The sequence below is a fragment of the Lemur catta genome, chromosome 8 (assembly GCF_020740605.2).
Source record: "Lemur catta isolate mLemCat1 chromosome 8, mLemCat1.pri, whole genome shotgun sequence".
NCBI classification, from domain to species: domain Eukaryota; kingdom Metazoa; phylum Chordata; class Mammalia; order Primates; family Lemuridae; genus Lemur; species Lemur catta.
In genome coordinates, this window is record NC_059135.1 from 1,545,964 (window position 1) to 1,615,582 (window position 69,619).

General features: G+C 51.8%; 2 protein-coding genes across 2 annotated transcripts; both read left to right on the forward strand.

Annotated features, from left to right (window-relative positions):
* Positions 1-11,503: 11,503 nt before the first annotated feature.
* LOC123643467 (olfactory receptor 6B2) lies at positions 11,504-12,926 on the forward strand. Its single transcript, XM_045559020.1, has one exon. It carries the CDS (start codon positions 11,556-11,558, stop codon positions 12,492-12,494), a length of 939 nt encoding a protein of 312 aa, XP_045414976.1. The 5' UTR covers positions 11,504-11,555; the 3' UTR covers positions 12,495-12,926.
* A 2,506-nt stretch (positions 12,927-15,432) lies between these two features.
* Positions 15,433-59,336, forward strand: NDUFA10 (NADH:ubiquinone oxidoreductase subunit A10). The gene is made up of 10 exons (XM_045559087.1): positions 15,433-15,550; positions 15,756-15,924; positions 16,646-16,861; positions 19,020-19,106; positions 21,498-21,619; positions 24,271-24,350; positions 27,468-27,522; positions 29,340-29,425; positions 39,794-39,902; positions 59,050-59,336. The coding sequence occupies exons 1-10, from the start codon at positions 15,476-15,478 to the stop codon at positions 59,116-59,118; spliced, it is 1,068 nt and encodes a 355-aa protein (XP_045415043.1). The 5' UTR covers positions 15,433-15,475; the 3' UTR covers positions 59,119-59,336.
* Positions 59,337-69,619: the final 10,283 nt, after the last annotated feature.

Genomic DNA, 69,619 nt, shown 5'->3' on the forward strand with positions numbered 1-69,619 from the left:
CCACCCAGTGGTGGACACTGCGACTTTGGACCAGAATATTCCCAGGTGCATTGATAGGGGGTTAATATATTAAGAGACAATTGCTAGCTTGCCGTGGGGCACTAATTGACACCTCCCCTACGATGGGCATAAAACAACCTTGAAACCTGAAAGGCCCATAATGTCTTGAATGATGTCAGAGAAACACCCCCACAAGGAGGGCAGGGCCCAGAAGAGTCCAGAACAAAGTGGAAATGGTTTATACAGGGACGTGCTGCCAGGGGAACGCCAGGAGGTGCCCAGTTTCACAAGCAGGTGGGCGCTTTCCCTTCCGGCCGACTGCAGACCCACTGAGGGGCTGCGGCCCTCCTGCCGCATGGCAGCGTCAAGTGGGCAGCTCTTGTCCGACAGCGAGAAGTGGCGTGGTTTACGGACAGCAGTTCCACGGTGGGGGCACAGCGCCCTGTTTGGGAGGCCACGCCCCTGTGACCGACTGACAGAAACCTGACGGAGGCAGTAGGCACAGTCAGCATGGGGGGGTGGGGGGGGGCTGACGCCACACCGTGGTCCTGGAATCAGAGCCGCAGCTGCAGGTGTTGGAAGCAGGGATCCTTCCTAAGCAAGAAACTAACCAGACTTTGAACCCTTATTCCAGAACTTCTAGGGTTGCTGGGGTGGATTGTGCCCCCACCCCATCTGAAAACAACTGGAGTTGACGGGGCGCGCAGCTGTGTCACCGTGCGGTGGAGACAGCAGCTCTCGCTGTGTGAACCTGCCCTGTGTGAACCCGAGGGACCGGGACGGCGCGAGGAACCCAGGCTGTGGCTGAAACTAACATCCCTTTCGAAGGTGGGAAAGTTTGGGTTAAAATCAATGACAAACGGAGAAAAGGAGAAGTAACAGCTGAGGGTCAGGGAGCACGTATGTGGGTTACAGGACGAGAGAAGCCCAGACAGCTTCTAGAACAAAACATAGGAGACATCGTCAAGACGTTTGAGAATGCAAACATTTCTTGGACAGGATGTGGAAAGTGCTAACCTAAAGGAAAGGACTAATCGGTGGTAAAGAGGGTACCTGTCCGTTAACCACGGAATAACGTCTCCGCACCAGCACGCCTGGCCGGCGGGGCCGCGTGTCCCCCCACACTGGGCAGCGCCACAGCTGGTCTCCTTCCCTCCGAGTCCGCTGAGTCTGTCAGTGCAAGTGGCAGGTGGGCGTGAGGACCAAGAGTAGCTGCGAGGCTTGGGCAGTCAGCCCTCTCCCAGGCCTGGCCTGGGCCATCCTCCTTCTTTGACGGAATGTCTGTTCTGGTCGTCTGCCTGTCCCCTGCCTGGGCTGCCTCTGCTCTGTCCGCTGGGACACTGGCGAGTCGTGTTTATCTGCGAGAGTGACAGCCGCCCGCCCTGTGCCCGCCTCTCTCATGTGGGGCCTCGCGACTGCCCAGCAAGTGCATCTCCCAGGCTCCCGGGGGGAGACGGGCCTCGGGGCTGCTCTCGTTTCTTCTGCCACCAGAAAACCATCTTTGGAAATGTTTGCAAGACAGGCCTGCTCTGGCTGAGACTGATAATGAAGGTGTTTGTGTTGGGCATCTATGTGGAAAGAGAAGCTATTATCTTATGCCAGAAACTCAAGTGTCCCTGTCCCCTTGTGAGTGACAACATTTGTGGACTCTGGGATACAGCAGGGTCCTGCCCTGTCTATTCTACTTCATCTAGATTATGTCATTGTGTTGGGAAGGTCTTCTGTCCCCAAGCAGGAGTCACAGCCCTCCCTGGCCTCAAGGAGAGAGGGTGGCAGACGTCTGGTGTGGACGGGGCTGTGTGGCCAGGGACTGAGTGGACAGGGCAGGACGCCGGGGCAGGGCTCTGGGCAGGTCAGCAGTGAATGACGTGAGCTTCCTCCCAGCCCTGCTGGGGCCGCCGGCAGCCAGGACTGCAGGCTAATTGGCAGTGTGGGGCAGTCGCTTCTCCACAGCGGGGTAATTGGACCCTGGGGTCCCCACATGGATGCACTGGGGGAAGGAAGACAGCGGCCCCTTCCTCCCAGCGCCTCCCTTAAACCAGGGCAGGGCCAGCCGGCTCCCGGGACTGGCCGGGCTGTGTCAGAGGCTGAGCAGTCTGGGGCGTCGGAGGGCCGGGGACAGTGAGCCGCTGGGCTGTGCTAGGCTGAGGAAGGCCACACTGACCCTGCAGCCACCCAGGGTAGGTTCCCACGGCGTCCTTCCCTCTCAGGGAAGTGATTGGGTCTGGGTGGCCATCCCTGGATCTGGTCCCTCAAGGGACCTGGTTGGAGCAAGGCCAGGATGGGGACCCCCACCCCCCACTGGCCCAGGACCTGGCTGCGCCATGCAGGGGCCCCTCTCCCAGCACCTCCCTTGGTCCCTACGCCCTCCCCAGCACCCTCCCCCTCCGCAGGCGGAAATCTTCACCCAGGGCAGGGGTGCGACTCCCATCCCCATGTTGTCCACCCCCTGCTTTGCCTGCCCCCGCGAGGTGACCCTGAGCCTCCACCTTAGAAGGACGGGAGAAGCCTTTGCAGGGGATCTGCTGCCCGGGCATCCTGAGCCGCCAGCCTGCGGGTGACGCCCCCTCACCCTGCCTGTCCACCATGCGCCTCCTTCCCTGCTGCGCCTGCGAGGGGGGGGGCTCCCTGTGTCTGAGGCCGGTGGCCGGTTCTGTCTGCTGCCAGGTGGAGCAGCGGGACTTGTGCCTGGCGAGGGGGACACAGGGGGCGGCACTGATCCCAGGCCCCAGTCTAGCTGTACCCTCAACCCTCGGCTGGAGAGCACCCCCGTCCCACAGCGACTGGCTGGACTGTGCGGTGCTGGCGATTTTCGGGGAGCGGCTGACAAGGGGTGTGAGGGAGACGTTCTAAGTTCCCTAGCCCCTCCGCCTCCCAGACCTTGCCGTGGTCCCCTCTGGCCTGCTGGTCCCCTCTGCAGCTCAGACCTCGGGCTGAGCACGGTCCCAGGCACGGGCACCAGGGACTGACCTTCCCCAAAAACACATTCCGAGGACTGGTGTTTGTTGTGGATAAAACCTGGGGTTCTCGTCCCGCACACTGCCCACTGTGGCTGTTCACTCCACGGGACGGGGTCGGGAAAGCTTTCAAAAAAATGTCTAGTTCTCCTTCAAGACAACAAGTGGGAAAAGGATGAAATTTGGGGGCAAATGTAAATTGCCTAAGTATATACATCTTGTAATCGTGTCATTTCGCCGAGAGTGTCCTGCTCTGAGAGCCGGGTGCGACTTTGCTGCCCCTGCTGCTCCCCTGCTGAGCAGCCTGTGCCCCGGGGCCTCCCGGGTCTGTTTTCCCACTACGGGTGCCAGTGGGCTCCCAGTGCCAATCGGACGCCCCCTGCTCAGTCCCTGTTCCCCGACCTCCTTAGCTACATGGCCCCAGGGCCCCTCTGTGCTGGCTTGGACCGCCGGTCCCCAATGTCCCCCGCCTCTCCTCATCCTCCTGCGTCTGGACAGGGGGCTACTCCGCTCCTGCCCTGGCCGTTCCCCTGCAGGTCTCCAGGCTTCCCGCGGCCACTGTTCCTCGCTTCCCGGCAGTCAGCGGTGATGTATTTGCCGTGTCCTCCTTGCTCTCGGGGACTCTGTCGGGAAGCTGGCTGGGGCTCCTTCAGTTCTCCCCGACACACGTGGGGCTTCGCTGCTCCTGGCCTGGCCTTCGCCTCTTGCCCGGCCGACCCCAGCGGCTTCCCTGGGCTCCCGCCTGCCTCAGTCCCTCCCTCCCGATCCCACACGCTGTCCAGAGTCACAGTGAGGCTCCATCCGAGGGGACGCCAGCGTCCTGGCCATGTCCGGAGGCTCCTCCCGCTGCCTGTTGGGCGAATCCTCCGGCTCCAGCCGCCCCGCCTGCACCTGAGCTCCCGCCACTGCGCCCTCTGCTCCCCCCTCCGCCTGGCGCCTGGCGGGGTCCCCAGCAGCAGGTGGCCGGCACTGGGCCCCTTCGCGACTCTGCCCCGGGGTCTCCTGCCGGCACGGGCCCCACCCGCTGCCCGATGGCGCCTGTCCTGGCCGAGGTTCCTGTTCCATGGTCCCCTTTTGCATTCCAGTTTGCTCACATGCTATGGGAATTATTTATTTTCTGACCCCTTCCCTGCTTTCACTAGAAGTCGTATCTCACGAAGGCAAAGTTTGGGACGGCCTTTTCCCTCCCGATTTGTCCCAGTTGCCTGAAAGGAGGCCCGGCCGCAGAGGGAGGGCTCGGTGAGCCCCGCTTGGGGGATTGAATGGGGGCCCCCGCCCCGTCTCCGCATGGACCCAGCTGCCCCCCACGCTCTCCTGCGCTCTCCGCAGCCCCCACGCCCCGCACCCAGCACTCCCGAAGCTCCTTCCTCCCTTCCCCAAACGCACCCTCCCCCTGCACCCCAGCCGATGGCGGCTAGGCCTGGAGACCCTGAGATTCTCCACGTCTGGGAACATCTCTCAGTGGCGTTGGGAGCTCCAGTGAGCCTGTCAGGGGAGGTGACTGCTGAGCCGGTCCTGAGGGTGGCTGGGTTCGTGGGCTGGTGGCCGGGCAGCGAGATGTTCTCACGGGGCTGCCGGCCGGGGCTCCGAGAGGGAGTGGGGTCGGAGAGGGGCTGGCTGGGGACTGTGGGGTTCATGGGGTGGGCGTCGCCAGGAGGGGCTGTTCCCTGCCAGGTGGGTGGTGGATCAGGCGGGGCAGGAGAGATGGATGAACCCAGGGTGGGAATCTAGAGTGGGAGCCCCCGGGCACCGAGGGACCAGAGCTGGCTCTGGGGACACTGCAGGTGTGGGCGGGTGGGACCTGGCGTCTGCTCAGCTGTGGGGCGCGGAGGAGGGAAGTCTGCGCTGAAGCTCAGTTCCCCCCGGAGCGCCAGGGCGGTGGCGGCACCACGTCCCAGACGAGCAGCACAGAAGGGCGGGGACTCCGTGGCCGGGACGGTCTCTGGTCGTTGTCTGGACACAGGAGCTGGGTCTGCAGGGGGCCGGGGAGGGCTGGGGCTCACCAGACGGAGATGACATTTGGAACCAGGGGGTGGATGCGTTGCTCTGAGTGTGGACGGTGGGGACAGGGGCAAGGCCACAGCACCCCACGTGGGAGAAAAGGGGAGCAGAGCAAGAACTGGAGCGTGTGCCCAGAAACTAGCAAAAGGCTGGTCACTGCCTCCATGGGACAGCCAGGCCCGAGGTGCTCAGGGACAGAAGCCTCGTGGCCGTGGGCGGGGGGAGGGGTGGCCGCAGGTGAGCAGTTAAATATGAGAGGGGAGGGGGCTTGTCAGAGGCATCTGTGGGAATGGGCACCCCAAGGAGACAGGGGACATGGGACCCGGGCGGGGCAGAGGCTCATGGCCCAGTCCCCACCCCACAGCCACACTCAGGCAGCACATGGGCTGGCAGGTGCCACCAGCCGAGAGGGGCAGCTGGGAGCAGTGAGTCTGCAGGGGCCACAGGGACGTGTGGGGACAGGAATGAGAACCGAGGCCTTCAGATCTTCCAGCTTCTCGAAAGGAGCCAGATATCCGTGCTTCTGCGTGAAATGTCCTCACTTTCCGCAGTGACGCCAGTGGCAGTTGTGCAGGACTGTCCTTCGCAAACGTGCAGGATCAAAGAGGCGGCATGACCCAGGCGTGTCTGGGATGGGCTCGAGCAGTGCTCAGAGCTCACTGGAATTCTCACTCTGCCCACGATAAAAATACGTCCCCTGTTTGCATCTAAGATGTCACTAATAATCTTCAGTTGAGTTATTTAAAAATCGGTGCTGGAAGAACGTCCAGGAGCACCTGCCTGAGCTCTGCGGCCTCGTGTCCGTGGAAAGGCAGCGTGGGAGGGGCAGAGGGACACCCGAGGGACCCGCAGGTGTCGGACCCTTGGTCCTGAAACACATTTCCTGATGTCACATAGGAAGAGCCCAGTTGTGCCCATTTCTGTCATGCAGGAAGGATCCGCTCCTGGCATGGATGGGAGACTCGTCCGGGGGAAGCATGTGGGCCTGTCGGTTTTCTCTGAAGCAACTTTAGCAATTGTCATATTTACGCCATCATGAGGCTGAAACTTCTGCTTCACTCCAGTCGGTTTTCTCAGGAAAGAGCCCTTTTCCTTAAACGTGGACGTCTACTCTTGTGTGATCGCTTTTAACAATCATGTGTGCTCAGTCTGTAAAACGAAGCTCCGGGGGGACCACTGAGCGGGACACATGTCAGAGGCTCAGCAAGGACGGCCAGGTGGTGCCTGTCATTCGCTGTCTGCCTGCAGTTTGTCCCCTGCGTTGAAGCTGACATTGTGCGTTTGCATTTCCCCGTCTTCCTGCTAGCTACAGGTCGGTCTATTTGTCCTCCACCCTTGTCACTTAGGACAAGGATGTGCTGCTATTGAACAATCCTATTACTTTCCCTAACTAATGAAAAATGATTTTCTTTTTCTTTTCCTTTCTCCTGCTTTCCTTGGGTTTGTTTTATAATTTTTCCCACTTTTTGAGTTTAATACATATTTTTTCGTCTTTCTGATTGAAAAGTAAAAGGATTTGGTGCCATAAAATGGCCAGAGAATACCAGTTCTGCCATGTCACACACACACAGTGTCGGTGTTGTGACTTTCTGTGTAATCTGTGATTGCAGCTCTTATTTCTTCGTTGACTCGGGAGGCGGTAGGCTGCTTTCTGGCTTCTTCGCGTGGTCGGGAGTGTTGTGTTTACTCTGATGTTGCTAATTTCAATTTTTTATGCCACTGCTTCTAAGAAAATGGATTGTCTATGATTTTTCCTTTGGAGATATATTGGACCTTTTTGATGCTATTACAGATCATTTCTCCAAATTTTCTAAACAAAGGTATTTAATTTTTCAGGGTACTGAGTTTAATAGACCCCAAGTCAACATTATAAATTGTAGTACTCTAATACTCTACGTTTTTATCTACTTTTACCTGTGAGATGTGTCAAATAGTTGGAGGCATGTATTAAAGTCTGCTACCATTACTTGTTTCTGACTATTTCTTCTGATACCAAAGTCAGGTTTTTGCTGAACCTGACTTTGAAGTTATATTATTTTCTGAAAGGTTTATAAATAAAACAGACGATTTGGGGTCTTAAATTTTTCTTGATCAATATGAATTCTGAAATCATGCTTTATTTTTGTTTATTTAATATATCTGAACCTATGCTTGTAGTTTCCACTGACTTGAAGTTTTTAGTCCTGCATCTTGTAGATATTATATAATAGATTATTTTTTCAGAAGGTGGGAGTCTTTTCCTTTTGCCAGGTGAGTTTATCCTATTTACATATATTTACATGTATTGTCACAACTGGTATCCTTACTCCAGCCATTGCTGTGTTTAGTTTTATGTGCTTTCTTGTTGGCTCCTTAACTTCTTTTTTTTTGTTGTTGTTGTTCTTTCAAGACTTATAGGATCTACATCCTTTTAAATGCTATAATTTACCATTAAAAATTTCAAGGACTCATGTTGCTCTAATTATAAACTTCAAGAATAAAAAAATAGGTTTTTGATTTTCTCTTTTGAAAATGAGGCAAAAATACACTTTTTCCTTATGACAATCTTGCATCTTGCAGGTTTTTCCTCATATATTTAAACCCCATTTCTCTCTTCTTTCCCAAATAATTATTATTTTCTACTACATATCTTCTCAACTCACAAGGATTGACATTTGCATTTTGTTTTGTAACTATGTGGGAAACACTAGGATGAAATGCTGTGTTTGAATGCATGTGTTGTCTTTTACTGCCAGAGTTTTATGCTGTAATAGTTTTGGTTAAGGACTGTGATTGTATCTCAGGTTAATAGCTATGACTTTTGAGTTTCATACTGAGAAATGGTTTGTAAGTCCTGTGTTCGGAACAGGCACTTGTGAAGACTGTCTGTCTGTCACTCTCACACAGGGGCAACTGCAAGTCTGAACATAGCATCCTAGTTTCATGCCCTTCATCCCTCTATAGAGGTTTCTCTGGTGTTTTCTGTACTCTGAATTTTTTATTTCAAAATATCAGCGGGTACAAGTGTTCTTGTTACATGGATGAATTGTACGATGCTGAAGTCAGAGCTGTTAGTGAGCCTGCTGTGCATCGTATCTGACGGGTAAGTGGTTATCCTTCCCCCTCCCACCCTCCCCCTTCTTAGTTTCCAGCGTCCTTTACAACACTTGCATTTCCCTGATGGGGAAGGACATTTTGTCATATGTCTTGGCCATTTGTATATCTTCTTTTGAAAAATTTCTGTTCATGTCTTTTGCCAACTTTTTAATGGGATTATTTGGTTTTTTATTGCTGATTTATTTGAGTTCTTTGTAGATTCTGGATATTAGCCCTTTGTAGGATATATGGTTTGCAAATATTTTCTCCCATTCTATAGGTTGTCTATGTATCTATTGATTATTTCCTTTGCTATGCAGAAGATTTTTAATTTAATTAAGTCCCATTTATTTATTTTTCCTGAATCTGCCTTTGGGGTCTTAGTTGTAAATTCTTTGGCTAGGCTGATGTCTAGAAGAGTTTTTCCTATGTCTTCTTTTGGAATTTTTATGGTTTAAGGCCTTACATTTAAGTCTTGAATCCATCCCAAATTAATTCTACTATATGGCAAGACATAGGAATTCTGTTTCAGTCTTCTGCATTTGGCTGTCTAGTTTTCCTAGCACCATTTATTAAATAAGGAGTGCTTTCCCCAGTGTATGTTTTATCTGCTTTATCAAAAATCAGTTGGTCATAGATATATAGTTTTATTTCTGGGTTCTCTATTCTGTTCCATTGGTCTATATTTCTACTTTTATACCAGTACCATGCTGTTTTGGTTACTATAGCCTTGTACTATACTTTTAAAGCAGGTAATGGGATGCCTCCAGATTTGTTCTTTTTGCTTAGGATTGCTTTCACTGTTGGGGCTCTTTTTTGGTTCCACATGATGCTTAGGATTATTTTTTCTAGATCTGTGAAATATGACATTGATATTTTGATGGGAATTGTGTTGAATCTGTAAATCACTTTGGGAAGTATGGACATTGGACATTTTAACAATGTTGATACTATTGATCCATAATCATGGGATGTTTTTCCATTTGTTTCTATCATCTACAATTTCTTTCATCAGTGTTTTGAACTTCTCTTTGCAGAGATCTTTTACATTCTTGATTAAATTTATTCCTAGGTATTTTATTTTCTGTGCAGCTATTGTAAATGGTATTGAGTCCTTGATTTGACTCTCAAATTGACTGTTATTAGCATATAGAAATGCTACTGATTTGTGTGCATTGGATTTATAACCTGACACTTTGCTGAATTTATTCATTAATTGTGTGCATTGGATTTATAACCTGAGACTTTGCTGAATTTATTCATTAATTTCAGGAGTCTTTGGTGGAGTCCTCAGGGTTTTCTCAATACAAGATCACATTGTCGGCAAACAGGGATAGTTTGACCTTCTCTTTCCCAGTCTGGATGTCCTTTGTTTGTATCTCTTGCCTGATTGATCTGGTTAGGACTTCCAGTACTTTGTTGAATAGAAGTGGTGACAGTGGGCATCCTTGTCTTTTTCCAGTTTTTATAGAGAATGCTTTCCTCATTCAGTATGATGTTGGGTGTGGGTTTGTCATATATGGCTTTTATAATTTAGAGGTATGTTCCTTCTATGCCTAGTTTGTTGAGGATTTTTTTCACAAAAACTTGCTGGATTTTATCAAATGCTTTTTTATGCATATATTGAGATGATCATATGGTCTTTGTTTTTGCTTTTGTTTATGTGGTGAATCACATTTATTGATTTGCATATGTTGAACCATCCTTGCATCCCTGGGATCATGGTATATTATCTTTTTGATGTGCTGTTGAATTTGGTTTGCTAGTATTTTGTTGAGGGATTTTGCATCTATATTCATGAGGGACATTGGTCTGTAGTTTTCCTTTTTGTTGTGTCCTTTCCTGCTATGGTATAATGGTGATATTGGCTTTGTAGAATGAGTTAGGGAGGGTTGCCTCCTTCTCAGTTATCGAACTGTAGAATGGGTGACAGTTCTTTGTAGATCTGGTAGAATTCAGCTGTGATTTTGTCTGGGCTGGAGCTTTATTTTGTTGGGATATTATTTATTAATGTTTCAATCTTGCTACTTATTATTGATCTGTCCAGGACTTATATTTCTTCCTGATTCAGGCTTGGGAGTTTGTGTATTTCCAATAATTTATCCATTTCCTTTAGGTTTTCTAGTTCATCTTTGTGAAGGTTTTCATAGTAGTTATGGATGATATTTTGTATTTCTGTGGTATCAGTTGTAATGTCTCATTTTTCATTTCTGATTGACCTTATTTGAGTCCTTTCTCTTCTATTTCTGGTTAATCTAGCTAGTGGTCTACTGATTTTGTTTATCTTTTCAAAGAACCAACTTTTCGTTTCGTTGATACTTTGTGTGTGTGTGTATATGTGTATATATATATATATGTTTCTATTTTATTTAGGTCTGCTCTGAGTTTTATTATTCCTTTCCTTCTGCTAGATTTGGGTTTGGTTTGTTCTTCTTTTTCTGGTTCCTTGAGGTGTGACATTAGGTTGTTAATTTGTGATCTTTCTGTCTTTTCCATGTAAGTAATTTAAGGCTATGAATTTTCCTTAGCACTGTTTTGACTATATCCCATGGATTTTTGGAAGCTTGTGTTGCCTTTGTTGTTCAATTTGAAAATTGTTTTATTTATGCTTTGATTTCATCAATAACACAAGGATCATTCATCAGTAGATTGCTTAATGTCCGCATACTTGGGTAGTTTTGAGAGTTCCTCTTGGAATTAATTTCTCATTTATTCCACTGCATTCTGAGAACATATATGGTATGATTTCATGCTGAGACTTGTTTTATGGCCTAACATATGCTCTATCTTCAAAAATGTCCCATGTGCTGATAAGAAGAATGTATATTCTGCAGTTTGGGAGTAGAATGTTCTATAAATGTTACATTTATTTGTTCTAGAGTTCCATGTAAGTCCAGTGATTTTTTTTTGATCTTCTGCCTCAATAATCTGTCTAGTTCTGTTATTGGAGTGTTGAAATCTGCAGGTATTATGATGTTGCTGTTTCTTTCTTTCCTTAGATCTAATAGAATTTGCTGGTGTCACCTTCTCTTATAAAATCAACTCCAAAACCATGCAAAATGTCAAATATCTACTAGTTTAGAAGGAACATGTCAGACACCAAAAATAAACCCAGAAGACGGGGGAGGGGGACATTCACGACTCATCGCCTGGAGGAGAATGATCTGCAAAGAGGTGGGGACTTGACTTATTGTTAATAGACTCCTTGGAGAATTCCAGATTGTAAAAAAGATGACACAGTTTCAAGATTACTGTGGAATACTTGTGGTGGCCAAGTGTGGGCAGGGTATTCCAAAGACTCAATCATAGAGTCTCTGAGACCTAGAACCTGTATACCTGGTGTCAAACACAACGCGGAGTGCTGTGTTTGCTCTCCACTGCTGCTCACGGGAGCCAGGTATCCCATCTCCGGGCACAACTCACCCCGAGGTCCAGCTCCACTTTCTCTCCTTCCCAGCTGCCCTGCAGCCCTTTGCTCTTGCTCTTTGATGTCTTGCAGGCTCCGGCTCCCCAGCACAGAGGATGAGGGGGGAGAATGTCACCAAGGTCAGCACGTTCGTGCTGGTGGGCTTCTCCACGGCGCCCCAGCTGCAGTATGTGCTCTTCCTCCTCTTCCTGCTCACCTACCTCTTTGTCCTGGTGGAGAACCTGGCCATCATCCTCACCGTCTGGGGCAGCGCCTCCCTCCACAGGCCCATGTACTACTTTCTGGGCGCCCTGTCCTCCTTGGAGATCTGGTACGTGTGTGACATCATGCCCAAGATGCTGGACGGCTTCCTCCTGCAGCGGAAGCGCATCTCTTTCGTCGGGTGCATGACGCAGCTCTACTTCTTCAGCTCCCTGGTGTGCACGGAGTGTGTGCTCCTGGCCTCCATGGCCTACGACCGCTACGTGGCCATCTGCCACCCCCTGCGCTACCACGTCATCATGACCACGGGGCTGTGCGTGCAGCTGGTGGTCTTCTCCTTTGTGAGCGGCTTCACCATCTCTGTGATCAAGGTCTACTTTATCTCCAGCGCCACATTCTGTGGCTCCAATGTCCTGAACCACTTCTTCTGTGACATTTCCCCCATCCTCAAGCTGGCCTGCACGGACTTCTCCACGGCAGAGCTGGTGGATTTCGTCCTGGCCTTCATCATCCTGGTGTTCCCTCTCCTGGCCACCGTGCTGTCCTACGGGCACATCACCCTGGCTGTGCTGCGCATCCCCTCGGCCACCGGCCGCTGGAGAGCCTTCTCCACCTGCGCCTCTCACCTCACCGTGGTCACCATCTTCTACACGGCCATGATCTTCATGTACGTCCGGCCCCAGGCCATCGATACAAGGAGTTCCAACAAGCTCATCTCTGCTGTGTACACTGTCCTCACCCCCATCCTGAACCCCCTGATCTACTGTCTGAGGAACAAGGAATTTAAGGATGCCTTGAAAAAGGCCTTGGGCTGGGGTCGAGCTTCAAAGTAGGACCATGAAGTGACGTAGAATGTAGTTGGTGGTGATAAAACAACATCACACATGGCACTTTCTTTAATTTTTAAACCAAATTTAACAAACCACAAAACTGCACAGTAAAGAGCCTTCTTCTGCATGTGTGTTTCACAAAAGGACTGACCCATGTAGGCAGCTCCCAGGCCAGAGCGAGAAGCTTCCCTCAGACGTCCCCCCATGGCTGTCCCAGCTCTGGACTTCCAACGCCAGATGCTGGCACTGGTGTTTTTGAGGGTTCTACGACTGTACTTATGGAGTATTTACCCACTACATTCAGCTTCTTTCATGCACCGTGATGCCTGGGGGAGTCCCTGATGGGTTTGCAGGTAGCAGTAGTTCGTGCCTTCTCACTGCTGTGTGATACTTGCATATTTCACAATGCATTTATGTGTTTTATTGCTGTGGACAGTAGACGGCTACTCTCTATTACGGATAACACTGCTATAAGTGTTCTGGTTCATGTCTTTTGGTTGATATGCACACAGTTTTGTGGGCTGGGCCTATGTGCACGTGGCTATACCAGCATAATCACCGCAAGGTAATGTATGTGTATCGTCAGGTTTAGCAGAAACTGAAAAGATGTTTTCCCAGAGTGAGTGCACCAGTTTTCATTCCCACTAGCTGTATCCAAGAATTCCAGGAGCTCCATCTCCTGACCAACCCTTGTAAGTCTTATAAATGTTTTCCAATTTATCCGCCCTGCTCGGTTGCAAGGGCACCTCATTGCGACTCTAACACAAGTTCCTCCTGTGGCAGAGTGCATTGTGCAAACATCATAGAGTGCACTTACACAAACCTCGATGCTACAGCCTATTGCTCCCAGGCTACACACCTGTACAGCAGGATACCGTACTGAATACTGTAGGCAACTGTAACACAGTGGTAAATATTTGTGTATCTAAAGATATCTAAACATAGGAAAGATAAATAAAAACACAGTATAAGATGCATAACTGTGTAAGTTGAGAATATGTGTGTTGGTTTATTTCTGTTTCATTGATGCATATGTTCAGCAATACCACACCCTCCATCAATGCCAATGATGTGGATTGACATCATTATTTAGGAAACCTTAACATTGGAAGAGTGATTCATCCCACGTTAGTCTTCTGTTTCAAAATTATTGTGGCTATTTTAGGGCCTTTACATTTCCATATAAACTTTATAATAAGCCTATGTGTACAAAAAACCTTGCTGAGATTTTGATAGGAATTCCACTAAACCTACAGATTGATTTGGGAAATGACAGGGTTACTTTGTGGAGTTTTTCAATCCCTAAACACAGTAAGTCTCTCCAGTTACTGAGGCCTTTGACTTCTTTCATTGGTGTTTGGCACTTTTTAGCAAACAGATTCTGTTATGCTTTGCTAGATCTGAACCTAAGTATTGTATTTTCTTTTGGAGCAATTATAAATTCCATAATTTATTTCAGTTTCCATCTGTTTGTTGTTAGCATGTAGGATGCAGTTGATTTTTGTGTGTTGACCTTGTATCCTACAACCTTGCTGAACTCATTTATTAGTTTTAGGAGTTTTTTGTAGATTCCTTTGAGTTTTCTATGTAAACAATCATGTCATCTACAAATACAGTTTTATTTCTCCCTTTCCAATCTGTCTGTATTTTATATTTATTTTGCTTTATTGCATAGGTTAGGACTTCCTGTGCTCTGGTGTGTAAGAGTGAGGGGAGCAGACATCCTTTCCTGTTTCCTACTTAGGAGGAAAGTACTCCGTCTTTTATTATTAGGTAATATGTCAGCTGTTTTGCAGATATGCTTTGTCAAGTTGAAGCAGTTCCTCCTTAGTCTTTGCTGCTGACAGGTATTTTGTTTTTATCATAAATGAGTGTTTGCCTTTGTCAAATGCCTTTCTGCATCAGGGGCTCTGATCGTTGATTTTTCTTCTTCAGCCTGTCGATAAGGCGGATTACACCGGTTGATTTTCAAATACCCGATTAACCTCGGATCCTTTAAATAAATCACATTTGGTTCTGGCATATTATTATTTTATATATTGCTGGATTCCATTTGCTAACATTTTGTTGAAAACTTTTGTGTCATGATTTTTGCTTCAATCACCAAATGTGATTTTTAAAAACTCAGGAGGCAAAGGATAGTTTATTATATTTTCTCCTATTTCATCCATTCTATTGCTCTTCGTTCTCAAGTGCCATGCCTTCCCGTGTCGTTTTCTCTCTGCGTGGAGGGCTTCCTTTAGCTAAATTTAAAGGGGGAAGAGCGAGTCTGGTGGAAACAAAATCCGTTAGTCTTTCTCCTCCCCACTCCCGTCCCTCCGGCTCCCGGCCCGGGCCTCCCCTCCCCTCCCCAGCCCGGCGGTCCGGGGGCTTCTCGCTGAGGCGACCCGACGTCCCCACCCGCCCGGGCAGTCCGGGTGAGGCGGCCCCAGCCCTGGCGCGAGTGGCCCCGCAACTCCGAGCCCCGGGGCGGGCGCTGCCCCGCATGCGCACCCGCACCCGCACGGCACGCGCACTAGAACCCGCACCCGCACGCACACCGGCACCCGCTCCCGCACGGCACTAGAACCCGCTCCCGCACGGCACTAGAACCCGCACCCGCTCCCGCTCCCGCACCCGCACCCGCTCCCGCACGGCACTAGAACCCGCTCCCGCACCCGCACCCGCACCCGCACGGCACGCGCACTAGCACCCGCACCCGCACCGGCACCCGCTCCCGCTCCCGCACCGGCACGCGCACCCGCACCCGCTCCGACTCAGGACCCGGGCAGCGCGCCCCGCGCCCACGGCGCTCTCGCAGCCCCAGATCGCCCGCACAACCCGGGCGGGAACCGCGCACTCCAGGGCGCCCGGCGCCGCTGGGAAGCTCCCGACAGGCGCCGCGGGCACCCGGCCGTGACGTCACGGTGGCGCGCCGACAGTGGGAGAGGACCCCGTCGCGACCTCATCCGCCCGCGTCCTTGAGCCGGAGCCGACCTGCAGCCATGGCCTTGAGGCTTCTGAGAGTGGCCGCGGCGTCCACGTCCGCGCGTGTCCTGGCGACCCGCGCCCAGCGCGCGGTGAGGGCGGAGGGCGCGGCCGCGGGCGGGGGCCCTGGAGTGCTGGGCGCGGGAGGGAGGACAGATAGTTAAACCAATAGGTGATAAAGATGTAGACGTTGACGTTTCTGTTACCAAGGACTTTTTGGTCTTTTTGCCTAATAGTTGCTAATGCCTGTAGTAACCAGAACGGTCACGTTGTGCTGTCGTGTGTCGTGTGCTTTAGGGAAGACTTCACACCAGCGAACGGTGCAGGCTGCGGTATGGACCTTTGGCGTTCACGCTTGGTGAAACCACCACCAAAAAACTGACGGAACGCAGCAAGGTGATAACGGTAGATGGCAACTTATGCTCTGGAAAAGGCAAGCTTGCAAAAGAAATAGCAGAGAAACTAGGTATGAGTTTATGTTTTGCGGAATGCCGTCTTTTTCTCACATATATGGTTGCTTATCTCACTTTGACTTGGCTTTAATGTTGACCAGGTAGAATTGAGCTTGAGGTGGGTATTTTGCATTTTTGTTTATTGAAAAAGCTGCCTTTAATCTTTCAGATTTGAAAAATCTTAAAAAAAATCTGCTCCAGTTGTCGGTTTAAATTGGGGTTTTGTCTTGATAGTGTAAGCAGGACACGTCCAATAAACTGTCGTATTTGAACTTTGCGACGGCCTCTGAGACTGGCAGCGTCCCTACTATTGCGCCCATTTTCAGATGGGTCAACTCAGTAAGACAAGCTGATGGCACAGCTGGTCAGTGGCAAACCCACAATCAGAGGCCTGCTTCTCGACTACTCGTGCAGATGTTTGTCCACTGTAGAGCTGCCCCCTTGCATAGAGGAGCTCCTGTGGTCGTGGGAAGCTGTGCTTTCAGCAGGAATTCCGTGCACAGTGCAGTGCTTTAGCTCACACGTATATCTTACACACATGCTCAGTCTTTAGTATATTGTGCGTTCCCTTTATACGCCATGAAGCACAGGTGCAAGGGCAGCTTTCCCCAGGTCTTCAGGGACCATCCCTGGTGGTGAAATTCAGATGCGCTGTCTGTCTTGGTTGGTCCGTGCTGCTTGCTGATGGGAGGGCGTGGTCCACACAAGGCCTCAGCCAGTCATTTCTTTTCTCAGGCTTAAAGCACTTCCCCGAAGCAGGGATACATTATGCAGACAGCACTACAGGAGATGGAAAACCCCTTGACGTAGAGTTCAGTGGCAACTGTAGTTTGGAGAAATTTTATGATGATCCGAAAAGTAACGATGGCAACAGTTACCGCCTGCAGTCCTGGTTGTATGCCAGTCGCCTCCTACAGTACGCGGACGCCTTGGAACACTTGCTAAGCACAGGTGGGGTATCGGTTAGGTAGCTGCTGGACATGTTCTGTACTCGAACTCTGTTCTAGAATCCAGCCATTGTAAATTGTCACTAACTATAGCTTTTCTTTAGGGGTATTTAATGAGGTAAGTTTTGTCTTTTCAATAAGATTATAAGTTCCCTGAGATCCATGTTATTGTTGCATCAGAATAAAATTAACTTAATATTATTTTACCGTTGTGTACTCGAGTGAGATTTATGGATTGTATGGAATTTTCATGCCAGTGCTTTAAGCATGTAAATGAAACGTGTCAGAATGATGGAGGAAAGAACATGTAAGCTGCCGGGAGGAAGTGGAATCACGCTTGTGAAGATGGAGTGTGAGTCATACAGAAATGTGGACGACAGCACAGTAGGGTTGTTTGGAGGGCCCAGAGATGGGCTGGGATTCACAAAGCCACACAGAAGTTAGACCTTGAGAAGATGGCATGGGGAGGGGGAGGGGGAACACACGGGGTGTCACTGGCTTGTGCAGTAAGGGGGGCTGTGTCTGGAAGTTCCCCAAAGCAGGGAAGAAATGGACAAGGGCTGTGTGTTAGGTCAGGCAAGGTCCAGAGCCTGGGAGATGGGCCACAGGGTTCAGGTAACGAAGCTGGAGATGAAGGGAGGGTGGGCAGACGGGACAGGAGTGTAGGTTGTGTGTGTGCAGAATGAGGGCAGATCCCGCCAGGGGCTGATTCACCATCCTGGGAAATAGCAGCCGGTGTTAAGCTTGGGCCCAGTCCCCAGACACCCTGAGAATTGGACAACAGACACTGCCGGTTGTTGGTCAAGGCTACCGTGCCATGGCGGTTCTGAATTCACAGGTGGAAGCACGTGGCATGTACGTGTGTAGGAGAGAGGGCGACTGGGTGGTTCTCATGGGCTTTGTGTGTGCTGTGTACGGCAGGCTGGCCACACTGGTAGCTGGTCAGTGCTCCGGGTGGGCTTACTGACGCGCAGAAGTTCAGCTGCATTAGAGAGTTGGCTTCGTTGGGTCCGAGCTGTAAGAAATGCATTTTTAACCACAGCCTGCATGACCCGTGGTGTTGGTTCCCAGAGCTGCTGGGGAGCCCCTGCCCTGTGCTGCTTTAGGTAAATGTCCATGGGTCGCACGGTAGTGCTCTCATCCACACCGCTTCAGAGGGTCTGGTTATTGTCTTGCTTTTTCATCATTTTATTAGTGATTCTTTTTTCCTATATGACTGTAAGCCCTGATTTTGGTTAGTGTTACCTGTAAGAAAAAAATGCGGCGTGCTGTCTTCCTTCTGAGGTTCTGCACCAGGACCCAACTCACAGGAACTGACGCAGAGCGTGGACCTCACGCCGACGTCGGGCTTCTCCAGGTTCTTTGAAGCTCGCTTCAGCCCTGTCTCCTGGCTATTTCTTAAAATTAAAAACAAACCTTTCACTTATTAAATAAAAACTTGTTTCGTTTTGTACTACATTAACTTATTTATTAAATACTTGGTGCGTGCCTGCTGTGTGCCAAGCCTGTGCTTGGAGCTAGGGATGCCACAGGGAGGGAAGCTTGTATTTTAGTGGGGGGCAGAGACTCATTGTGGAAACAAGTACACCAGGTCCTGAGTGAGTGAGGGGGCTCTGATGAGGGGCCGTGGGGTGGGCTGGGGCCCGTTCTCTTAGGGGGGAAGGTTTAGAGAGGGCTCTGCCCAGACACAGCGGGGCTGACTGCAGGGAGGTGGGCCGGGAAGTTGGGGACTAGTGCCCTGAGCTGTGCAGGTGTCCACAGGGGGCTGCGGTGACAGTTGCCCGTGAGTGAGGCTGGGCGTGGGTGCAGGTGAGGTTGGGGAAGTGCCCAGCCTCAGTAGACCTGACTGGAGTGTCAGGCTGGGGCAGGACTGGGGTGGTCACCTCGGGGTGGGATAGATTGTTTAAAAGAGAAGTATTTGTTGTATTAACTGGGTGCTTTCCTTAGAGCTGACTGAGTGAAACATGTTATATTGCTAAAAACTGAAAAGGTACTATAGTTTTGAAAATGATTTTCCTGTTATACATATGTTTGTTCTCTTGAACGTATTTGGTAAAATGGAATTGTAAATGACTTTTTTCTCTTTTTAAAATGAAATTGCTAGTTTACAGTGCTTTGTTACCTGTCTGATTCTTGCTCTCTGTTTACCTGTGTTTGCACAGGACAAGGCGTGGTGCTGGAGCGCTCCATCTTCAGTGACTTTGTTTTCCTGGAGGCCATGTACAACCAGGGCTTCATCCGGAAGCAGTGTGAGTCCGCGTGCAGACGGGCATCCGCGTGTGCCGTGTGCCTTCGCAGAGGCTGTGACAGACGTGCCTCGCGGTCAGCGTGTCTATGAGTGTCTGTTACAAAGATGGGTAAACGCCATTAGTAAGGAATTTCCACAGGAAAAAGGGGTCTGACTGAGGTTCCTTCCACCTTTGTTTTCTCCTAAACAGGCGTTTTCTGCCCTGTCACCTCTCCTTGTGCAGGCAGAGCGGAGTCCGGGCCTCTTGCACACACACAGCTTAACCCTCAGCCCTCACGGCTTCCCCCGAGAGCCCCCCGGGGCTTGGGTTGCCCCCTCAGTACCTGAGCTGCTTCCCTTGCCCTGCAGCTGTACTGGTACCGAATGCTCCGGTTTCCAGTGTGTGCCTTTTTAGGGAATTGGGATGTCTTATTTTTCCTGTGCCTGTCACTGCACGATTGCAAGTGTCATCGATATCAGAGTCCTTTCTTTTTGCTGACTTGTTGCTGTTCTCAGGTGTTGGGGATGGTGGCATTGTGTTGGGGGATCTAAGGTCTGACCAATGGCAAATGGCAGGGAATGAAAACCTGGCTACAAGCAGGCTGACCTTGAGGAGTCACGGGGGTTGGAGTGTCTGTAACTAGGCGTGTTGGGGCAGTGTTTTGCACAGGCCTGTGGTCGGTCTCGCGACGCTTTCATCTGCGTGCTGGGGGCTGGAGCCAGTGGTCAGCTGCAGCCTGGGAGGTCGGAGCAGGCGCTGTCAGTTAATGAGCGGGAAGACTGAAGCAAGCTGAGTGGTCAAGTGCTGATCCTGAGCACGAGGCGTTTGCGCTTTCTTGGTCTGCTTACGTGTCCTGGTGTTGAGGGATGGTCCCCTGTATGCTTGTGGCCAGAGAGAGCCGTCGGAGCCTTGCTTCTGGCCAAGGGGCACGTGCTCCCTGGACGTGGCCGAGCAGCAGTTGAGGTCAGCTCACGTTTCAGGAGTGCCGGCTGTGTGCCAGGCCGTGCCTTGGGTGCTAGGGATGTGCAGACATGCAGGACAAGGCCCCCACGGTCCTGGGTGTCGGGGGGAGGCCATCAAGCCACCACAGATGGCCAACTGCAATGCAGTGTACTTAAAGCGCCTCCGTGTTACTCCTGGGTGTTATGGAAGCACACAGGAGAAATGTCTGATTGGCTGGGAGACGGAATGCTGTCGGGGACAGCTTTCACGATGAGTGGCCTTCAGGCAAGGGAGGTGCGGGGATGGTGGAGGCCTTGCAGTGGCAGCAGGCTGCCAGCGTCACACAGGGAGGGCCAGGTGCTGCGAACAGTGTGGAGGGGCAGGTAGGGGCTGCACGAGGAGAAGCGCGTGCCTGGGTTAGGACATGTGGATGTTGTCCCGCAAGTACTGAGGGAGCATGGGGGGATTTAAGGCATGGCAGGAGTGTGGTTAGATGTGAGTTAAAAATACTCCCTGTGCCAGGCGTGGTGGCTCACGCCTGTAATCCTAGCACTCTGGGAGGCTGAGGCGGGCGGATTGTTTGAGCTCAGGAGTTCGAGACCAGCCTGAGCATGGGCGAGACCCCGTCTCTACTAAAATAGAAAGAAATTAGCCGAACAACTAAAAATATATAGAAAAAATTAGCCGGGCATGGTGGCGCATGCCTGTAGTCCCAGCCACTCGGGAGGCTGAGGCAGTAGGATTGCTTGAGCCCAGGAGTTTGAGGTTGCTGTGAGCTAGGCTGATGCCACGGCACTCTAGCCCGGGCAACAGAGCGAGACTCTGTCTCAAAAAAAAAAACAAAAAAAACACAACACTCCCTGGCTTTCATCTGAAGGGTGTGTTTGGTGAGGGGCATTGCAGAGGGCAGGAGCCCAGTTGGGAGGAAGCTGGGTGGGCGCTGTGCCAGCGGGGTTTCGCGGGGCAGGGGGCACTGCTGCCGAGGAGGAGCACTGGGCAGGCCTGGGCGGGTGGCCTTGTGGGGCACAGGGTGTGAGCAGCGGCGGGCCTGCCGTGGTGAGTGGCTCACCCGGGAGGAAGGATGCACAGGGGCACCAGGCTGTGAGGGGCCTCACTCTTAGGCGTCTTGAGTGTGAGGTGTCCACGATCCAGGCCACAGGCGACACCTGCAGACTGTTGATCATCTGTGCTGAGTCCCGGTTTGGGGGCTCAGCACTGCCAGTGGGCACGCCTGTCTTGGGAAAGCCCGGGGACTGGTGGTGAGGGCTGAGGCCAGACCGCACAGGTGCCGTGTGCAGATGCCCCCAGCACTGGGGCACAGTCACCTGCCGCATGTGTGGTCAGCACTCAGAGCTGTGACTATTGTGTGATTTGCAGATTGATACATGGCTCTGAGAATTTCATGTACCTTTCAGTAACCTGTGTGGGGACTGTGGGGTGACAGGCGGTGCCTCTCTGTTGTTGTGCCAGGTGTGGACCACTACAACGAGGTGAAGAAGGTTACCGTCTGCGAGTACCTGCCTCCCCACGTGGTGATCTACATCGACGTGCCTGTTCCAGAGGTCCAGAGTCGCATTCAGAAGAAAGGAAATGTAATTCAGCATTTAAATCGAAGGCCAAGCCTCTTTCTGCCCCCGTTATTTTGATAATAGTGTGAGGCAGCACTCGGAAGTCCTGTCTGTAGTGGGACACGGATTCCTCCTGGTCCTCACCGGAAGGGTGAGGCACAGTGGGTCGCAGCAGAGAGGGGACATCTGCAGGGGGGTGGCCCAGGGTTGGGCCTGGCGCTGCCCCTGTGAGGAGCTGTTGTCCGCCGTGCCCCCAGCCCCCTGCTGTCCCCGAGTCACCTCAGCTGTTCTTGCGAGGGTGGGGAAGGCCCCCGACCTGCCTCTGCCTTTTTGTTCTCCAGTGAGGTTTGTGTGTCCTACCATTTCCTACAAATTGAAAATGATTTCTAATGTCCCATCTGTTTAACTCAAATTATGCCTTTCTCCGTTTTTCCTACTTAGCAATTCTGGACTAGTAGAGCAGTGATCTCCACATACATCCAATTACTCTTTGTAGTTTTGGTTGAATCTTAATTAGGTGGCCTAGAACTCCGCCTTCTCACCCTGTGGCCCAGAGGTGTGACGGACGAGACAGAGGTCAACAAAGCCCGTCTTTGCCCTGTGGCTCGTCCTTGTTGAATGCTACAGTGTTTTTTACTGGAAGAAAATGTGATCTCTTTGGCCCTGCGATGAAATGCAGGGTGCGTGTTTGTTCCTCATTCAGTGCCCGCGCTCAGGCCTGGAGGGCTCGTCCGTGTTCCTGAAACACCCTTCTGAAAGGGGGCTCTTGTCAGGGCAAAACAAGCTTCATTTATCCTTTGCTGCTGCTGAGAGATTGCAGGAGACCACCTGTCGTCCCCACCCCACCCCCCAGTAAACAGGGGGAGACGTCTGTCCCCGTGTGTGGCTACTCTGTACCTTTGTATATGGAGAGCTTGCTCTTGAGTATGTCGTATAATTTAGACTTTGAGAAACGTTCCATCCAGTGGCAAGAGGAGGGAACTGCAGGTTAAACATTTAACGGTTTCTCAATGAGATAATTTTGGGCACCTTTGCTTATTACACTGACATTGAGAAAAATGAAGGCATATGTTCAGAATTCTTTTGTTATCTGGGATAACAGTATATTTCAGAAACAATTCTGAGGTCCAGAATAGAGCTCTCAGCTTTTCTATTTTTCCAAGTAAAGTCTTAGATGCATATTGTCACCAGCTGAAATGCCCATGTTTTATAAAAGATTCATTATAGCAATAATGTGTTCTTATTTTGATTTTTCAGTGTAGTCTATGATTCTATTGTAGCCTTTCATAATAACTGGTGGGAACATCCAAAAACCATTTCTAAACTCTAAGAAAACAGGCAAAGTTATCAGTAACTAAATATTTTATCTGGTATTCACAAGTCAAATTTCTGAGATGGTTGTGTTTTTATGTTGTGTGTTTCTAATACACATGCTAGAGTTCCTTTTATAATCAGTCTACATTAGTCTTATTTTACTTGGAACGTAGCTAATGTAGAGATTTCAGATCACGTTACTCATTTATTACTTTTGCCGATTCCGCTCCGTCCACTGATGCTGAGCACCTCACACAGGCAGGGCACCTGCTCCAGGCACTGGGAGGATACAGAGGTTGACAAAGACTGTCTCTGCCCTGATGCCAGGTCCTTATCAAAAATAAAACTCCCCATTCCAGTATTTTCCTGAGGGAAAACAGCCCCTTTTTTGACCGTGATGAAGATGCAGAGGTGCCCGTGGGGCCCTTTCCTGGTCTCAGCGCTGGCATTACAGGCACTCAGCAAATACTCTTTGAAAGATTGTTTGTTTTTCCTTGAACAGCTTTAGTGAGGTATAATTTATACTACAGGAAATTCACCCATTTTAAGGGTATAACTCAATGATTTTTAGTAAATTTACCAGGTTTTTCAAGTCACCATAATGCAGTTTTGGAATATTTTCATTGTTTTGTGAGTCAGAACAGTAGGCCTAATCGCTTCTTTCTTCCTTCCTCCCCCTCCCACAAATGTTTCCTGGGCGTTGACTGGGCCGCGCGCCCTGGTGGTGCTGGGTCACGTCCTCGAACAGGGGGGTCGAGTCCTCTCTCTGAGCTCCTGTTCCAGTGGGGGACCTGTAGGAATAGGGAAATAAATGAGGATACATCACTAGAGGTAGGTGCGAAGCAGAAAATAGAGCAGGGTGAGAGGATAACACAGCAGCCGTTCGTGTTGAACTGTAGGGAGTTTTAGATACTGAAACGTGCTGCTCAGTTGGATTTTTAAATTTCTGAAATTGGCTTAGCACACTTCGTATGATGATGGAGGTGAGGGCAGAAGGCAGAGGCCAGCCTCCTCTGCTGTGGCCTCTCAGTGCCTGCACTCAGGCGTGAAGGCACAGGGAAGACGGGCCGTCTGCCGCACGGGCTGCTTCGTTGCCCTGTTCTAAGTATGCGTCCTAGAGCCCACGGAGGACGGTCACGCCGTGGGCACACCTGGGCAGACTCAGGTGTTCACTGTGGTAGAATGAGAATGATTCCAACTGATGCTGAGGCCTTTTCTGTCACCCCCGAGTCCCTCCAATGCCCAGCACGAGTTATTGGAGGACACGGTACTCACTGAGTGTCGATACCCCTTACACATGCACAGGTAAAAGAAAACGAAGTCGAAGTGTTTCCTGGTTTGATTTTTCTGCTTTTGTTTAGCCGCACGAAATGAAGGTCACCGCTGCCTACCTTCAGGACATCGAGAATGCCTATAAGAAAACCTTCCTCCCTGAGATGAGGTGAGCCACGCCGGTGTTTGGGACTGAGGCTTCTTTGCCAATAGTCGCTGTGTCCCCACAGCCCGGGGAGCTTTCTCTCTCGTTCAGCACTGAGGATGTCGTCCGGGGTGTTGTCATCTGATGTTTATAAACAAGAACCACAGGAGACGTTTGGGCTTGATTTTTGTGGGGTTTTTTGGCTTGCTTATTTTGTCGGTACTTACTTTGTTTTGTATAGATTTTTAAAGTTCTGAAGTACTTGTACTTCAGGTGGCAAGTGAGCATTCGTGTTTACCTGGAAAGGTAGCTGGGACGTGCTGGGTGCATTCGCAAAGAAGGTTTGTGAAGGGTGAACGGTCTGTGTGGACCCTCGTAACTGGCGTCAGTGAGAGGCGTGGGTTGGGTGGGGCAAACACCACCAGGCTGTTGTCCTTCCCGCTCCCCTCTCTGTTTGCTTCTCTGTGGAAGCACAAGGAGAGTTTTCACCCACTCTGTAGCTTGTCACTCTCTGGCCCCTGGGTTTATTCGTTGTGTTTGTGTGTAAGGAATGTCATCTGCCACTGTCACTCAAGTCCAATTGAACGCAGATTCTTTGAATAATGCTTTTATTGAAGGTTTTTAGTAGTATTTCTCATACTTTTTAATAACTTAAGCCCTTTTTGATACCTAAAAATCTCATGCTCTTGTTTAAAATTTCAAAGTAACTATAAAATTGTGAATAAAAACCATGTAAGGTATAGTAATTTTGGAAGAAATTTTTTCTTTTTCAATTGAAAAGGTTTTTTTTCCTTTCTTTTTTTTTTTTTTTAAGCCGTAAGTGTTGATGGTTGTATAATCTCTGCCTGCTTGTGATAAGCTTTTCTTTCCTAGGTGGTAGAAAAGACAGGGTGAACTCCAGGTTCCTTTCAACCTGTTGTGCTGCTCTATTTCCAAGACCAGAAGTGAAGAACAGAGCAGTTTTATGAATCTTTGCCAAGGGGAATACAGAGGGCTATGCGGATAAACAGCATAGACAAATGTAGTTGACCTTAGAAGTTCAGTTTCAAAAATTCCTCGTGGTCATGTTGCTTCGGAAACATCACTGAGGAAGAGCTTTCTCGTAAATTCTCAAATAGAATTTTTAGCTGCACCATCGGCAGAATAACGCATGACTGCAGCTTCACACGGGGGAGGGCCGCTCCTACTGCCCCGCAGATGCGTTTAAGCCTCAAGCGTTTTGTTCTCACTACTTGGTATTGCTGTGATTTCAACTCTTGTCTTTGAGGATAGAGTCTCTGTTCCTTGTTAAAGTGAATTCTCCCTGGCAGCTCAAGCTGTGCGGATTTGTGGGAGCCGTGTGATTGAGGGCTCGTTCCGTCTGTGTCACGTGTGTGGTCCAGCTCACGTCTGTTCAGTTCTGCGTGTTGGAAGTACCTGTCACGTAAATTCCAGGTCTCTCATGCCCACGCTTGTGACAGGTGTGTCAAGAATGTCCAGTAGTCTGCGACCTTCCTACTCCTGTTGAGAACATGTGCCGTTGTTTCCGTGCCTGCCCCTCCACGCCCTCGGTTGTCAGGGAGCTCCGTGCCTGCCCCTCCACGCCCTCGGTTGTCAGGGAGCTGGGGCGCCTTTGTCTCCTGCACACTTGGCTTCGGTGCTCCCCTGTGCGGCCTGCAGAGGCCGGTGCTTCCCCCTGGCCACGCGGCACCTCTCTCTGCGTAGGAGCAGCAGGTAGCTCCAGGCAGGTGGGGGAGGTGCAGAGAGTCCTGCAGTCAGAGTGACCTTTGACTGCCCAACCTTCATGGCAGGTGCAGTGAGTTATTTTCCCAGCACTGTGGAGTTAAGGTCCCTGTGCCTGCAGTTCCTGACCCCTCACGTTGGTCTTAGTGATGAAGTGCCGTGATCTGGTCGCGCTAAGCAGACACTGTGCGATGGGATGACTCTTTGAGTCCCGCGCTGTAGGCTCAGGAGAACAGGTGTGTGCACAGTGATTACACGGCTTACCAATTCATTTTTCCTACACTTTGGAATTAGTTATGTCCGCAGTAAAGATAGTTGATATAAGTACTTCATACTGACTCAGTTAATTAAGCCAGTGGTCTGTGGAAGGTGGGCCGCAGCGTTGGTGAGGTTTGCTGCCGTGGGGGTCATGTGTGGATTTCAGTCTGAGAAATCAAAAGCTTGTAACTTCACAGAGTATTTATTTGCTCCGTACACTTACACCTGGGTAAAGATACCTAAATGTGGACGTGCCCCTTGTTTATGCCATGCGATGATACGAGGGGAACATTAGTCCGTTCTTGACGTTCCTCTGTCTCCTTTGCCGACGGAGGTTCCGGCACTTCTGTGGGGACGGGGACAGTCATTCTGGCAGGTCTGCTGGCCTGGCCCGCCTGGTGGCCTCTCTCACCAGGGTGGGGGCCGACAGGCTCCTCCGGCCTGGAGGTGACGGCAGAGGCGGTGCCTCCCGTGGGCAGGGTGTGGGCTGAGCAGCCTGCGGTTTTCAGTCACCTCCGGGCTGGACGACGGGCTCTGAACGGTGGGTGAACATGGGGGATGGGCGAGTGCTGGAAGTGGTGACCTGCTGTGCCCCTCCTCCTGGGACCCGGTCGTGACTTTTCAGTATCCAGACCAAGTGCTAAAGGAACTCAGTTGCTGCTACCCTGTTGCATAGTTTGGTTGAAACAGGCATTAGTCTCCTAAATCCTGACTCCCAGCAGCTCAGTTAACCTGTGTCCCACGTTGCCATTTTCTTGCTCTCTGTCCTGTGTCTGGGGAGGGCCCTGGCTGCTTTGTCCTTTCCTGTGGTGGGGGCTGCAGTCGGAGATGTACGTGGAGCAGCCCAGGGACCCATGCACCTTGTACCCTGTAGACCGAGGCGGCTGCGGTCACACCCTTGGGCTAGGGCCCAGTGTAGTCAGGGAGCAGGGGAGCCAGGGACAGACCTGCTGTTGTCACTGTCAGGCCACGGCCACATCTGCACCCTCTGCCTCTCCTAACACGTCCTCCTCAACCAGTGCCCACGTGCCCGCAGCACCCAGTTTAAAGAACGTGAAGTTTTAGTATTTGTGTCAGGAGGCGTCAGTGGTATGTGTTCGTTTGTGCGTTAACTTCAGTTTAGAAAAGTTCACATTGAATTTCATCTTGTTTTCCTTTCAGTGAAAAGTGCGAGGTGTTACGGTACAGTGCGCGGGAAGCTCAAGACGCAGTGAAGGTGAGAAGTGCGGCTGAAAGTTTATAATCGTGATTCGCGTGTAAGGATCTTGCACGTTACACAACCAGTTTGATTCCCACTGGTCTTAAGAAATGCGTCAGTATTTTATAGTCTAAAAGCAGTACCGACCCAGCCATGAGGTTTTGATTTTCCTTTGAATAACTCAGATTTTATGATCTTAAAATGATGGATGAGAAAATGCAAAGAACCTTGGCTCATCTGCTCCAGTGTTTCTGTTTATTAAACAGATGGTCAAATTGAAAGTTGGATTAGTCAACGGGAAAGATTTAGTCATGTAAAGACAACAGCTTTCCCTAAATTAGGGAGCGCATTTGTGAAAGTCCAGTCAATCTCAGTGTAGCTCCAGGGAATTTAATGAGTAATAGCTGCCCCCCCACCAAAAAAAAAAAAATTGAAAGCGGATAATACCGGAACGTTTGCCCTCTCAAATACAAAAACAGACTATGAAATTATAGTGATGAAAGCACTGTGGTGTTAGTGCAAGAATTAATAAATAGCTTAATGGAACAAAACAGAATCCAGAAACAGATGTGTGTATATGCTTGTGTCTTTAGTTTGGTACAGTCAGTTCCTTAAAGGATAATTTAAAAAATGAAGTAGAGGAAAATGGATTATTTCTTAAATGGTTCTGAGGGAGGTGAACATCTGTTTGTTAATGAACAAGTTTTTAAGTTTTATTTTATATATTAAGCATTAACCTATTAAAAGAAAACAACAAGGTATAAAAATTCTAGAAGAAAACGCAAGTTTTAGGATCTGGGATTGAGGTGTAGGTCGTGCCCTCGTAGCAGATGCAGCTTTGCAGAGTTGACCACTTTAGTAGCAAACACACTTCACTTGCTCAGCACGAGGATGAGAGGAAAGTTACCTGCGTGAGTTTCTTTTCTCAGCAAGAGAACGGCTTTCTCCTTTCAGGTGGGAGCCTGCGTTCTGGTCCCGGCTCTGCGGCTGCCGGCTGTGTTCTTGGGAGCCCTGGTTCATTCTGCTTGGACTGATTACATTACATTTTGTTTTCTTCCCAGCCTTCTGTTTCTGGGATTCTCATTTGCTTGTTTTTAGATTATTTTTATAACTTTGATAGACTGTTTAGATGGCATGTATCTTAGAAGAATAGTGTATTTTGTCTCTAACAGTGTTATTTGAGTTCATTATAGAATATGCTCAAATTCTTAAAACTAAAGAGAGTCCCTGAGTTTGGTGTGTTTTGCGTGTGCGAAGGTCACCCCTCGGGAAGTCTGGGCTGGGCAGACAGTGGGCTGTGGGGCCGGGAGACTTGGGTCATTGGGTCTCGCTAGGAAATGTGTTTATGTTCTGGTTCCTGTGTCACTTTGAGGGGCTAGGTCTTGCCTTCTGGAGTGAAGTTACTTGGGAAGCAATGAGGATTCTGTCCTTAATGCTGTTTTTCCCCTCTAGTCTTGATGCTTTTCGTCATCTGCCCTGTATCGTTTCTGTACGAGACAAGGTCGTTTCTGTATTGCCCTGTAGTCGCGAGTGTCAGCGAGGCACGGCTGTGGCCGAGGAGCACTCGGTCCCCATTTCACTGCAGGTCACCCCCCTTGATGTTCCTTTTGACTTCCCTGGTGTGGTTCTTCCTGCAAATACCCATAGCGTATTGTAGTAATGTAAACGTACTAAAATGTTACCTCACTTAATTTCTAAAATGAGGTTCTGTATGTAAATGGGAATTTTTCTCTGTCTTAGTTGGTGGAGGACATTGAATATCTCAAGTATGACAAAGGGCCCTTAATTTCTAAAATGAGGTTCTGTATGTAAATGGGAATTTTTCTCTGTCTTAGGTGGTGGAGGACATTGAATATCTCAAGTATGACAAAGGGCCGTGGCTGGACCAGGACGACCGCACTTTTCACAACCTGCGTATGCTGTGAGTTCTCTTGGGTCGGGAGGTCCCAATAGCAGCACACAGTGCACCGGGCGCACTTGCCAGTACAGAAGCATACGGGAGTTTGGAACAATTGTTTCCAGTTGGGTGTTAACACCACGGGCCACACTTAGGTGGGCTCCAGGCACGCAGGAAACTCGTCTTCTGCAGCGGCCGGTGCCTGCGACAGGCCCCACCGAATGTGGCTCAGGAGGTGGATCCGGAGTGAGTGAATTTGATTTCTTTTAGGGCTAGAATTTCTACAAAATTCAGGGATGATTTTGTAGTAAAAAGTGCTATTGTATTATAGTTCTGTTCATCTATAGATCAGAAAATTTGAATTTTTAAGGGTCTTTAACTTTTGATAATGGAGGAGGCATGAGTAGCTGTTTTGGGGTCCGCCTTTTGTGCCAAGTCCTGAGCGCCCAGCCTGACCCCACTGCCCAGGGCACTGTTCTCAGGCCTGGCCCTCAGCTCCCACTCAGCCCGGAGGACGATGTCGTAAGGTGCAGCGGCACCGACCCTTTGTCTTGCCTGGCCTGGCCAGGCGTGGGGGTCACCTGAGCCCTCGGCTTTCTCCCACCAGGGTTTGCAAGTCAGTGGCGATGTGAGGGTATTGGTGACTGCGCAGGGTGGCCCTGTGGCCGGCCCTGGGGCGGTGGTGCCTTTGCAGTGTGTGGGTGTCCTCGCCGTGTGGGCAGGATCAGCCCTGCATTCCCACCGGGTGGGTATAGGCCGTCCCAGCAGCCAGAGGGACGGCTGGCTCACTGCACATGTAGCCCACAGCTCCCTGATCAAAGTGGGGGCTAAACGGAATGTGTAATGACCAGGTGACTGCTGGTTGATGTTTTTAGTACAGCAATAATAAGCAAAAAATAGATTTACATGAAAAAAGTCAGTCTAATTAGCTTGTTAATTCCCAGCACACTGTTCAAGCAGTGTTTGCAAAATCCGTTTTCGAGCAAGTTGTCTGGGTACTGACGGATGAGTGAGGTGGGCGGGCGTGGGGGCCGCCTGCCGGACTGAGGAGCTGGGCGAGGGTCGGGTCAGCCGTCAGACGGCCGCGTGGCTTGGGACAAGTCACTTTACCATAGTTTCTTCATCTGTAAAATCATGGCATTAAAGTTGAATGCTAAGCTTTACTTACTAGAGAGAAAACAAAAGCAAGTATAAATTTCATGTTATATTCTGTATACTCACTACTGTGTAAAATCGTCTCAGTCTAAGTAAAAGTAGCTTGCTGAAATGATTGGCTCTCTAGAAAGTATTTTTAAAAGAATCTAGTAAATATTCCATCAAAAAGTAAAACAAACGCAACACCTTCCTTTGCTCCTGTCCCTGGGGAAGGGAGTGCAGATGCAGAGCACTGCCCTTGGCCTCTGAGTAGACACCCCGAGCCCGAGGTGCTGGCGAGGGCCCCAGTCCGACTGCGGACAGACGGCACGTTCTATCCTGGGGGCTGTGAGCAGCCCAGCGGCAAGGTGCCCGCCCAGAGGTTCGTGGAGTCCTTTGAGCTGTCTGCACTGAGGTTTCTCTGCGTTGTGAGGTCACTCGGGGTCCCTGTGAGGCTGTCCTTGCAAGGCCAGTCTGTGCTCCACCGTGAGCTGTGGCGGAGGCCGGTAAACACCGGTGTATTCCAAGTGATTTTAACCTGAGGACAGGCGTGCGTAAGCAGAATGAAGGAGAGAGACCAGGTCTTGAGAGAGGAAGATAAAAGGAGTGTGTGTATTTCGGAAAAGAAGATGATTTTCATAGCAAAGAGTCACCTTTGCATGTCCGAGTGATCCCAGAGGTGCTCAGCCATCCACCTGCCGCTGTGGCCCTGGGCGGGGGGCGTGGCCTGTGTCTAGTCCCCTCACTGTGAGGCAGGGAGAAACAGAACCAGCCTCATGGGGCTGTCGTGAGGATTAAACACATGAATGGTTTGAAGGGCTTAGGACAGTATATATCATAAGCACTAAAACATTTTAGCTGTTATGATAATTGTGATACATGCAAAGATATATAGTATCTTATACTCTAATTATAGGTGCATGATTATCTTATGTTTTTTGTTCATATTTTTGTGCTTACATACTTTGCTACCTTACAGGTTTTTAATTTATAAATTTTTTTTTCTGATCTCAGAAATAATTTACATTTGTTATCGTCAGTTCATACGTTACAGAAATTCGCAGTGTAGTTGAACGCCCCCATCCGAAGACTGTGACCGAGAGGGTCCTCCGTCCTTTTTTCCTGTGCCTGAGCCAGTGCCACTTACCGGTTTGCTGTAACTCAGGTTCCCAGCGTGCCTCGCCCCTTGGTAGGAGGGCTGGCCTGAGCGATGTGCCCACCGTCCTGCAGGGCGTAGCCCCACGCTGTACGTACAGTCCTGCTTCACTTAGCGACGGGGATATGCTGGGAATGCGTTGTTAGGCAGTTTTGTCACTGTGCAGACATCACAGTGCACTTGCACAAACCTAGATGGTCCCGTCTCCTGTACACCGAGGCCAGGCGGTGTGGCCTGTGGCCCCTGGGACACAAACCTGCACAGCCTGTGACCGTGTTCCACACTGAAGACAGTTGCAACAAAGTATCAAGTATCTGTGTAGCTAACATAGAAAAGGTACAGTGAAAATATAGTACAAAAGACTAAAAAATGGTGCACCTTTATAGGGCGTGTACCGTGAACGGAGCTTGCAGGACTGGAAGTCCCTCTTGTGTGAGTGAGTGGGTGAGCAGTGAGTGGCTGTGAGGGGACATCACGGTGCACTGCTGCACACGTGGTAAACACTGGACACTGGGCTGCCTGTGCTACGTTTATAAACAGTATTTTTCTTTCTTCAGTAATAAATTAACGTTAGCATACTATAACTTTTTGTTTCATAAACTTTTAAATTTTTTGTTTTCTGACTCTTTTATTATATGCATTATACAGTGGTACAAAAATATTTTCTTTATGTCCTTATTCTATAAGCTATTTTCTATTTTTTAAATTATTTTTATTCTTTTAATTTTGTTTGTTAAAAATTGAAGGCATGGGCCGAGTGCAGTGGCTCACGCCTGTAATCCTAGCACTCTGGGAGGCTGAGGCGGGTGGATCGCTCGAGGTCAGGAATTCGAGACCAGCCTGAGCAAGAGTGAGACCCTGTCTCTACTAAAAAAATAGAAAGAAATTATCTGGCCAACTAAAAATATATATAGAAAAAAATTAGCCGGGCATTGTGGCACATGCCTGTAGTTCCAGCTACTCGGGAGGCTGAGGCAGTAGGATCGCCTGAGTCCAGGAGTCTGAGGTTGCTGTGAGCTAGGCTGACGCCACGGCACTCACTCTAGCCTGGGCAACAGAGTGAGACTCTGTCTCAAAAAAAAAAAAAAAAAAAAAATGAAGGCATGAGCACACGCATGAGCCTAGGCCCACACAGGGTCGGGAGCATCGGTCTCACCGTCTCCACCTCCACATCTGGTCCCACTGGAGGGTCTTCAGAGGAGTGACAGGCATGGAGCTGTCATCTGCTGTGACAGCGATGTGTTCTGGATACCTCCTGAGGGACCCGCCTGAGGCTGTTTTACAGCTAGTTTTTTTATAAGTGCTCTAAAGTGACAATAAAAAGTATAGCATAGAAAACACACAAAGCAGGAACAGTTACCATCATGATCAAGAATGGGGCGCTGCACGTAGTGGGGGTGCGGTGGGTCTGTGCACCTCTTCGCCACCAGCGCGGGTGAGGCGCTGAGCTGCGGCGTTGCCGTCGGCGTTTTCAGCTCCACGGTAGCCCGAGGGACGGCTGTCATATGGTCTGTCCTATGCAGTGCATGGCTGTATACGACCAGGAAGAATCTGCCCACCCAGGTGAACAGAATCAGTGTCACAGGAAAGCCGGAGGAAGGTTCCACCGTGCACTCCCTCAATGTAACTTTCTGAATTGGCCTCAACTCTTTCTCTTGCCCAAAGTCCAGCTTTAGCCACCTCTGTCGGGGTCCTGGTAGGAAGCCAGTGGCACATTTGGCCAGGTGATGGTGGAGACTCTACTGAAGGGACCACTTCCCCAGGCAGGGCAGGGGCAGGGGAAGGCAGCAGGGTGGGGAGACACCCGGCCGTCCTCGGTGGGGACCTGGCCGTCAGGGGAGGGGCCTGCTCACCGGAATCCAGGGTGATGCAGCTGTGGGAGGGGCCGCCCAGCATAAGCTGGAGCCCCAGATACGAGGGGGCCCTGCACGCAGGACCTGGGAGAACAGATCCTGGGCCTTTGATGGCACCTCTGCCCGGCTGCATTTGTAGTCAGAGGGCAGTGGAGCCCACAGGTGCAAGGGGCCCGCCTCTCTGGCACAGAGCACCTTGGAGAGGGGTGCAGAGGAGGTCTGAAGGGGCAGGTGTAAAGTACCCCGACTGTCCACCCAGGGGTGCAGGGGCTGGTCACATTCACGGGTGTCTTCTGTCCAGAATGAAAACGTGTGTCCGTACGTGGGATGGTGCAGCTGCATGTCATTGTGCAGTGGTGACCATTCCTCGCCACAGCTGTTTCTCGTATAAGGTAGAGGAGGAAAGAAACAGTCTCACACCGAGTTCCTGCAGTCCTCACTTGTGTAGCTGACCAGGATGCCCAGGTTTGCTTCCATAGCTTCCTCCTGTCCCACGTCCGTCCCGTGGCCACCTTATCTCGGCCAGCACCTCAGCCAGGTGGGGGTCTTTACCTGGCGAGTGTCTAGACCTTTGTGTCATAGATTGCAGTCTCCGGGCACCCTCCACTGGGCTTGCGGCAGATCTCTGTGCGGAGTAGGGTTTGTCACAGTGAGCTGGAGGGTGCACAGCCAGGTCAGTAGGGAAGAAGACAGGTTGGAGTCTGGAGAAATCCACGCACAGGCTCTGAGGTGCTCTTTCTCCCGTGAGGGGACACAGGAACACAACAAGCTACTTTGCCTAGCAGTGAAAGATGCGGTAACTAACATGTAGGCAGCGTTTCTGCCTGGAAGGCCCATTAGACACTCAGTGCGCAGAATTGTTACTGGTGACTGGTCACGTAGGCAACGACTCAAATCCAGACTCCCAGAGAGAAGGCAGGTGTTCACCATAAATCACGCTGCACCCGGCACGCCACAGTTGCCTGCCTAGCCTTGTCAGAGCGTCCAGAAGTCAGCCCAGGGCCAGCCTCCGAGGAGGACCTGCCAAGGCCAAGGGCAGGAGTGTGGGTCTGCTCTGCGTGTGACGAGGGAAAGGCTTCCTGCAGACGTGTGACAGCGCTTCTGACAGACACGCTTCCGGCGGGGAAGGTAGATCTGAACCCAGGAACGTGGGTCTGCACCGTGGCAGAGCCTCGGATTTTAACAAGAGTGGGTTTTGCCATGTGAGTACGAGAGAGGGCAAGAGGGCTGAGCACACATAGTAAAGATGAGCCAGGGAACTTAGTCTGGAGGGGGCGGTGAGGAAACGGAAATGGCGGCAGGACAAAGGGGACTAGAGGTCAGAGGCTCACCCACTTATGATAGAAAGTGGGAGCAAAAGTCCAAAGTGAGGTGAGCAGCCTGCGATTCTGCTGCCGGGGTGCCAGGATCACCAGCTTCATCCGGTTTTGCTGTGTGTTCGTGTGTTTCTGAATACGTGGTGCTGTACCGTGTGTGGTCTGAGAACATGCTGACCATGACTTCTCTCCTTGGAGGTTCACTAAGGTGTTTTTTATGGCCAAGAATGTTTTCTGTCCTGATTAATGTTGCCATTGAGCTTAAGAAATTCTCAGCCAAGTGCGGTGGCTCATGCCTGTAATCCTAGCACTCTGGGAGGCCAAGGCGGGCAGATTGTTTGAGCTCAGGAGTTCTAGACCAGCCTGAGCAAGAGCGAGACCCTGTCTCTACTAAAAAAATAGAAAGAAATTAGCTCGACAACTAAAAATATGTATATAAAAAATTAGCTGGGCATGGTGGCTCATGCTTGTAGTCCCAGCTACTCAGGAGGCTGAGGCAGGAGGATCACTTGAGCCCAGGAGTTTGAGGTTGTTGTGAGCTAGGCTGACACCACGGCACTCTAGCCTGGGGAACAGAGTAAGACTCTGTCTCAAAAAAAAAAAAAAGAGGACTGTAGATTTTATTGTTGTATGGAATGTTCTGGAAATGTCAGGTCAAGCTGATTGATAGTGGTGTTCAGGTTGTCCATGTCTTTACTGATTCTCTTTTTCTTTTTGATATGGGATCTTGCTATGTTGCCCAGGCTGGTCTCAAACTCCTGGGCTCAAGCAGTCCTCTTGCCTTAGCCTCCTAAGTAGCTGGGATTACAGGTGTCACCACCACACCTGTCAGTCCTTACTCTATCACCGGAACCTTGCTTAGAGCAAATTTATATCCCATCCTTCAGCTGAGCCACCTTTTCGTCTGAATCCTCGTAGTTAACAGTTTAAGTGTCAACTCCGTACCTGGAAGGTATTTGGAAATATTTCCTCTGCTCCACAGCACTTTTACGGGGTGGTGGGGCGAGTACCTTATTTTACAGGTAATGAAACCACAGCTCAAAGCCTTGCCCTGCCAAGGTCGTGTGACAGCTGTGTGCAGGACCCGCCCTCTCCAACTGGTAGAGCTTCTGGCCCCCTGTGCTCTCTCTTTGGTCCTGTGCCGCGGGCCACCTAGTGCTCCTCCGGCCATCGTGCAGGCTTGAGTCCTGGTGGGGTCGCGGCCCACCCGTCAGCCATAGTCCCAGCTGGATCTCCTTTCCCCACTGACCCCCGTGCCCCGCCTGGGTCCACCCTGAAGGTCGTGGGTCCATTTTCACTGGTTCCTCCCCTCACCTCCTTCTTGTTCCTGCTGCCACCAGAGTTGTGTTCCCTGGTTCCACCTCCATTTTTCCACTTAGATATTTCTTCATTCCACCTCCACCAGGTTTATTTTCAGAAAAGGTCACAGTGACCCTGTTTTCTCTTTGTTAGAATTCTTTAGTGGTTTATCTTTGTTTAGTCATAGGTTCAAATTTTGTTTCCCAGAATTAATCCAAAATCCTGGTCCCCTGCCTGGTTCTGCCTCTTCTGCCAGGATCCCAGCCATCTCCCGGGTCCCCTGCACCCTAACCTGCCTGAGAGTTACCTGCACATCGTAGCAGTCTTCAAAGCTTGGCTGTACTCACCTTTCTTTTTTCCCCTCAAGAACTTTCCCTTAACTCAGCAGGCCATTATCGATAAGGGTTTGCACGTGGTCCTCGTTAGTGTCAGTTCCTGCTGGGCAGAGTGTGTCGTCCATAAACCTCCGGGACGAGGGCGTGTGTCTGACGGGCTGACCTCCCGCTGGGATACAGTGGCATTTTCTGGACATCTGAAATGTGTGTGGATTTTATTCTATACCATGTCCAAAATTCACATCTTAAAATCACGATTTTGGTAGTTATTTAGCTTTTTGGTTATCAGAGCACAGAGAAGGATTCTGTAATTCCCTCAAAGTTTGGAAATGACGCCATTCAGTAAGTGTTTTGGTTTACTGTAAATGCTTTTGTTCTCTCCTGCTCCTGACATTTTGCTCCTCTTCCTCCCCCATGGGAGTTTCGTAACAGTTTACAATGGCAACTGTGTCTGTTTTCATGTGTGTACCATTTCTTAATTTGGAGGACTCAAGTGAAAATTATGACCAATTTTCTAAGATAATTATTGTAAACATGCCATTTGCCAGTTATACTCATTTTGTCCGGAACCTGACCAGATGATTGGTTTAGAGCAGTTTTGTACCATCTCAGTTACGTGTGGCAGCGTGTAATTACGTTGTGTGTGTGTGGACGCTCACGCTGAGAGGCAGTAATTGCAGTTCTCTGTCCTGACAGTGTTTTGTGTTCCCAGCCATGGCGGTTCCTTGCTGGTGGCGCCTGCTCGCTTGGCGTCAGTCCTGCCACCAGGCCCCGACCCCACCTTCCCTGCCTGGGGCTTCACTCGTATGTAGCTCCTGGAGAACAGCTTTTTAACCTGAAATTTTAGTGCTACAAAAATGTGCTCCAGCCTGTGCGTTTGGTGTAAGTATAGTGTTGCAAACAGAACTTTGAAGTTCTGGAGAAATTGAAAAATAGGCTTTGGAAGTGTTTTAGAAGAAAGTGTAGATATTTTGTTAATTGGGAAACAGTTCTGAGTCATAAAACATAATTTACCATTTTCTTTTATTTTTTTTTTTGTTTTCCTGCCTCTTTTGTTTTAAAACATGTGGCAGAGTACCTCATACTGTAAACCACACTCTAGAACATTTTATCTTATTTGGACATGTTAGCTTATGATATGAAGAGGATATATTTATTCTCAGTCAGTTTTGATTTCTTCTTAATTAAACTAAGTGCTCTGTGAACAGAGTGTTTTGTTTCTCTGCGTTTTGCTTCCTGAGTCATAAAAGGCTTCCTGGTGTCTTTGTTCCTTATTTATCTTCAGTCTCCACAGTTCATGAGAGGTTCAGGTTTGGGGGTTCACTGGAGATACACATAGGCTCTTAATAGTCATCATTTAAGCTCATCGTAATAAGTTGAAAGAGCAGTTTTAACCAACTTTAAATAAGTTGTAGAATAGTTGCAGCAGTTTATCTTTTGAATCTTCAGAAATAGTTCGGTGTGCCTGCGTGCAGGTTTTCCAGGTTCCGCGTCATTCTGACCGACGGCGCTTAGGTGGCGCTGTTGCTCTCTGGCCCGCACATGCTCCAGCCCATTGATTTTTTCTTTCACATTTTCCAGCATTTTCTTAGGTTTTCTGAACTGTAGAGAAAACCACATCACCCTTCTACCTTGATGTTTGTTAACACTTAAAATATGAACTTCATTTTTAGTTGAAATTTTTATTGTGAGATAACTTCAAAAAATTACCCATATATAACGGAGAATAACTCTGTGTTAACAAGAAGACACGTACTCATGCGTTACCGGCACAGGCACAGGCGTTTTGGGAAGACGCATGGGGAAGGCCAACAGCGTTCCCACTCTGGAGAGGGGAGCCGTGCGCAAGCCTGGAACAGTGATGTCAGCGATGTGCCTCCGTGCTGTGAAATTTAATGGCACCCATGTTGCGTTTCTAGCAACAGCCAGACAGTGCAGCCGTCCAAAATGCAGCAACTTTATGCCCTTTTCAAACTTCAGATTTGCTTGCTTGAATTTTTTTAAGTATTTGAATATTTTCAGGCAAGTAAAACCGACTTAATATTAAAACTAAGAAAACAATCTTATCTTTGCGTATGTACATGACAGCCGTTTGCCTAACCATGTGGAAACTCAATTAGCCTGGCAACGGTTTCTTGGAATAGTGTTTGGGTCATTGGATTGTTAACCGTGTGTGAGTGACGTGGTTTTTAGCAGGAAACTCGTGGCATGCTTTGCCTTCTGACCACTCTCTCACCTGTCGAGGGTCCTCAGTTCTCTGTGGTTCCCTATGGAAGTGCGATCCATGGACCCCGTGAGCCTTGGGTTCCAACTGGGTTGTTGTGTTTGTGGCAGAGTCTACGCAGGTGCTGTGGGGAGCAGGCCTTGGGTTTGCGTAGTGGGCCTGGACTCTCACAAAGTCTGGCTGAGAGCCAGGTGCAGTCACAGGATTTCCATTGGAGCCGTTACAAACAAGAAACATCTCCTGCTTTTATAACTCATTAATGGGAAAGTGGCCATTGAAAATAATTATTTTCTTTGGTTTGAGCCCTTAAGAAAGGAGGCTTTATTTTAATGTTTTTTTCTAAAACCTCAAATAATGCTTTTTATCTTTAAGTATAATGGTTATATTCTGACTAGATTTAATTTAAAATATAATAAGCAAATTGTAACAAAGTATACATATTTTAGCATTCAGCAAAAGAAATGGTGAAAGAAGGAGAGTGTCCTGTGATCTGTATTTGTGGGTGCCAGGGCGCGTGGAGAGGCAGATGGGGGGTGCGGGGTGGCCTAGTGGACCGTGCAGGGGGCCTCTGTCAGCCGTTCCTCAGGCAGCCTTAGCATTTGAAACAGAGTGGCAGGGCACTGGCCCGTACCCCAAGGGACTTAAGTACTCGCTGCTTGGTCCCTTTGGACTCGTTACTCTTGCAGATGTTCAGGGGCGTCCTGTGTGCCTGGCACTCGGATGCAGCTGTTTGTTCATAGCTTCTCATTCCTGCCCTGCCTGCGTTTAAAACACACTTTGACACCTTTTCTGTGTTCCCCAAACTGTATTCGTTCCCAAAGCGTTGTCACCTGTAGGCAAGGAGACTTTTAAAACACTCTACCTTGGATGCAGAAAGAAATTTCAAAAAACCAGCTCCAAATAGACCAAATGGCCTTTGGGATGAAGGTTCTGCTTCGGAGATGACTGCTTGGCAGTGAACAGCATTTATTTGAATGTGTGAATTTTTTATTTAGATTTTTTAGAAAATCAGACTTAAGCTTATGTTGTTTATTTTGATGGTTTGGTGTGATCCGTATTTGTCTTATTTTTTTAGGGTTCAGAACAAGCTGGACGTGCTGAATTATACATCCTTCCCTGTCTATCTCCCGGAAATCACAATTGGCGCTCACCAGAGTAGACGAGTCTTCGATAAATTCCGAGAGGTAAGACCCGGACGTGCGGGAGGCTGGCCCCGGGCGGGTCTGTGGCCGCGGGTCGGTGCGTTACTGCTCCCAAGGGGCTGGGGTTACTGTGTGTGTTCCTTCTAGCCAAGGAGTTTCTTTTTCATTGAAACACCCTCCTTTCCCCCGTTTCTGTACGTAGAGCTGGGGAGCTGGGGGTGTCTGCCCCCACGGTGTTCCCTGTCAGGCCTGTTACCATTCGTCAGCAACAAATTCTTGTACTTATTTAAAATGGTCTTTTTTTGATCTTCATTTTAACTATTTTTTATTTTGGGATATTTCAAACTTTAGAAAATGACAAGAATCGAAAAATAATGAACCAAGACTGATAACGTATTGCTGTTGTAACTAAAGTCCACCCTTATGCAGATTTCCTTAGTTTTTCCCTCATGTCCTTTTTTGTTCCAAGACCCCATCTAGAATACCATGTGACATTGCGTCACTGTGTCTCCTGAGCACCTCTAAGCTGTGGCATTGATAGATTAGGGTGCAGCATCGAGCGTCCCCACTGTCACGTGACCTGCCACTGCTGACGCCGACCCCGACCCCTTGTCCCAGGTTGTGTTGGTCGGCTCTCTGCACCGGAAGGTTACTCTTCCCTGTTCCCAGAAAGTCACTGGGTTTACCGTAGGCTTTGTACTTGTCTGTGGAGCAAGAATTGGGTGACTATTTAGAGAAAAATTTTTACAGAAAAATTAAGTTGCCTGACATGGAAAACTGGTAAGTTGAAATTAAACAATAATTTCTCTTAATTCACAGAATTGCTTTTGCCCATCAGAGACATAGCAACAATGGTCAGCAGATTTCCTTCCAGAAATGGCATTGTGGGATGCAGAGCTGCACGGCAAAGCCCCTCTGTAGATTTCACGTGCAGCTCTCCAAGGTCTGGGGAGATTTGTAGCTTCTCCCCAAAACCCCCCACTCAGGCTGCAGAGGCTGTTTCTGGACACGTGTCTGTGGGCACAAGGAGGCCCGTCCCCTGTCCTCCCGAACTGTGCTCAGGGCCCCGCAGGTGGAGCTGCCTTCTGGCCTCAGCAGCCTCATCACAGCCCTGAGCAGCGAGTGGGTACCACAGGCCTCGCTTCGAGCTTCACCTCACTGCTTCTCCTCAGGCACATGTTCCCCAAGAGCAGGAGAAAAAAGTAAAACCCTAGCTATAAAACCTATTTTTACCACTTTCTTCTTTTTTTCTTTCTTTCTTTCTATCTTTTTTATTATTATTATTATCATTATTTTTAGTAGAGATGGAGTCTTGCTCTTGCTCAGACTGGCCTTGAACTCCTGAGCTCAAGCGATCCTCCCGCCTCAGCTTCCCAGAGTGCTGGGATCACAGGCATGAGCCACCACGCCCGGCCCCCACTTTCTTCTTTTGGAAACAAATACTGATGGTGCAGTATGAAGGCAAATTTTCGTGAAAATGTAGTGAGTCCATAATCATTTAAGATTGCATTCTTTCCTTCTCATTCCTGCTTAGCTCAGCTGGGGATAGTGGGCCCGACTAGAAAGGTGGGAGATGTGTTGACGGGGACCAGCACAGGGGTCTGTCTCCCCAGAAGAGACTGCACGGGGGGCGGGGAGGCCTCGCTCCCTGAACACCTGCCGCTCCCAGAGGCCTCCGGGAAGACGGGCTGTTGAAGTGGTGTCTGGTCGGGTCAGAGTTTGAGGTTCTGAGGTTTAGTAAGAATTACCGTGAAGTTTGAATTGCCATCAAATTCAATACTGTTTTCTAGCATTACATGTTACAGAAAGAAATAGTGAATAAAGATCTGACAGGAATCAAGCTTTTTAGAAAGGGTTTGTCTTGTGTACATTACACAAGATGAGTGGACAGAGACAATGAAACCAGCCTTTGTCAGAGGTGAGGGCGACGGACCCCACCCGCCAGGGCGCAGGGCGCAGGGGGTACGTTGTGTCGCAGGCGCAGAGACAAGGGCCCCAGCTGGTGTGGGACCGGCCTGTGCGCTGTCAGGGCTAGGCAATGGGGGGACTTTCTGATTGGTCCCCAGGTGCGATGGCAGATCGCTGGTTTGCTGCATGGGGAGCAGGGGCTGTTTGGGGACAGACATTTCAGAAGAGAAAGGATTTTTAATAATGGGGCAGGGAGTGCTTTGCGGCCACTTATTTTCTGGAACAGGGGAGGCCGTGGGGCGATCCTTCATGGCGGTGGTCCTTAGAAGCTGATACCCGGTAGGCAGTTTCTCACTTCCTAGATTTTTTTTAAAACATGTTGAAAATATGTTTTAGCCAGTTTCCACCAACAACTTGAGAAGTTTATAGAATCCCAAGTAATGTTACAAAGGTAAAAAAATGGCTGAAAACATGCCTCCTAATTTCATGGGAAACTCGAGGTGCACGGGTGCCGTGCCCACGCAGACCCGCAGAGGCAGGCGGCAGTCCACGTGTCCCAGGCATGGTTGTGTCCTCGCGTGGTGTGCGTGTTCTATGGCCGCTGCTGAGCTTGTCCATGTGTGTGGTTGGAAGCTGTTAGGTAGCACTTCTGATTCTTGGAAAAGGGAGTCGTGCTTTGACTCTGTTTTAATTAAGTATTTTAGTTTCCTTTTCTCTTTTAAGATTTTCCCGATATTTCTGTCTTTGGTGTTCTGTAGTTTAGCAAGATGGGTCTGGATTTGAGCTGCTGTTTATTTATGCCAGTGCTTTCTGACTTTTGCCGACAGGGTCTTCCTCCTTGCTTATGTCGGATTTACCTTGCTTCTCTCTCTTTAAACACGTTAAACATGGTTACTTTCATCCTGTAGCCAGCAGTGTCTGTCTGGTTTTGCCGTCGTTTCTTGCTCTTACCGGGGCGGCTCGTCTCCCTCGCTGCTTTGGAGACTTTGGGTGCCGTGCTCCTGCCTTGGGCTCGTCCCGGGCGCCTGGGGAGAGCGAGCCCCTCCTGGGGCGGATTCCACGGGAAACACCGATGCCCGCTGACAGAAACTGCGACTATGTCGTACGTCCAGGCATTGTGCTGAACTGGGCATCCGCGCTGTTTGCTAACTGACAGCCCCCCTGGAAGGACCGTTTGCCGCTACTAGGCCCTCGGATCCCTGAGGAGCGGGGATTTATGGTGCCTTTGTTGCGTGTGGTGTTCCAGGCCCTGGTGTGAGTTTGAGCCCCCCAGTCCCGTGTGGGGACAGGCTCCAGTGATGAGTTTGCAGTGGAGACTCTTCTGTTCTCCCTTCACTGAGGGCGCAGCCCTCGCAGGGACACCAGGCTTTGTCTTCTGGGTCCCAGGCAGCTCTTAGAATGTCCCCAGGGCAGCTGTGGCTTCAGCCAGCCACTCTGGTTTTCAGCGCACTCTCCATTTTTAGCCCCTTGTGATTTCTCTTGAGCTCAGCAGTGTGTTTGAAAGCATTTCTAGAGATTCTGTATCAAGAGGCTTTTCAGGATATCGGCGCTGCCGTGGTGCTGGAAACGGAAGGCTTCGCTGCTTCTCTTTATAATCTGAAAGCCTATTTTGGTGCTGGTTCTTCCCGCGTCCTTTCTGCAGAGGATCCGACTGAATTAGAAATTCTCAGTGTTATGTGCTCAGTAGGTGTTTGCCCAGCGAACAAAACAGTCCCCCAGGATGGAGAATTCTCACATGCCCGACCCGCAAGGCACAGACGGGAAACCTGCTGATGAAAGAATTTTTGCCTTTTATTATAATCAGAGAGTTCTGTCTAGGAGATACAGTCAGGCATCTTGGGAGCTCTGAGATGCTGGAAGTGACAGTGTACTGCTAAGACGTGCTGCTAAGTGTGACATGACAGACAGCCCCAACCCCAGGACATTGTCATTTCGGTACTTTACTGCACATTTGTCCCCGGGCAGGTGTGTGCTGTGCCAGGTGCTGCGGTAGCCTGGGCTGCCCCAGGGAGTGAAGCCAAGCCCTGCCCGCAAGGAGCTTTCATCCTGGTGGGGGCAGAGGGTAAACAAACGGGCAACAGGACACCTGGGGCTGGGGCGCAAAGGCTGGGAGGGGCGGGAGCTGTCATGTGGGCAGAGCCGTCAGGCACCCAGGCAGTGGGAGCAGCCTCCCCTCCGGGCGGGGGGCAGGTGCGCTGGTTCTGGGTAAGCTGGGGCAGCTGGACACATTGTCCTGGGACCGCGGAGAGCCTGACGTGGCGAGCGTGGCCAGGTACTACGGGGCAGGGGCAGGTGGGGCCGGAGGTGAGCGGAGAGCTGGTGGAGGCCGGGCATCTGCCGTGCCTTGAGAGCAGTGTGGTCTCCGTCACGAGTTAAGAGGGTCCTGCTGCCTGTCAGGCTGCATGTCGACGGTGGGGGCCAAGGTGGAGGTTGAGGAACGTCCCGCAGGTATTTCGCTAGTCTGGGTGAGAGGGGCCGGGGCTGGCCCTGAGGTGGTCTCCGTCCCTTTCCCAGGACCCCACTTACAGGGGCAGCCTTGCCCTTTCCTTGCACGGCCAGAACGGCTCTCGCTTCTTAGGTTTTCAAAGCTGCACAGAGCACAGCTGGAGGCCTCTGTGACACGAGGGCGTTGAGGGGACGGTTGTTGGGGGGAGCGTGGGCTTCCCAGGGCCCCGTGCTGCTGTGCATCTTCACCTGGGGGTGCGTGTGCAGGTGTTTGTTCCCTTACTTCTTTAGACTTGTGTGTGTGACGCCAGGCGAGAGGAGGTGGCACTAGTGCGGACAACGCGGGGAGATTTACCTGCGGTGTGGATCAGGCAGGTGGTGGCCGCCGGGTGATGTGGGGCCTCGGGGTTCTAGGATGGGACGTTGCTCTTTATAAATGGACCTCGGTGTAAATACAGGCTTTAATTTGGGAGCCCCAGCGTACTTATTCATGAATATCTTCTGGAGGTCCTCATGTTGAACTCAGTTTACTGTCGTGTAGAATGATCCCAGGAGGGTTGCTCCGGAGAGACTTCCGAGGAGCGGTGATGCCGGGAAGCCTGTCCAGCCCGGTCGGGGCGTATTTATGAAATCTGTTTGCAGTTTGCACATTGAAACGAAGCCGTCATTCTGACTTTGATATTAACAGAGAGTTCGATGTCATTTAACTTACGCTTTTCATTAGAGCTCAAATTCTTTTATATTAGAAGAAACTCATTTTTTAGGTTTTTTTAAAAGCATAAAAACCAGTGGGAAGACAGAATCCTTCCGCAGCAGATCTACAGGCGGCTCGCCCACACCTATTTCCACAGACTGTATTTTAGCAACTCACCTTTACCAAATTGTTCCGAAGCGCATCAACCTAGTTTTAATAGAACAGCAGATCTTCCTTTCAGACTCAGACTCAGTTTCGTAGGCTTTAATTAAATTCTGCAGTTACAAGAACTTGTGCAACGGGTGTGGCTGTCGGGAGCGACCACGGACTCATCCTGCTGGGGCCCGCGTGTGTTAGGGTCAGGGTGGGTGTGGGCTCGCTGCGAGTGGTCAGGCGGGGGTCAGGCGGGGGTCTCGGGGAACGTTCTGCCGGCAGGAGGGCTGGTGAAGAGCTCCGGCCCGCAGAGCGCCAGGAGTCGGGCCAGACTTCATGGCCCGAGAGCCGGCAGAGGGGCCTCAGCACCCGGTCCAGATGCAGCAGGGAGGTTGGGGTGGTGAGGGCTGAGTGTCCTCAGGACACTGCCTGGGTGGCCAGGCGGTAGGTGACCCTGGAGAGGGCAGGGTCAGGAGGGTGGTGGGAACTGATTGTCCCATGGCTTGCTGTGTTGCTTTGGTTTTAAAGGCTGAGGCATGCTCTGTGTTTACAGGCAACGGGGAAAGTGCTGATGGAGAGGGAGAGACGGTGCCAGGAGGGAGCGGGGCTCCCAGGGGCTGCCTCTGACCCCCACCAGGCAGGCCTGGCCACCTCTGAGGGGGCAGGGAAGCCCCCAGGACCCGTGGCCGGGGCAGATCACTGCTCCTTTCTTGAGACCTCAGACCTAGGCCTTGGGGGTGGGTGAGGGCTCTCTTCTCCCCCAGAGAGACATTCCTCGAGAGACCGGCCACACATGAAGTGGCGACGTGGAAGCTGCCTCTGGGATGCCGTGCGGGGCAAGCGAGCAGACGCACGCTGATCGCTCAGCCCCGCGCCCAGCGGCCACGCGGGCCGCTGCTGTTGCGGCAGCTCCTTCGTTAATTAAAATCCACTGGTGCGCATCCCAGGGCTGGTATCCGGCAACAGATCCCAGCTGTTCTTCGACTTCTCGCGTTTCTGTTTCGTAGCCGGAGGAGGAACTTTGTGTGCTGACACTGAGTGCCTGGCTGGACGTCCCGGGGCAGGAGCTGTGAGTCTCTGGGGAGCAGGCGTCTTGCACATGTCTCGCTGGCGTTGGAGGGACACAGTCTCACAGCTCAGGTTTACATGCAGAGGTTCTTGTCCCCACGTGTCCTCTCACCCGTGGGGAGCCCGGCTGCCTGTTCTCGGTAGGTGGGAAGCCTGTTCTTTCCCGTCAGCTGCACCGTGAATGGGGACTCCAGGGTCAGTGCCAGCTTGCATAAGCAGTGGCAGCGTGTGCTGTAGGGGTGACCCTGACTGGGCCCCACGTTCCTTTGCCTGTGTGCACAGGCCGACGGGTGGCGGCCTTGAGCTGCAGCAGGAGGATGGCGGTGGGGTCCAGTTGGGGTCCACTGCTGTTAGGGCCCCAGCCGCCTGCTCCGGACTCCTGCTTCTCTTGGCTGCTTCTAGCCATAGCCTCGCTTCCAGTCGAGCTTAGGGAGACCCCTGGGCTGAAGATCCCCGCCCCCCACCCCCCCAAAGTCTAGATGGAGTCAGGGGAACCAAGCCTTTTGTCTGGAGAGGGTCCCATCAACTCCTTGTGCTGCTTCTTGGAGTTTTGTAATTTTTGCTTTTGGCCTTGCATTAATATAAGGGTACACCACTCCTATTTGGGACACAGTAGTCTAAATCAGTCATGCCCCTGGAAGTTGCCGTTATCCTGGGACAGGGGTGGGGAACCTTTTCATGTCAGCAGGCCACATTCAAGAATCTTCAATTAGATATACTTAAAAATGTGCATTATTTTGTAAAAATCTACTATATACTTAAAAATTTCAAAAATGAAAACTATTTGTTAATTTTAAAGTTAACTAACCTTTTAATGACATCGTTGTGTGTGCTTTTTTAGAAAGCATTTGAATATTTGATTGTAGCTTGGAGGTCCACAGTTTCAGTTGATCCTCTAGATGGGCATCAGTCACTTGTGACCTTAAGGGCATCTTGATTTGGGTTGGGTAGGAAAATGTAGATTCGCAGCAATAAGTGGTTGAAAAGCAAGAAAGCATTTTTCGGGCATGTTGCTGAAGGAGTATTTTACCGCATTTTTCCATATTTCAGTTGGATCTTTCTTAGCATCAGACAATGACTTTAAAATGTCATCTCCTGAGAGCTCAATCAATTCCATCTCTAGTTCTTTAGGTGCCTTGGTGATTTCAACTAGCTGAGGCTGAAATGCTAATATGAGTGATGTGATGATTCTCGAAGTCAGTGAACCTTTCAGTGTATTCTCCAGTTAATAGGTCTGTAACAGCAGCGTAGTCTTCAAATGGTTTGCATATATCATCCTGCTCCTCAGTGACCTCTGCTAACTGCAGAAAATGTTCATCCAAAATTTCCTTTTGAAGAAGAAATATTTTGAAAAAAGATAGCTTTTTTCGAAATGCTTGGATTTTTTGCCCTATTATAGACTTAGTTTTACCTTGCAAAGAAATATTCAAGTTACTTTGATTTGACATGGTATCACACAGAAATGCTGCATTCCTACAGAAATCTTCTTTCAGTAATTCATATTGCTGATTCTGTTCTTCAGAGAATGTAACTGTCTTTTCTTGCGGAGATAAACTTTTGGCTGACACTTGTCCCTGCAATAGCCAATGCACTTCAGAGTCATATGGCAAATCCCAAATCCATGCTGCGTACCTCACTGTTCACCTTTAGCATGTTATGAAACTGACGATGCCACTGACTATGCAGTGGGAATATAGTAGCAATACTGATAACTTGTCACAAAGTGTCACTTAAAATAGTAGCTTTAGCACTGAGATTTTGCTGATACAAGATACAATGAAAAGAAATGAGAGCATCAGGACCTGTTGATACTTTCTTTATCTGTGCAATAAACCCTTCATATTTTCCAGTCATGGAACGTCCACCGCCTGTACAATCACCCACTACATTACCAAATCAGTCCAACTTCACGACATTTATCATGCAAGTTATTGAAGATATCTATTCCCCGTGTTCTGTTTGCAAGAGTGCCCAAAGCAAGTAACTCTTTGTAGCAAAGAGAATCTTCTGTTATGACCCAAATGAAGAGTAAAACCTGTACCGAGTCAGTAGTATCAGTTGATTCACCCAAAGCCATGGAATAATATATATTTTCCTTTTGAAGTATTGCATGAAGTTGTCTGTTAAGTTCAAGGCTAATTCATGCTGCTGATCAGTTATGGTTCTCCTTGAAAGAGACAGTTGTTTGTACTTTGAAACATTATCAGGGTCCAAGTATCCTACGACTTCGACAATATATTCTTTCACAATTTCTACATCACTGAATGGCTTCTGGTTTTTCCTGAGTATATGAGCTACTTTATAAGTTGCTTCAGTGGCATTATTTCTAGGTCTTATTGCTGCTTGAAAGAATTGTCTTTGCTTTTGCTTTTCATCTTTTAATTTCTTCAGTACAACCTTTTCTGCCTCTCTCTCTAATTTAAAATATTTGTGGTCCTTTTGAGTGTTATAATGCTCATGAGCATTGAATTTCTTTAATGTTGATATTGCACTATCACAAAGCAAGCAAATCATCTTAGTTTTAGCAGAAACAAGATAATATTGCAACTCCCAATCCTCATTAAAACAGTTTTCTTCCTTCAAGATTCTCTTGGTCTTCTTTGACAGAATGGGCTGTTAAGCAGACAGAATTAAAAAATACTGTTGACCTGTCAACTATTCACATACTCCACTTCAAACTGAAACACAGGGCACCGTGGTCAAAAGCTGATAACAAACTGGCCTACTGGAGCCCCGTAAACTCTCGCCAACCAGCCTCGGGTCATAGTGGTGTCAGTCGGGGGGGACGTTAGAACCAGATCGCGAGCGTCAGTTTAGCCCTCATGGCTACTAATGTTCTAATTGTGCTGGTTAGTCTGGGAGGATTATTTTGTTGAAACTTATTTTGTTCCTTGGTATTTTAAATATGCTCATTTTAAAGATAAAAATATAAAAGATGAACAAAAATATATTAATAAAAGTAAAAGGATTTGTTCTGTAAAATTTGGATTCAGTCAAAAGGCTGCACTTAAGGAGCTAGAAGGCTACAGGTGGCCTTAAGGCTGCAGGGTCCCCCCTGTCCTGGGAGCTGCTCTTACTGAGGGAATTGAGTGTTTTTCCTGGATCTTCTTCATGGGGCTACTCTCAGCTCTTACAGCCTCTGAAGTGGCTGTTAGTTTCTGGCTCTGCGTTGTGGAGTCATACGATACATTCTGTGGTGGCCCCTGCTTGTCACTCTGCGGTGCACTTAGAAGGCCCTTCATCCTGTAGGACGGAGCTCTGTCTTTGCTGTGTATTCATCAGGTGCCCGTTCACTGCACTCGGCGCCGGGCACTGCTGAAGATGGGCTGCAGCCACTCCTGTGCTCTGAAGACGCACGCCCGAGGGAGCGCTGACGCGAGCACACAGAGAGCAGGACGTGGTCGCAGAGGGAGTGGGGACTCTCGGGCGGGGGGAGCGAGAAAGGGTCTGGGGGCGGCTGGGGGAGGGGCAGCTCTGTGAGGGCTGCAGGGTGCCGGCTGCTGGTGGGGGTCCTGGAGCGGGTGTTGGGCGAAGGGGAGGAGAGGCGGGGTCGGAGGGTGAGTGGGCTGAGGTCACGTGGGGCTTGATCTCCACCCTAAACCACGTGGGGTGCGGTGAGTGTGAGCTGAGCCTAGGAGTTCACACGTAGCAGGTGGCTGTGCACGGCACGTTGCTACCTAGTTGAGTCCTGGGTCACGTTGTAAAGAAAGGACTTATGTTGGTGTTGGTGGAATAATTAAGAAAGGTTCTCAGAGACATTGGGATTTGAACCAGAGTTTAAGATTTATAGGTTTTGATGCTCTGTGGGCTTTATTTAGAATAATTCGCTGACTACAATAAACCCGTGAGGTAGATTTTTAAAGGCTCAGAGGAGTTCGCTCAGGGTCACACACTGGCCAGTGGAAGATGTGGGGTGACGGCTGCGCAGACGTCCTGGCCGGGAGGTGGTTTCTGCTGGGGGGAGACCCGGCACCGCGGGACTGGGTTCCTGGAGTCTTCGGCTCTCCTTGTGGGCGGCTGTAAGGGAAGTGTGGACGCTGAGCCGGGGGTGCTGCGATTAGTCTGGTGGCCACGGCCCGCGAGCTGGAGGCGAGAGGCTGGTGGCAGTGACACCTGTTTGGAGGAGGGATTATAGGCTGGTGCTGGAGTGTCATGGGTGGGCAGGACCTGAGAGGCAGTGGGAAGACCAGAGGCAGGGGCTGATGAGGGCGCTGCTCCTGCTGACGATCACAGTGGTGGCAGTGCCAGCAGCTTTGAGCACCTGCTGTGTACTGGGCATCATGCTGTTGCCAGCAGAAGGCACTGTTATTGCTATTCCCGTTTGCAGATGAGCAGTCGGGCAGAGTGGTTGTCGGGGTCCCCCGGCTCCTCGGAGGGTGGGGCCCCCATCTGGGCAGGTGCGGCTGGGCTGGCTGCTTCCTGCCAGGACTCCCCAGTGCAGGCCTGGGGTGAGTGGACACAGTGCACGGACTGGAGACTGGGCTCCAAGCAGTATTTATTAACACACTTCAGAGGGGCACGTGTACCTGGAGTCTGAGCGGTACTTGACCCATTTGCCATTGGCCGCCCCTCCCCCTTCTGCGCTTGGAGTTGACCCTGTACATGTTCCTGAAAATACTGAATGGGAGTGTGGCAGACTGCTGAGTTTTTAAAGTCATTTTAACCGTCATATCAGGTCACTTTTTATTTCCATTTTTTAATTCAGAATATTATGGGGGCACAGATGTTTAGGTTACATATAGACACTTGTTATTTGTATACAGTCCTTCCTTGGGTAGACAAACAGTGATTTGTTTCCACCTCCCCGATGCAGTCTCTGCAGTTGAAGGAGGCTGCTGCCGAGCCACTGTGCCCCCCCATCCCTCTGATCCCGGCCAGACGGTTGCCAGGACGACAGAATCCTCTGTCTTCTCTCCTGCTATTTTTGTTTCTTTACTATCTCAAGTTGTTTTCATTTTCAGTATCAAGTTCTCCTTTACCATTTTTTAAAATAGAGGTGACGCTGTGTGCTCTTGCCTTTCTGAAACTCACTTTGCAAGGACAAACTCCCCTAAGAGGGAAGAAGAAAGGCCAGACTCAATTGGCCTAAATTTCCTCATGACATTCAGACCTTGCTTAGGACTCAGTCTGACATCCAGTTATCGTGTTAAAACACAAACTCTCCGTTCAGAAGCTGTTTGAGTGATCACGTAACGTCAGACCTCCAGCGCGCCCGCCCCAGCCGGGGGTAGAGGAGTGGGACTCGCCCGCTCTGTGCAGCTCCGTGAGGCCGCTCCGTGTGTCCCAGTGACTTACGTTTCTCTGTGCGGAAAATTACCGACTGTGTCACTCGGAGAAGGGGGTTGGCGTGAAAGGGGACTTTTCCCAGGCCACTGATTGCATGTCGTCGCTTATCGCTGCGCGGCTTCTGCGTGTGTGCAGGCATGACACGGTAAGATGGCGTCTCCCGTGTGATCGGAAGCGCCGGGACTGCCCTGACTGCGCTGTGTCGAGTTACGTGTGGTGGAATTTTTAGAAAGCGCACTGTTAACATTTTCAGGTATTGACAAGTGCTTAGGTTCAGAGCTTTCCTGGTACTCACGGCTGGTAAGAGCTGAGGGGCTTAAGACGGTTGAACTCCATGATACTGTGGTATTCATTCCGACAGCTGAATAACGATATATTTCTAATAGGCTGTAGTGTTTGTGTGTTAAAAACAGAAGGCACTTATTTTTGTAATAAAAAGATAGTTTCTGAAAATTGACTGTGATAACGTAAAAAATTTTTTTGAAAATTGATGTCAATTTTGTTATACCTGACTTATGCTGTACAATAATGGAAATTTGGGAAAATGTGTACCAGAAAAGAGACTTTAATAATTTCTATAATGTTTTTTAAAATTAATGAAAAATTCTAAGCAGAGCTCGTTAGCACTTATATCTAATGATGGAAAGTGGGAGTTGGAAATTGGAATCCCCAGATCACCTCAGAACCATTTAGTGGTTTCAAGCTCCTTAGAGCATCTAGAGAGAGCAGAGTCAGCTGTACCTGACGTGACTCATTTCCTACGTCCGTGGAGTCAGGGACACACAACAGACAACGCCTCATTCAGTCCTTTTTTCTTTTTTTAATGTACCTATTTACAGTGCTGTAGTAGAGGATTTGGTGCTGGAGTGTGTGTGTGTGTGTGTGTGTGTGTGTGCGCGCGTGAGTCCTTCAGGAAAACACCTTCAACTAAGAAACCGTGAACATCGTTGAATGTCCCTGAAGTGACTGCTAGGATATTAAAATTCCCCAAGAACAGGCTTTGAGGTTCACACAAAAGGGCCTGCGGAAAGATTAGTCACCTTTACCAGGTGAGAGTGGATGGTGGACCACAGCGCACCTACCAGGAGCTCTCACAGCCGAAGCCTTTACCGCGTGCAGCCTGACAGGTAAACAAAGCATTGGCGGGAATGAGGGGACTCAGGAAAACCTAAGAAACGTATGTGACTGAAGGAAGACAGCTATTACTTTGTTTTCAAAGTTAGCACACTGAAAGTTACTGTTTAATTCAACTAGTGTTTACATGGTGTAGTGGGAAAAGGATTCCTGGACTTGATAACAGAAAGGTCTGGCACCAGTTTCAGCTGCCCCTTCCAGCCGAGTGACCTCGGGCAAGTCAAGCCTGTGAACACCTCCCGTGTCAGCATCGCACACGTAGCAGTAGCAAACAGACCTTGCAGACTGCCCGCTGCTAGCAGTGAGTAAGTACCTGGGCGACTGCACGGGGCGTCACTCCCAGGTGAGCACAGAAAGGAAGGTCAGAGGATTCGGGGAGTTCTGAGAAGGATAAGCCCCCGCTGTTAGCCTGGGAGGGACTTCGTGGAGTAGGGCGCTGTCTGGTGGCAGGGTTCCAGGAGGCGGAGATGGCTCGGGAACATTTCAGGGAAAGTAGCACTAAGTAGAGAACAGACGGGCCTCTGCCAGGACAGCAGGTCAGTTGCTGTGTTCAAGAGACGTCTGCCTAGAGAACTGGGGATCCGTCTGATAGGGCAGTGTGTGTTTGGCCTTCTCCCGGTGGTGTTTCCTGAGGATTATTTGCTATCAAGTCAGTCACACTCACTAAAATAAATACGATCACACTCACTGAAGTTAAATAAACAAACATGTTCTCTCCTACTTAAATAAAGCAGCGTTTTTGGAAGGAATCGTCAGGAAAGGTTTGGCCAGGCTGCTGGGTGTCCCAGAGCCAGAGGCGCTGTCAGCAGAGTCCCGCGTCCACGGGACAGGCTGGCGCTGGACGCTCTGCCGCGCTCAGTCACTGGCAGCGCCGTTTTGTGGCGGGTGTGGCTGTGTCGCTGCGGCGTGACCGTGGCGTTGGGTCCCGAGGGTCCAGGGTGTGCGGCCCCTGCAGCAGGAGCTCTGAGTAGAACATTTTTGTGGCCACCACACGCATCCCATGGAATTTTACTTCAAGATTCCTGTTTCTTAACTCTAGAAATTCTATTTGGTTCTTTGTGTTTTCCAGTTCTGTCCTAATTATTTTCATTTTCCATGTAATTCCTTGAGCATGTTGAGCATTTCGTAACAGCCATCTCAGGGCCCTTGTTTCCTAATTCTTCATCCTCGTCGTTTCTGAGTCTGCTCATGTTTCTTTCCCTGGTTTTGATGGCAAACGCAACTGTCTTTCACGTGTCTAGAAATGTTTCACTGGCTGCTACACGTTGTGAATTTTATGTTTTTGAGTGTTAGATCTGCTCTGTTCCTTCCAAGAATGTTACAGTCTTTCTCTGGCAGGCGGTTAAGCTACTTGCAAATCAGCACAAGGTCTTGAGGCTCGGTGTTTCAGCTTTTTGATGAGCCTAGAGTAGCCTGTCTTCAGGGAGGGTTTAGCCCAGTGCTGAGGTGTGGCCCTCGGGGTCTCTGTTGAGTGGCCGGTGGAAGCTCGGAGAGTCCTAGGTGGGCTCTTGGAATCCGTCTGCTCGCAGCACCCCATGAGTGGTTCTTTCCCTAATGTGGTCTTTGCCCGGACTCAGACTTGCACCCTGTGCACCCACAGGTCGATATCAGCCAAAGACCAGATTTCAGGAGCTTTTTTTCTACCCACCCCCCAGCACTCTGGCCCCCAAATTCTAGCCACTTTGGCCTGCTCAGAGTCAAAGCAACCACCAGACTCAATTTGTCCAATTTCTGAATGCATCTGGCCCAAGGGTGCGTCCAGACCCTGTGACTCCTGCTAGAAGGCAGTTGCTGACCGGCACGTGGCTTGGCTCAGCCCGGCGGCTCTCACTGGGGAGGCCTGGTGGTGTGACCAAATGCCAGTGCCCATGGCTGCAGTTCACGGTGCTGAAGTCCAGCGTGTAGCCAGGGAGGCGTTTCTCCACGTCTGGCTTCTTCAGGAGCACGAGGCTGCAGCCTGCCCACCTGCTCTCAGCCACACTCGGCCCTGTCTTGGTGCGTTGGTCCCTCTCTGCTCCCTCCGAGCTGCAGCCATCTCTGCCGACCCAGGCCCTGCTGTGCCTGAAGCCTCTGGCCACACGGGCCAGGTAGGACTTCTTCCTTCTGCCCTTCTTCACCTCCTGTCTTCTACGTGGGGCTCCTCTCACATTCCAGCTTGTTTTATATGTTCTCTGTGTTTTATAAAGCTAGAGAGAATGGGACTGCCTTTCATTCACGTCTCTCAGAGCACTTAGGCCACGGTGTTTCATGCATGGAAGGAGTAAGCTTCTTCCAGGAGAGCGAGTGACTCCCCCGCCCCATATATACATGTGTGTTTTCCCTTCAGCTGCTGTCCGCGAGGCTGGCTGTCGAGGCGTCAGCGCAGAGCACTCCAGGTTATACGCAAGAGAGAAGCACCTAGGACAAGCTCGATGTGTGACCTGAGCCCTCGTGGCCCAGATAGCGGGCTGGCTTGTAGCATTAGAGATGGGGACCTTTTTCTAACGTCAGAGCTCGAGCAGCTTCACTGGAGCCCCACACGCCAGGTAGCCTCGCTCTGGGTACAGAGGGTGACACACTTCAGCTGCCCCTGAAGCCCTGGCTGGGGCTGCGTGAGCCGCTCTGCTCCTTGCTGAAGCTCTGTCACCCGACATGGGACCTGGCACCTGCGCAATAGGTACGGAGTAAGTGAATTTACACCAAGCAGTGAAATTAGCTTCAGTGTCCTTGCTGGCTTTCGGTTAGGCTAGAGGTCAGCAGAGTGTTTTCTATGAAGAGCCAGAGTAAACATTTCTGGCTCTGCGGGCCACACAGGCTCTGTCACAGCCACCCGACTCTGCCCCTGAAGTGCGAAAGCAGCGGCGGTGTGTGAGCAAACGGCAACCGCACGCCAGGAGACCTGTTTACAGAAACGGCCAGCGGGCGGGTCTGACCCCCGGGTGCATCTGCTGAGCGCAGCACAGGGCAGTGAGAGGCCGAGACCCGGCATAAATCCATAAAGCGAAGCGGGAGCCCCGCGTCGGCCCCACGGGCTAAGCAGCGGCGCGGTGACCTGGACCAGCGTCTACTGCGTTATTGGACTAACTCGTCCTGGCGGCAGCCTCGGCATCTGTCGATCTGGTCTTCATTGCTGTTCCTTGAGCAGTTCCAGTTCTAGAAATTTGTCCTAGCACGTAAATCTGGAGGGACACCTTGAAGTGTTGTTTATTTACAGCAGGGAACTGGAAGCAGAAGCAGCGTGGCTGGGTCGCCATGTGTGTGGGTGGAATAGGCAGGGCTGGCGTGCGTCTGGCGAGCACGCAGGAGCAGGCTCGGGCCGAAGGACGCGGGCTCACACTCAGCCCCCGGCGCCCCTGCAGGGAGGCAGCCCTGGCTCAGGTGCCCTCCGTGCCTGTCCTTGCAGGGCTGCGTGTCAGAGGGGCAGGGAGGGGTCCCCGCGAGGCTGTGCCTGCTGTCGGGTGGAGAAGGTGTGTGGTTAGCTGTGCCAGGAGCAGGCGTTAAAAACGAGAAGACGTTCATGCTTCTGAAGGTCAGGAAGGTCATCGTGTCCATTGTTAAAATGTGAGTGTAAATTAAGCATGGCCTTCCAACGCACAGGTTTGCACACAGTTAAATATTTGAGGGAAATTGGGGATGATTTTGGTTAGAGTGTCACATTCAGATACTGTGTCTTTCCAGATCGCCTGTATGTGAATCGAGATGTTCCAGCAAGAATGAGATACAGCTTAGGTGTTTTTTGTGGAGAAGAAAATGCAGATCTAGACCCCCAGACAGGCTGGGCTGCAGTGTGTACACACGCCTGCACGCACACGCCTGCACACACGCACACATGCACACGCACACATGCATGCACACGCCCTCGCACCTCCTTCAGGAGGGCAGTGCCCCCCTCGCTGTGTGGCCCAGGGGTGGACCCTTGTGACTGGCAGGCTGAGGGGAAGTCGGTGCCTCGGCTGGGTCAGGCCAGGCTGCCAGGCTGCGGGCCGGGGGCCTCCTCGGTGCCTTGTCTAGAGTTCCTTCCTGGCTCTGGGCCTTGCTGCGGAAGGCCCCGGATGGCTGCTGGTGGGTGAGTGTGCACGTGACCTCGGGTGGAGGCAGCTCAGCCACTGGGCTCTGGAAGAGGGCTGTGACTGTTTGGCTTTATAATTTACTGTTTTTTTCCCATACTTTAGTAAACTCGGTGTTTGGTTTTTTAACGGAAAATGTGGAGAAACAGCCTCCTGGAAGGATTAAACTTACCAAAGTACCATGAATTGAGTGAGTCCAGAACGCCGTGAATTCAGAGGTCTGGTCAGTGGAGTCGTCCTCACGTCGTGTGTTTGGAGGAGAATTTCAAAGAATGAGCAGGGAAGGGTTTTCCCTCCTCTGTCAGTTGCTCTTGCTTTGTTCCTTGAGGGTTCGTGGTTTGCTCGCCAGTGTGCGCGCAGCGGAAGCTCAGGCTTCCGACAAGCCTGGCATGAATGTCTTCTTGTTTGTGAAGCCTGCTCCTGGCATAGCGGACCACACACCTTCTCACCTGGACGTCCACACGCACCGCCAGGCACCGGGCGGTCCCGCGGGCAGAGAGGGGAGCGTGGCTCTCGGCGCTGAGTCTGAGGCCGGCGTTGCTTCTGGAGTGAGGCTGCCCCGAGAGGGAAGGGGTGACGAGCGAGGACTGGGTGTTGGTGGTAGAAGGTTTCTTTTAAATCAGGTACAGACATGAAACTGATGATGTAAAATAAGCAGATTTTGTGTTCTCTTGGTGTGAGTGGATCCGAATGAAAACCCTCCCGTGGGTCTCCATGGGCTTAAAAGCACTGAAAAGAGACCCCAATGGTCTGCAAACCCCTTGGTAATATCCAATAAAGGCCAATAAAACGCTGCCCATGACGTCCAGACAGCAAATTCTGTGAGGCAATTAGTGGACACTGCCTGGACTCAGCAGGCTCGATATTTCGCTAGTTGATCTTCTCTGCTCTGGTTTAAAACTGGATTTGCAAAGGTGCAAACAGCCAGACAGTGCCAGTCTGGGCCTCTGCCCGTGGGTGCTGCTCTGAGCAGACCCGCGTGGCTCCTCTGCTGGGCTCAGACGTCGTGAGCCCGGGAGGGCTGGTGCAGGCGTGCCCGGAGGTGCCCGCTGGCCGCTGTGGGCTTGTGGTGTTGGTGAGATGGGAAACTTTCAGCTCTTTTGCTGAGGTGTAAACTCTCCGTTCTTTGGACATAACTCTGTGCTTGGCCCTTCAGGTAAAAAGAAACTGTTTTCTGGTGGGACCACCTTTTACACGTGGTCCCAACTAAAGTGTAGTTTTCTCGCCACGGCAGTTGTGGCAGCAGCGGTTCGGGACGCCTCGCGCGGGGGAGGGAGCCGCAAGCACCTGGCGAGGTCGGCGCCCCCCCCCCCCCCCGCCCCCGCCACTCTCTGCGTCTTGTTCTCGGTGGGCGACTGGCTGGTCCCTCCAGGCCGTTCCTCCTGCTGTGCAGACGTGCCCCAGCGTCCCCGTCATGAGAAGCAGAGCAGCCTGTCGAGGGGCCTGTCGTGCTGTGACACTGCCACACGCCGAGTGGCTCAAAACACAGAGGTGTTTTCTCCTACAGTCCTAGGGCGTCAGAATCCTCAAGGCAAGGTGCTGGCAGGACTGGGTCCTTCCAGAGGCTGGAGGGAGAACCCGTTTGCTTTTCCTTCTGGCTCCCAGAGGTGCCCATGTTCTGGGTGCAGCCCACGGTAGCGTCACCTCTCCCCTGATCTGTGGGACCCCGGTGATGGTGCTGGGCCCACTCAGTGACACGGATGACCTCCCCTGTGGGCTGCATCGCCTGGGTCCCCCACCCATGGGCTCTGGCTGGGTGGAGCCAGCGGGAGCCCTGGCAGATCGAGCGGGAGGAGAGGGAGGGTGTGGGGCTGCCTGACTGCAGCCCTGCTCTGGGCCGGCCCCTCCTGCGGGCGGCTGTCTGGGTTTTGCCCCCTGCTGTGGCCGGGCCTGGCGGGCTTCACTCTCCTTTGCTGGTTTTCCTTAGCCCGGCCCACACCGACTCCCAAGGCCCAAACTAACCTCACCGTACGTAATCCTCCCGCGAGTGCTGTTTCCAGCCAGGACCCTAGCCACCACAGTGGCTTCTCTGTGGGCCATGTCACCAGTGGGTTTTTCAAAGTTACCTGTTGTTCCAGATCAGGGTGGCCAAAGCGTAAGAACGACCTGCAGTTTCCTAGGCCTGAGCCCCCTGGTGTCACGGGATGCTCCCACCCCCAAGTGCCACCCCACTGCCCTCTGTCCTCCCTCCCGTGGCGCCTGTCACCCTCCTGACATTAAGGAGAACACTTAGGTGGTTTGTTTTCACTGGCAACTCCCCACCGTAGGATGGAAGCTTCTGGAAGTCGGGGCTGTACTACGGTTTAACTGTCTGGTGGAGTCCCTGCACTCACAGCAGACCCCCTGCAGAGCAGGCGCTCCCTGGCATCATTGCGTGAGATGCCAGGTGGGTGGGCTGGGAGAACATTCCCTCGTTTTCCGCAGTGTGCCAACCAACGGCTTTCCCTCCCCACAGCTGCCCGGCCGCAAGTACCGACCTGGGTACAACGCCGACGTCGGTGACAAGTGGATCTGGCTGAAGTGAACGGCCCGCCCCCTGCTCCGCTGCAGCACGGCGGACGAAGCAGCCCTGTCCGTGGACTCCATGGACTCCACGTAGCTTTCCAGTCGGGGGTGGGGGGCGCGGGGAAGTAAGTGACCCCAAGTGGCACAGTAGAAGCAAGGGCCTGTGCAGTCTGCCCTGTGGTCTAGCTAATGCAGTTGGAAGAAACAACTTCCATTAAAAGGTTTTGGAACCTTCTAGATTTATTTTGGAATGACCCGTAGTTATCACTGGAGAAACAACGGGCCTGCCGTGGAGGCTGCCGGCCCAGCACGGGCGCCGCGGGCGCTGTTTCTCCAACTAAGAAACAGAATCGTCTCTGTGGGCTTCTCCTCAGTGTGTGTCTGCACACGGGCACGTCACAGATGCACATGTGCACATGGACATACGTGTGCACACACACGCTTACACACCGGCTCCCCACCGCGTGGTTCGGTGTGGTTTGCTGTGGTTCAGAGTCACAGTGCTCTGTGCTTTAGTAATCTGACCGCTACGTTAGGAAAAAAGGAAAGAAGTGAAGAAGAAATACCAGAAAGACGAAGAAAATAGTCACAGAGTCACAGAACAATGTGTGTGTTTTAAAAGAAACTTAGAGAAGGTTCACGTGATGACCAGTCTCGGCTGGTTTCAGAACTCCTTTCTCTGAAGGGAGATTGGAGCGTGGAATGTTGGTGGGATAAGATGCAAAAGCAAAACAATATATTACCCCAAAAATCAAGTTGTCAGTCAAGAATGAGAATCGGGAAAGGAAAGCACATTTCTTTACTCGCCTCTGGGAACTCGGGGGACAGAGCAGGCAGCCGGGGCTGCGTCTCCACCGGGCGGGGCCGTCGGTCCTGTGTCCTGTGAACTGCGTTTTCTGCTGTAGAGCTGCGCTGTGCCCAGTGTGGTGGTTCCTGCCCACATGTGGCTGCTTAAATTTGAATTTATTAAAATTTAACACACTTTAGAATTCAGTGCCTTAGTTGCACTGGCCGTGGTTCAAGCTCTCGGCAGCTTCGTGGGCAGTGGGTTCAGTTTTGGGAAGCGCAGAAGAGACTGTCTCCCCGTCACAGAGGGCTGTCGGGCCTCGCGGCTGCGGAGCCCACTCAGGAGAGATGCACGTTCCCCTCCCTCCCTCCCGCTTCCCTCCCTCTTCCCCTCTGCCTCCCTCCCTCCCCCCTCTCCCTCCCTCCTCCACCTCCCTCCCCCCTCTCCTTCCCTCTGCCTCCCTCCCCCTCCTCCCCTCTGCCTCCCTCCCTCCCCCTCCCTCCCTTCTCCTCTGCCTCCCTCCCCCCTCTCTGCCCCCTCTCCTCCCCTCTGCCTCCCTCCTCCCCTCTCCCTCCCTCCCTCTCTCCTCCCCTCTCCCTCCCACCCCCCTCCCTCTCTCCTCCTCTCTCCCTCCCTCCTCCCCTCTCCCTCCCTCTCTCCTCCCCTCTCCCTCCCACCCCCCTCCCTCTCTCCTCCTCTCTCCCTCCCTCCTCCCCTCTTCCTCCCTCCTCCTCTGCCTCCCTCCCCCTCTCCTTCCCTCTGCCTCCCTCCCCCTCCTCCCCTCTCCCTCCCTCCCTCCCCCTCCCTCCCTTCTCCCTCCCTCCCTCCCCCTCCCTCCCTTCTCCTCCCTCCCTTCTCCTCTGCCTCCCTCCCCCCTCTCTGCCCCCTCTCCTCCCCTCTGCCTCCCTCCCCCTCCTCCCCTCTGCCTCCCTCCCTTCTCTGCCTCCCTCCCCCCCTCTCTGCCCCCTCTCCTCCCCTCTGCCTCCCTCCCCCTCCTCCCCTCTGCCTCCCTCCCTCCCCCTCCCTCCCTTCCTCTCCCTCCCTCCCTTCTCCTCTGCCTCCCTCCCCCCTCTCTGCCCCCTCTCCTCCCCTCTGCCTCCCTCCTCCCCTCTCCCTCCCTCTCTCCTCCCCTCTCCCTCCCACCCCCCTCCCTCTCTCCTCCTCTCTCCCTCCCTCCTCCCCTCTTCCTCCCTCCTCCCGTCTCCCTCCTTCCTCCCTCCCTCCCTGTGTGCTCCCCTTTCTCCATCTTCCTTCCATCCATCCTTTGTTCCTTCCCTCCCTGCCTCCTTCCTTCCTTCCTTCTTTCCTTGTTCTAAGAATTGAAATTAAAGTTTCCCAGCAGTTTTCGAGTTGGAGTCGAGATTTAAGTGACTGAAGGTTTGCATTTCACAAGAAGCCCATGGCTTTAGTCATTAAATGAAAGCACAGCTGGGCACTGGGCCAGTCGTGAAGTGTCTTTTGGTCTGAGCACCTCACAAACCCATTAAGGCGAGGAGGAAGGAAAAAGAAAAACATCTTTAATTACTGTGGATGTTCCTAATGCCTTGGCCATAAGGAGCTAGTTGTGTACTCAGGCCTTGGCGGCGGGCGGTGCGTCCTCAGTGTGGTCACCCGGGCAGTCGCAGGGACCAGGCTGCCCAGCTAGGCCCCGTCCCTGCCAGCGTCATGTGGGCTCCGGGACACCGACCGCTCACCTGCACAGGTGTCTGGCCCCGTGTGGCTTCAGTCCCTGGTGGCGTGTGCAGGCTGTGATTCGTGCTGCTGAGCAGTTCATCTGTTTCTTTCTCTGGTGTTTCCTGTGTTTGTTGGACAGAGGAAGACAAGTAAACATTGTCAAGTCTTCTCTCTAAATCGAACCCCGAAGAAGCTAGTGAATGCCCTCGTCTTATTTCAGAGCAGTACGTGGTTTAGTTTCACAAACATGCTTACAGCCCTTAAAAAAATAACCCAGGGTTGAAATAAAACCACGGATTTTTGATACTCTGTGCTAGAATTCTCAGTGCCTTGAAGATTAGGAAGTAAGCATGTTGTTGCATCCATGTGGTTTGTGTCTGCATTTCATTCTCGATGGGCGTGTGTTCGCAGGCTGGGGATTTTGGATTGGAGAGAAAGTCCTTGTTTTTCCCCAAAGTGTCTTTCTGTTCTGTCGGATTTTGTAAGGAAATGGGGTGAAGAACATTGAGCTTCCCAGAGGAGGTTGCATGCAGTGACTTACGTCCACCTCAGCGAAGCAGGGCGTGGTGGGCAGCAGCGTGGTGCCCGGCGCACGTGTCTGGCTGTGCCGACTGCTGACCGCCGGGCAGGATGCAGCTGCCGAGGTGTGGTGGGCGCACCGGGTCCGAGAGTCACCCTCAGACCACTGTGCTCCAGCATGATCCCAGTGCTGGGTTCTGTGAGACCACAGAAGTGAAAGCAGCTCTTGTCTGGCTGGACACTTGTCCCTGTTTTTGGCCACTAATGGGCTCGGAATGGTTCTGTCTTGTTTACCAGGTAAGTTTTCTGCATCGGCCGTCGTCAGCGCAAAGAGGCGCTGGGGCGGCTGCTTGCTGGTGGGAAAGCAGCGCACACACTCACGCCAGGTGCAGGTCTGCGGGAGCCGGGCCTGGCAGAGTCGGGGGGAGGGCCGCAGCCACTGCCCCGCTCTGGGGCTTGGAGGAGAAAGTGTGTGTAGCAGCAGCCACCGGCTGGTCAGAGTGCGATGCGTGGAAGCACGTGCCCAGGTGACCTGGGGGTTTGCACCTGCGTGTAGATAAAAGCTGGGAACCTGAGCCTCTGCTGTAGGAGAACCACAAGGCAGAAACCGGGGGGCAACTCAGCACTCACCCTCCCCCCAGGGACCACCTGATGCTTCCTTGACTTGTACAAAGGCAAGTACCTCTCAGAAGGGCCCCGTCCATGACTTGAGCGTGAGGAGCCCCTCTCAGTAGAGCAGTCTTGGCCTCTGTCCCCCCCCCACTGGACTCTGCTAGTCTGGGTGTGGGCCCCCCTTGCATTGCACAGCTGGGAGCTGTGGTTGCAGACGGGCCGACAGGAGCAGTGGTGTTCTCCGCGTGGAGAGCCCAGGAGATGTGCCTCCCTGGGGCAGCGTGGAGACCCCAGGAGATGTGCCCCCCTGGGGCAGCGTGGAGACCCCAGGAGATGTGCCCCCCTGGGGCAGCGTGGCTACAGTCCCGAAAGAGGCCGATTTAGGGATTCTTCTAACAGGAAGCCAGATGCTGGAGCCAGATGCCGGAGCTTGGCCTTCGTCCTGCAACGGGGCTGCTCACACATTCTCACTCGAGAAGCTGTCACCCGCGAGCAGTGACCATGTCAGTCTTTGTGTTTGAATTTTGTGCAGCTTGCGTGTAACCGTGGGGACGACTTGACCCACGTCAGTGGCAGCCTGGGGGCCCCCGGGGACTTGGCACCGCAGTGGCGGGCAGCAGCGTGGCAGCAGGTGGATTCCAGAATGAGTCTTTCTTTTGGGAGCAGCGATCACGACCCCCAAGTGGCCTGGCAGGCGTTTCTATTGAATATTCCCAATCCCTGCTCCGAAACTGGTCCCTTTTCCTGGTTTTTGCCAACTTTCCCACACCCTTTCCTGGGCGCCTGTTCCCTGTCGTCAGCCCTGCAGTGTTGGCCGCACGGCTTCCTTCCTCCGCGAAAGGTGGTTTCATTAATAGCCTGTCTAGCAGAGGAAAATAACCTATCTAACAGAAACTAAGGGAAATAAACTCACAGCACAACTACCCTTTGTTTAATTAAAACCCCTGTGGCCTAACATGTCCCTCCAAGAGTTCTTTCCCAGCCTTGCGGAGCCCTGAGCAGACAGGGGTGCGAGCTCCCCGCTCCAGCTCGCTGCCTGCGTTCCTGCCAAAGGGCTTGGACAACCCAGCCCCACAGAGAAGGAAAAAGTGGTAGAAAGCTCCGTGACGCCTCACAGCCGCCTCTGTTGCCAGTCTGCGGGAGCTGAGGAAAAAAGTCACTTTTACCCTTTAACAGCACCGAACAACTCTCCTCAGCTGCCTGGCACTTCCTCCTTTCCTGTGTGCTCCTGCGCTCTCTCTCTCTCTCTCTCTCTCTCTAAATCTCTCTCTCTCTCTCTAAATCTCTCTCTCTCTCTCTAAATCTCTCTCTCTCTCTCTAAATCTCTCTCTCTCTCTCTCTCTCTCTTTCTCTCTCTCTCTCTCTCTCTCTCCCTCTCTCCCTCCCTCTCTCTCTCTCTCCCTCTCTCCCTCCCTCTCTCTCTCCCTCCCTCCCTCCCTCTCTCCCTCTCTCTCTCTCTCTCTCTCTCTCAAAATAAACTTTCTTTCCTAAAACTATTCTACTCGTGGTGTGGAAACTCTATCTCCCGCCTGCCATGGGCATTGGCAGGTTTCCGCCCTGACGGTCAAGGACTCACAGCCTGTGCAGCCCCCTGGTCAGGGGTCCGCTGCCCTCCCTTCCGTGGTCACGTAGGTTGGCGTCCAGGTCGCCCCTGACCAGAGCAGTGTCCACAGGTGCGGCAGCACTGGGATCCCGAGCCAGAGTCCATTGTCCCTTGGCCCTTGGTTTCGAGCTGTTGGCCACCCACCCAGAGACCGCAGTTATAATGAATCAGTCCCCTCACCTGCCCCGACTTCCCCTCCTGCCCTGGTCTGTTCTGGGGCCCCGGCAGGCCTCATGGCCAAGTCGACACAGAACAGTGACCCAGGCGTGATGGCCACCTCTGGACAGGCCAGTCCGGCGAGGTCCGTCTCCAGCCTTTACCTCACACGCCTCCGTCCCATGTCCCGGTTCTCAAAGAGCCGCCTTGGGGACACAGGCAGAGGGTCTGGCCGGGAGCAGCTGCCCCGCTGGTCCTGCTGCAGCAGCCCCTGCACGTCCCTCGTGGGCTGGGCCTTGGCAAGGACCCACTCTCAGCCCAGGACACGTGGACGCTGGTGTTCCTGGTCCTTTCTGGAAACCTCTGTGCTGTCCTGAGATTTGACAGCTGGGCAGTGGTCATCAGACCCGGCACGGCTGGCTGTTCCGGGGGTCTCCACACCCCTGCCCCTTCCCATTGTGCAGAAGAAAAGCCGGGTCTTGCCCCAACCCGGCATCCGGAGGTTGCGAGACGCTGTCCGCTGGGGCGGCTCTGCGTGTGCCTCTCCAGCATCTGCACTTCTCACGCGAAGTTGCCGGAGATAGACGCAGCAAGCGCAGCGCTGTTGGAGCGAAGTGTGAGGACTCGCCATGCACCAGCCAAGGCCCAGATTAAAGTGAATTCCTCTGTGAGGGGCAAAGTCAGTCTTGCTGAGAGAATGTAGTTGAGACAGAGAGAGAATTCCAGCTGCCAGAAGTCCCTGTGGCAAAGAGGCACCGTGAGCCGCTCCTGTGAGGGGCCGTTTCTGCCCAGGCCGGGAGAGGCGGGTGGGCGTGCGCAGCTGTGGCGTGTCACACCTGGACTTTCACCTCCAGAGTGCGTTGCCGGCGCCACTCACCGATCGATCACTGTCTGCCAGCCGCAGCTTAGAGGGGTGTAGAGGGGCAGGGGCTGGCTCTGCCCAGCTGTTGGTGATTAGAAAATTCTGATGGTAGTTTTTAGCTGGTCAAAAACAACTTGGAAGACCCCAGACCTTTTAGTTAACATGAAACAGCCCTTTCTTCTCCCCCAACAAGGTAGTATGTATAATTGTATTTTTTCATCTGATGGGTGATCGCGCAGGGTCTGCTGTTTAGTGAAAAGGGCCCTGTGCTGTACAGTGTCTTGTCCTCTAGAGCGCGCCTCCCCCAGCACCTGGCTCTGGGGCTCCCATCAGGGGCCTCCCGCGAGGAAACTGGCGAGATCGCAGACAGGACAGTGGCAGCCCAGCCCCCGCCGTCAGATGGACGTGGCGTGTTTTCCTTGCTCTTCCTCGGAGAGCTGCAGTGTGTGTTTGGAAGCAGAGAATATTTTCAGTTTGCAGTTCGTACAGGAATCTGCGTTTGCCAAGCTGTCTCCACCTGGCCACAGCCTCGAGGCCTCCCTGCAGGTGGGGCTGTGCCCGGCCACGCTGGTTTGGTGTTCCCGGGCTGGGTGCTCAGGGGTTGGGCTGTGGCGCTGGAGCTGCACTTGACCCCCCGCCTCCCTGGTGCTGCTCCTGCAGCTGTGGCTCCCAGAACCCCTGCGAGCAGGTGAGCGGCCCTGGAGCGCCACTGGGCTGCTGGGCCAGATTCCGACCTGGCAGGCTGCCGCGTGGACCCCAATTGCACGGGGTGGCTGGAACCGAGACTCAGGCCGCACAGAGCCGGCAGGGTGACGAAAGGTTGTCCAAACGGTGCAGGGAGGACGGCGTGGCCCCTGCGTGTCGAGCATGAGCTGAGAAGGTACAAGCTCAACAGAACACACGTCCTCAGAGTGCAACGAGACGAACCGGCTGTTGTTCAGCCGTTAAGTCGGAAAAAATATTGCGCAGTGGGAAGACTTTGCTGCACAGGCCACTAACTTTTTTTAGAACTTATGTAGCTGCAAGCCGGGGACACCAGGCCTCCAGACGTGGGGAGAATCCTCGGGACCCCGCAAGTGAGGACCCCAGCTGATGGTGTCCACCTCCCTAGGGGGCTGCCGAGAGCCCCACGGGTCCCACATGCGTGGAAAGAGGGTCTGGGGTCCACAGGGTTTCCGCCTCAGGGGCCCAGAAGGGCCAGCCAGTGCCTTCCGGAAACGTACTAGCCTTCCGGAAATGTTTATTCCAGCCAGCCCCACAGGGCAGCTGCTGGAGGTCTGTGGGCCCTGCAGGGTGCGAGAGCGTCACTACGGGTCAGCAAAGCTTGTACGTACCCACGGAAGTGACGCTGCTCAGTGCAAAGCCGTGCCCTGGGTGGCCGCTCTCTGGTCCCGGTGTTTCTGCCGTTGCTTAAAGCATTTCTGTTCTTGCCACGCTTCATTTGCTTTTATATTTTTAAGAAAAAAATCCTGGTTTTTTGGTGAAGATTATACAAACTCATTGTAAAGGATTTGAGCCACGCAGAAAAATCGAAGGAATGGTGGGGGGTGTTTATAGAGTCTAAAATTTCTAGGCCAGGAAAGGACTTTCTCCACATCAGCAGGCAAGAAACAGGTGCCCATGGCAAAGGGGCCGGGCTGCAAGCAGGCGATTGAGAGAAGACATCAGGGGTTTCCAAGCACGTGAAACAGAAGATCGCAGACGGAAACCGTGGCTCCCCGTGGGCCTGCGCCGGCGACGGGAAGCTGGGTATGCGGCTGTCTGGAAGGCGCCGGCGACGGGCCCTTCCGGACGTGGCGGGAGCACAGGCCGGAGCCGCGGTCCCTGCACTCCCTTGCGCTGAGCGGGACGTGCGCCCAGAGCTCGGCAGCGGAACCCAGGGTAGGGCCGTCTTTCGCTCAGGCGTCTGCCTGCCGTGAGCTGGAAGGGGGTCCTGCTCCCCCCGAGCCTGCGGAACCCGGCGGCCGAAGCTCCTGGAGCAGAGTGAGCCCCAAGTCCAATGACAAGCGTCTTTATAAGAAGCAGAAAACAGACACAGCAGAGTGACTCGGCCACACGCCAAGGAAGCCTGGAGCCTGCAGACCCTGGAGGAGGCAGGAGGACCCTCCCTGGAAGCCTTGGTGAGGACATTGGCCCTGTGGACAGCTCGACCCAGACTTCCAGCCTGTGGAACTGAGAGTTTTCTGCTGCTGTGAGCCACCCAGTTTGTGGTCATGTGGTGCAGCAGCCCCAGGGACTACGGCACCCGGCAGGGGCGGGGACCCTGGCTCTCGGGCCTGGGGACGCTGTGCAGGGTCCCCAGGGGTCTTCTCACCCAGGAGAAAGGAGGGGGTGATACAGGGTGGAGTGTCTGGGCCAGCGTTCCCAGGGGTGCCCAGGGTGGCTCTCGCCATCCCTGGGGTGTGGCTAGTTCTCCCCAAAGCCCGAATTCCTCTGAGTTAGGCCCTACCCAGCCTGCTGTAGTTCTGCCAGTGCCTGGAGTGACCCCATGCACTCTGGACAGCGGAGGATGCCTGTCCTGCGGCCCTGGGGTCAGACTTACAGGAAAGATGTGTCCTTAGCATTCAGACATCTCTCCTCTGCGGCCAGCAGGGTGGCCCTGGCCTGCCTCGGTTGTGCCTCGATGACACGGAGTCCTCCCCTGAGTCTGGGAGCTGCAGGCTGTCCCCGCCTCCTCCGTGGCCCAGTGATTCTGCTTCCGCGGGGCCTGGTTGGGAACTGCAGCTGCCAGCTCAAAAGGACCCATCTGTGAGGAGGGAGACCGGCTTTTAGAATATCTTGACAATAGGGAAGGAAATTGCAGGAAATGGAAGAAATGGCAAATCCGGAAGACATTTTCCAAACTGCAAAGATTCTCTGAATATACATATAATAGTTGTAATTTACGTTCTTTTCCTTATGAAATGTTCCCGGATCATCTCTTTTCCCTGCTTGAGCCGGGCAGCGCCCAGCCCTGGGCCTCCCTCACACCTCGTCTCTGGCCCGCGGGACAACAGACCCTCCCGGGGGGCCTCACACTGCCCGTCCTGGGACACCGGGGGCCCAGGGAGGGCAGTGACCGGGGTCGCTGCGTCCATGCTGCCGGGGGGCTGGCTGGGCTGAGGTGGCCAAGCCCTTCTGGCCACCAGGCAGGATGCAGGAGGCTCCTTGCTCCGTGCGTGGCGTAGGATGATGTCCTGCCGTCCTGCGGTTCCTGGAGGGAGTTTTAAGGTACAAAGCGCTCTTGAGAAGTCTGGTTTTCTAGAGAAACGGACCTTACAGGGAAGGGGCCTGAGCATTGACCAGCTGCTCTGCGCCCAGCTGTGACCCTGGGAAGCCTCGGAGCCCTGGGGCATCCTCACCAAGTGAGCCAGACCACCGTCCGTCTGAACCGTCTGCCTCAGTGTCCCCGTCTGTTCCACAGGCCCCTGCCTGACCCTGAAGGGCGCTATGTGCGTCGGATGCAATGATCTGACCGCGCCCAAATGTCGCTGGGCTCGTGCCGTCACGCAGTGTCAGTAAACGTGGAGTCAAACCCGCGTTCAGGGTACCCAGGAGCCCAGTTGCCCCCCCAGGGATCCTGCTTGTCTACAAGGGGCTCCAAGGGCCCCCGGGACGGTGGCAGTTCCATGAAGTGTACAATGGCATCATGTCCTAAAATAAATGTCCATACCTTAATTAAGAATATTGCTCAGGAATGCTAATGGTCGCCTCAGCCTTCGGCGAGTCGTCGTGCTTCTGCTGTGGAGGGTCTTGCTGTGTGTTGAGGGCTGTGACTGCCCAGGGCGGGGGTTGCTGAAGCTGCAGTTTCTGAAAATAAGAAAACAATGAAGTTTGCCCCCCGACTCACTCTACCTTCCACAAAAGATTTCTCTGCAGCGTGCGATGCTATTTGGTGGATTTTACCCAGTAGAACTTCTTACGAAAGTGGAGTCAGTCCCCTCAAACCCACCACTGCTCCGTCCACGAGGTTCACGCGACACTCCGCATCCTTTGCTGTCATTTCCGCAGTGCTCCCAGCATCCTCACCAGGAGCAGCTTCCATCTCAAGAAACCGCTTTCCGTGCTCAGCCGTAGCGAGCAGCAGCTCGTTCGCACGAGCTTTATGGTGAGGCCGCAGCAGGTCGGGCTCCGCCTCCAGCGCCGGCTGTCCTGCTGCTTCCCCCACAGATGCCAGGAGCCCCGCACACTCATCCGTGAGGGCTGGAACCAACTTCTTCCAGACTCCTGTGAATGTTGATATTTTCACCTCCTCCCATGAATCACGAACACTCTTGATGGCATGTGCCATGGTGAGTCCTCTCCAGAAGGTTTTCCGTCTAGTTTGC

Excerpts from the sequence above, each read along its gene's own strand:
- LOC123643467 (XM_045559020.1), top strand. The coding sequence starts at position 11,556 with ATGAGGGGGGAGAATGTCACCAAGGTCAGCACGTTCGTGCTGGTGGGC.
- NDUFA10 (XM_045559087.1), top strand. The coding sequence starts at position 15,476 with ATGGCCTTGAGGCTTCTGAGAGTGGCCGCGGCGTCCACGTCCGCGCGT. Across the intron at positions 21,620-24,270 it reads GCATTCAGAAGAAAGGAAAT|CCGCACGAAATGAAGGTCAC; the intron begins GTAATTCAGCAT and ends GCTTTTGTTTAG. Across the intron at positions 29,426-39,793 it reads TTTCACAACCTGCGTATGCT|GGTTCAGAACAAGCTGGACG; the intron begins GTGAGTTCTCTT and ends TTATTTTTTTAG.